This window comes from Amblyomma maculatum, chromosome 3, assembly GCF_055883805.1.
Source record: "Amblyomma maculatum isolate TAMU_Amacu chromosome 3, ASM5588380v1, whole genome shotgun sequence".
NCBI lineage: Eukaryota > Metazoa > Arthropoda > Arachnida > Ixodida > Ixodidae > Amblyomma > Amblyomma maculatum.
Window position 1 is genome coordinate 70,815,620 of NC_139346.1, and position 72,089 is coordinate 70,887,708.

At 45.1% G+C, this 72,089-nt stretch overlaps 1 protein-coding gene across 1 annotated transcript; it reads right to left on the reverse strand.

The window, feature by feature from the left end:
• Positions 1-21,197: 21,197 nt before the first annotated feature.
• Positions 21,198-59,283, reverse strand: LOC146194953 (monocarboxylate transporter 9-like). The gene is made up of 5 exons (XM_084596161.1): positions 59,187-59,283; positions 34,798-35,033; positions 31,354-31,497; positions 24,321-25,208; positions 21,198-21,551 (listed from the first exon to the last, which is right to left on the reverse strand). The coding sequence occupies exons 2-5, from the start codon at positions 35,030-35,032 to the stop codon at positions 21,292-21,294; spliced, it is 1,527 nt and encodes a 508-aa protein (XP_084452287.1). The 5' UTR covers position 35,033; positions 59,187-59,283; the 3' UTR covers positions 21,198-21,291.
• Between the last annotated feature and the right edge of the window lie 12,806 nt (positions 59,284-72,089).

Consider the following 72,089-nt stretch of genomic DNA (forward strand, 5'->3'; position numbering starts at 1 on the left):
AGCCAAGGCTTCATTCACTACAGCGCCGGCGAGCAAGAGCCTGCCGTGAAAGGGAGCGGAGCGCTGCGACACCGAGACGATGGACCCTGTCTGTGCGGCACCTGCGTGTGGGGACTTCGCAAGCTCCGTGGTTGGCAGCCCGACAACTGAGTGAGTTTCTCCGCTCTCACTTTACTTGCCTCAGCGTATGCGCATGAGTCGCAGGGTTAACGTAAAATAGCGCACAATGGCTACATTTTGTTGGTGGAGTGATTATGACTGTGCATACGACGCTTGGTATGCGCCGATGTCAAAGACTGAGCGAACTAAGGAAAAAGATTAAGGGGAGAGAAGAGAAGCGCAGATCCACGATCGCATGCGGCAGATAGCCATAGCCAGGGAAGAGCTAAGGCAGGAAAGGAAAAAGGCTTGAAGAGGAGCGTATACGGAGGGCAGCGCGCGAACTACCGGAGCCGGTGCAAATTCAGGCGTACACTCCCGCAAATGGCACTGGTCAAACGCTGATTGAGGCGGTCGGTAAGGAGAGTGCAGATGAAGGTCGCGTTGAGGAGACGCGAGGTGTGGAATCAACCACAGATGTTGAGAGAGACTGGAATTCTCCTATCCCTTAGTTAGAGGTGGGCTCTACGGAGGTACCTGTGGCATTGAATTTCATTGACCAAAATGTGCAAGCTGAGTCGTGCAAAGCAGCGGAAAGTGCTCACGAGTGTAATGACGCCAAAGACAGCAAGGACGCGAAATGCTTGGCTGGCGCGAGCAGTGAACTTGGGTTCCCGACCCAAGCGGCAAAGTGTCAGGCAGGCTGTGTCGAGAGCGCCACAGTCCAAACAGTAATCGCAACATCAAGAATAGCATCTGAAGAGCCAGCCGTACAGCTGGTTAGACGAGGCGATCCCAACCCGGAAAGCACGGGTTCGTGTGAAGATGCAGATGAGCGCAGCCTGAGGCATGGTTTCAGCGATGGCGATGGAAAGCGCGTCCCACGCATTGAAAAGAGCGAAGTAATATCGCCACAAGTAGCGATGGACCACGACCAGCGTTGGGACCTCGGGGCGCATCTGCGTAAGGGAAGGATCGCTAAGGCGGAGCCTCCTGAGAATGGGCTTCTTGAGCCAGGCCTGATAGTTTCAGACACACCTTTTGGGTGCATTCCTGTTGGGACTTTCATGGAAGCATGTGTGCCATGCATGCAATCGGCTAGAGACTTCTGCGAAGCGGGAGAGCGACACCGCCAGAAAGCAGGGCGCGTGCGATTATCTTGCATGCTGCGGCTCGCCTGTGCCATGCGAGCCGTCGGGGTGTTTGATCCCTGTGGCAAGCGCTGTGCGCTTGCTGTTCACAGCCTTCACCCACTCTGCCACTGCCAGTTGTGAGAGGCGTAAAAATCCCCTGTGGCTCGACCACGCGCTGCGGCAGTGATTGGGAGTGGGGGAACGTTGACTGACCCAAGAGACTTTGAGCAAGGAGTGGACAGTCACTCCTCTGCGGGACTACGTGGCTTGTGCGGACTTCTGCTTTGTGCTTGATTATGCAGTGTTTATTGCCTGATTTGGTGTTATGTATGCCTAGCTGTGTCGCATTGTATGGCGTATGGTTTAGTTACCGTTTGCAAACGTGCACACGGACTATTGTCGTTCAGGGCACGCACGCCTCTGTACGGAGTGTTGCATTATTGTTTTGCATACTGCGTTTGTTTGTTTTATTTGGTGTACGCCAAACCACAATGTCCCCCCTTTCTCCCGTTAGAGGAGTTTTATGTTGAGCGTACAGCAACTGTACGCGCAACATTCTCGATGGGGAGGAGTTAAGTTTGCGGGCTTCGCCCAGAAGCGAGATTCCGAAGGGGCGACCAAGGTCAAGGGGCAGCTTGACGCGCGCTGATTTAGGACGGTCGCGCAGGCGACTGCTTCTCGGAAGTCAACCCAGAACACATGGCAGCGGGCGAGGCCGCCGCCTCTGTCCCCCCCGTGCCGCGAGGGGGGCAGAGCAATGCAGTTAGAGCGCACAGCGTAAGTGAAGTGGCTGTGGGTTGGGCGCTAACTCCTATGTCTCCCGGTTCGTGTGGAGAGGGCGCGGACGCCATAAATCCCGAAACGCGGCGTAACACAGGCCTGGGGAGAACGCGCGGCAGAGGGAGCCGCTGTTGACATATCTTCCCGGGAAGACGCCCGTACGTCCCTTTGAATCCGCCGCGCGCGCGCAACCGACCAAGGGCAGGTTTGGGAATTTTGGGGCCTGAGGTTTGCGTGTGTGTGTTTATATGTATGCGTTTTCGGAAGTGTAACCGTCGATGCCATTTGTCTGTGCGAGTGCTTGGCGCTAGTTGCGTGGGAGGATTTTGGAGAGGGAAAAGTTGATGATGTGTGTGTTTGTGTGCGCAACTACTCGCCGCTTAGTGCGTGCTTTGTGTGTGATTTATTTGATGTATAGGAGAGGGGTATATGTGGCACAATGATTGGCCAGCCCATTTTAAAAAGACTGCATGTTATTGGCCACAGAGTGGCCTGTCGTTGATTGCTCAACGGACGAGACAGGAATTTTGGGTAGCGCTAAAGAAAGAGCGTTGAGACAGTTGGGCTGGGAAGACGGTTGGGCTCGGACGAGAGTCGAGGGCAGACGAGTTGTTCAAGGAGGGAGGCTAGGCTGACGGAGGTCTCAAGGGACTCCGGCCTAAAGTGTAGCTGGAGGCCAAGGCCTGATTCTGCTAGCCTCTGACCTCCGATCGTTCACTCGGCTGCAGCTAACCCTCTGTTTGATGTCACACCCGACGACATTATTGTAAATACGTCGATGTAAAAACGTGTAAATAAACGTGTACAGTCCGAGAAGGGAAGTCGTCACCTCCGCACCGCAATGTGTCGCTGAGCCACGGACGCAGCGGTGGTCACCAACTGATCGACAGGTCGTTCCGCTGCTCGGTTGCAATGTCAGCAGTTGCAAGGGTCGACAAATCCTAAGCACAGACGTGGTCTGACCAGGAACCACTAGTCAAAGGCTAGCGGAAAAGAGCATACGCGTCCGTATGCCTGATCGATAAATGACATGAATGTCGTACTCTTGGAGACGGAGAGCCGAGCGAGCAAGGCGGCCGGATGGGTCTTTCAGAAAGGCCAGCCCGCACAAATCGTGATGATCGGTCACAACATATAACGGTTGACCATACACATAGGGACAAAATTTTCCAATGGCCCAAATAATGGTTAAACATTCTCTTTCTGTTACAGAATAATTAGACTCTGCATTCGTCAATTTTTTGCTGGCGTATGCCTGCACTTACTCGCTGAAGCTAGGCTTACGTTGGGCGAAGACGGCACAGAGCCCAATACCGCTGGCGTCAGCGTGGATCTCCGTTTGCGCAGTCGGATCAACGTGGCGGAGACGGGGAGGTGAAACCGAAAGGCGACGTAAAGTGTTGAAGGCTTTATCGCAGGCTGGAGTCCAGGCTGAACACTCGGAACTGCCGGCAAGAAGCTGGGTCAGAGGAGAGATGATAGAGGCGAAGTTCAAGATGAAACGCGGAAAGTAGGAGCAGAGGCCGATAAAGCTCTGGAGCTGCTTCAGAAATGTTGGTTTCGGAAACTCTGCAACTGCGCGAAGTTTGGTTGGGTCGGGAAGAATGCCGTCCTTAGAAACTATGTAGCCTAAAATTGTGTTTTCGGGAGGCAAAGTGGCACTTCTTCAAATTCATATGAAGCCCAGCGTAGGCGAGACACGTGAGGACATGCTTCAGGCGGAGAAGGTGAGCGAAAAGTAGGTAGAAAAGCTACGATGTCATCTAGATAACAAACACAGGCCTGCCACTTGAGTCGACGAAGAACAGCGTCCATCAGGCGCTCTAAAGTAGCTGGGGCATTGCAAAGGCCAAATGGCATAAGGTTGCATTCGTATAAGGGGTCTTATAAAGGCATTTTTTGAGCAATCATCATCGCCATCGGCACTTGCCAGTAGCCAGAGCGCAAATCCAAAGAGGAGAAATATTCGGCTCCGTGTAAACAGTCCAAGGCGTCGTCGATTCGTGGCAAAGAACAGACGTTTTAGTGTGTGATCTTGTTTAGCCTAAGGTAATTGATGCAGAACCGAATGGAACCATTTTTAGGGCCCAAAACGACCGTAGAAGCTCATGGACTGTTAGATGGCTGTATGACGCCCCGACGAAGCATATCATCCATGTTATCAGCAATGACTTGGCGCTCTGGGGCCGACACTCGATAAGGACGCTGGCGCAAATGTACGTGTGTACCAGTGTCGAGTTTATGCGTAACGACAGACGTGTGACCCAGAGCAGTGTGAGGAAAGAAGAAAGAAGTCAAGCTCTGTTGGAAGGCAGCGAGTTGATCGCATTGTGCGAGTCGAAAATCTGCATCATTAGCCTGCTGAAAAGCATCGCGTGGTGGCGAAGCGATCGCTATATCGCAAGAACTGAGAACATTACCGTCTTATGTAGTAGGCGTGATAGGAAGGGTATTTGCAACCGCGGGGTCAAGTTCTTCAATATTGCCGAGAAACTCGCCGCATAGCAGGGTGGACGGGAAAGAAAATGGGTTTGAGACGTACATAGCACTAAGGTCATCTTCGAACATGAGAACAGCAAAGTGAAGCAGGAGGCAGTGATTGTGTGAAGCAGCGTCGGAAGGTGCAAAGAATACCGTCGAAGTAGTAAAGCTTTCACAGGAGAGGGTAACGGGGGTAGCAGAAACTGGTTTGGTTTGGTTTGCGGGGTTTAACGTCCCAAAGCGATTCAGGCTATGAGAGCCGCCGTAGTGGAGGGCTCCGAAAATTTCCCCACCTGGGGTTCTTTAACGTGTACTGACACCGCCCAGCATACGGGCGCCTTGCTTTTCGCCGCCATCAAAAAGCGGCTGGAGGAATGTCTGTGTCATTGGCGACAAGGAGTTTTGCTGACCGGGTAGGGACGTCACAAAGACGGTATCCTAAAATGGAAAAAAGGAAACTTCCGCGCGGGCGCGGTCAATAACGGCACGATGAGTGGAAAGGAAATCGTAGCCCAGGATGAGGTTGTGGGAGCTGTGAGACAATACAATAAACTCGATGGTGTATAAGACCTCTTCGATAAGAACACGTACCGTGCACGCCGCTGAGGGATTATTGCGCTGTGATAAGGCGGTGCGAAGCGAAATGTCTGAAAGCGCGGTGGTCACCTTACGAAGACGACGGCAAAGAGGTTCACTGATGACGGGTACGGAAGCGCCCGGGTAGACAAAGCGAATATTGCGACGCCCTCGACAAACACTTGTACTGGGTTAGCGAGAGAACACGGAGGACTTCAAGAGTTCGAACGAAGCGGAGATCTTGCCCCGGGAACTGCGACTGTTATTTTCGCTCAACAGCGCCGGTAGAACGTCGGAGAAGAGGGGACGGTGAACGGCGACGAGGGGAAGATGATCGGCGAGTGATATACGTTTGATTGTCGCAAGCTACAAAGTCGGAACCGGGCGGAGTTCTCGGCGAGGGCTGGTCCGTATCATAGGAGTAGTTCCAGAGGTCAGGTCGAGAAGGTAGAAGGCGTTGGTGGCAACTGCTTGCGACATGGCTTGGCAATCCATAAGAGTAGAAGATTGGCCGGTGGTCTGCGATACGCGAAGGGTTCGAAAGGTGCTTGCGTACACTTGGAATAGGGACATGCAATGCCGACCCAGGAAAAGGGAAAGGAAGGTTGGAAGGAGCCGCCTGGTAGGAAAGAGATGTTCATGGCATTAGCGGCCTGGTCGCAACTTGGGCTTAAGTCAGTGGTGCCGTTACTTGCGCCGGCATGGAGCTGGGCGGCAGCACACGGCTGGGCAGGAGCATAGAGCTGGGCGGAAGGACATCAGCGATGTGATCTTGCACGGCACGGCATATGGTACGTGCCAAAGACGGAGACACTTCGGGAACAAGGCGGTCAGTATCCTGTAATAACTGAGGGACCAATTATAGCTGGCGGTCGACCTTTTCTCTAACGGAGGCTTTGATTTGTTGAAGCAAAGGACTGTCCACTGATGAAGTAGAACCGCCCAACGCTAGTGTAGAGATGGCGTTGTCTGTAACACCGAACCGCCGGGTAGAAGCGCGTTTTTTACGAAGCTCGTCATAGCTCTGGCAAAGTCTGATCACGTCACTGACCGTGGCAGAACTTTTCACCCAGAGCACTGGCACGCGTCTAAGATAATGCCTTTAAGGATGTTTTAGATCTTATCCGCTTCGGACATTAGGGAGTCGAAACGCTTGCACAGGTCAATGATGTCTTCTATATAACTGGTGAACGACTCTTCGGCATGCTGAGTGCGCTCGTGCAAGCGTTGTTCTGCTCGGAGCTTGCAAACTGCAGGGCAGCTGAACAATTCAAAAATTCTTAAATGCAGAACAAAATGGCAGGTCTGCCTTATGGCTGCGAAACCAGAGGTTCGCCACGTCAGTCAGATGAAATATTACGTTACTTAGTTTGATAGTGTCGTCCCATCTGTTATAACTACTGACACGCTCGTACGCTGACAACCAATCGTCGACGTCTTGATCGTTGTAGTTTAATTAAACAAATAAAGAATGCTATTATTCGAAAGAGAAAGTTGGTTTTGATGGATTGTGGAGTGCAAGATCCCAAAGCGACTGAGACTATGAGACGCTGTAGTGGAAGACTCCGAAAATTTCGAACATCTTGGGTTCGATCATGTGCACTGATATAGCGCAGCTTCCGCTTCTGGTCTCCATCGATGAGACAGAGAGAACTTTTTGTCCAACAACAGAGTGGCTATTGCGCTCTTCGGGGGTTGGACCCGGAAGATGCGACAATCGCATTAGTAACAGGCCGGTAGCTCTTGGACCCCGGCGGCATCTTCGCCTAGTCAAACAATTTCTCTTAGGGCTCTTTGGTCTGAGCAGCGCAGAAGGATCTCCCTGGTGCCTTAGATATATCTCCAATGAAAAGCGGCCACCAGGGCCGGTATTAAATTCCGCAGTCTAGTACATTTTTTTTATCGAAAAGTTTGCCACAAGTCATAAGTTGAGAAAGGGGGTATGGGATACAGGAGATAGAAAGTTAAAAGAACGAGTGAAGTCCAGTTACACTAAGGTATTCGCAGAGGTTGGCGGTGTAGTGGTTGTCCATTGTCTACTTCTCGTAATCGCAATTGCTGTTCCATCGCAGGCCCACCTTTATGAGTAGCCGTTGTCTAACCGGAGCCGTTGCTGTACATGTCCACAATAAGTGACGCACATCGCAGATCTCAGGTGCAGTGTCAAGTGAGCCATCAGTCACTGGCAGATCTTTATCACGCCATGGATGACGTACAGATCGGGTCAGAGCCGCGACCTGCCTTAATCCTGTGCACTGATGCTTCCTCCTGCCGAGTAATACTATGGGCGAGAGGGTGCGAACACGGAGGAATGAGAGCGCGCGTTCGCTGGCACAGAACTTGAGAATCGGAAACCTTGGACCGGAACGGGTGTGAGGGAAGACGGGAAGATGGTGGCTAGCCTGATGTGTCTATATGCGTCATAGCCTCCGCTTGAATATTATGTGGATCGCGAGTATGGCCGCGAATCCAGTGTATGCGCACAGGACATGGGTACTTTGAACAGAGCAAATGAATGGACTGTGTAATTTGGAATATGCGTTGAACGCCCTTAAGCTGTTTAAGAGCAGTGCGAGAGTCGGTGTAAAGATGAACTGCACTGAATGTAGGATGGGGCGGAAGGGAATAAATGGCATTGTAACTGGCTTGAAGTTCCAGTGCAGATGAGTGCACGTATCCGTGGTATATGTCACGTGAGAGTTCAGATGCGGACGAGAGAGACTATACACAGAAGTAACTCCTCGCTCTCCAGTACTTGATGCATCGGTGTATAACATGCACCCTTCAGGCAGATGTGCGGATGATACCGACGGGGATGCAGTGGGGCGATTCTCCGTGAGCTGGCAGTACGACCATGGAGGTAGTATCTTTAAATGAGGCAAAGACTGTTTGCGAGCTCTGCTTGCCATCCCCTGATCAAAGAATTCAATGAGGGTATTTAGCTGGGCGTACTCCTAAAGTACTGGTATGGGTGTCAAACAGGGGAGACATGTTATTGCACGCATAGCCTCACGATTGACAGATTCAAGGGAGTCCCACTGTCTGCGGGCGGGACGTTTAAACTGTGCCTAGAGGACAGTTACACAGCTGGAGGACAAAGCGAACAAGCTAGCAAGCCGTGGAGCACGCGCGCTGCCAGAGCTCCTAGCAACGCGACGAATCAGACCTAAAGTAGCGGAAGTGGACTTACGGATGGCTGTCAGGTGGTGCTGTCAGGTGGCTGTCAGCCACGGGGTGCCAGTACCAGAGGAGTGAAGGAGAAGGCCAAGAATGCGAACGGTTTGTGCCTGAGGAAGCGGGGTATTATCTATCAAAACATTTATAGTGGGAGCTTTCCGTAAGCCAGCTTTATTTCCAATGCGAATGAAACTGAATTTTGTATGCGAGAGATAGACATAAAGGAGGGAGGCGAAAAGTCAAAACATCTAGCCCATGCTGGAGGGCCGCCTGATGGACAGACATATCTGGTTGACTGCACCATAAGGTGATATCTTCGGCGTAAAAAAGCACGCATATAGAAGGGCTGGACTCTAAGGCGCGAACAGGTGGAATAAAAGACCATATTAAATAATGCAGGGGCGAGACCGGAACCCTGGAGCACTCCTCTGAGGCGAAGGGACCAAGAGGCTTTCCATGGACACGCACACGGATCGTTCTATTTGTTAGAAAGGCGTGAATGGAGAGGAGAAACCTGTGAGGGAGACCAAGAATTTGTAGGGAGGCAAAGAATGGCTAAGTGAAGGATGTTATCATATGCCTTTGTTATGTCTGTAGCGATCACGGTTCTAACAAGATAACTGTGCGGAGAGTGGCGAAGCACGTCAGCAGCGAAATTAGTAAGGCCAACCTCCGTTCCTATTTGAGGGCGGAAGCCGATTTCGGATTCTGGATAACAATAATAGGATTCCAACCACCACGATAAGCGTGCGGCGAGAATATTTTCGTACAGCTTGAAGATTTTTGGCGTCAGGGAAATTGGACTAAGGGTCTAGAGAGATACTGGAGAATGACCTGACTTTGGTATTGGAAACACAGTTGATTGCTTCCACTCGTCTGTCATGACACCAGAGTGCCACCCGTCGTTGAATGCATCAAGCAGGATCTGCAAAGCGGTCCCCTCCAAGCTGCGATATAACGAGTTAGGCATGCCGTCGTTCCTGGGAGCAGATTTAGATTTCAGGCGTTCAATGGAGGCCAGCAGCTCTGCCATGGTTAGGTCAAAAGTAATCTCATCGGGGGGTCGGTAACCGGTAAGCAAGGTGGTGAAGTCGAGGTGGAATCACAGTGTGGAGAAAACTATCTGGCCGCCTGTTTTGCAAATGTGTCCTCATCCACATTCATCGCAAAGCGAATGCTCTCTGTGTAATCAGAAACTTGAGAAGAGCGCTCCATGGCGTGAAACACTCGCCAAAGTTGTATAATACCCTGCTTGGAGGACAGTCGCTCACACCATGCAGGCCAACGTTGCCTTCCCAACGTTGCACGTGCGCGGCGCTTTGCATAGCGCCGCGCACGTGCGCTAGAATAGCAGCTTGGGCATGTTGGTTATGCATCTTGAGGTAACAGCGCGGAACGTGGACGGAAGCGCAAGATTAGAAGACGACACAACGAGCGCTCGTTGTGTCGTCTTCTAATCTTGAACTACATGGCTGTCTGGCGCTAAAAAACAGGCGTTACAGACACTGGGTCTGATTAGACGCATTGCTCCAAAAATTGGCGGCGTTCGCTCAGGTGTTGCGAGACAGTGCGGGCAGTTGTGCAACCGCGCCTTGTTTATCAAGCCCAATTTCAGAATTTGACAACGGCACAAGGGATCGAATTGAGGCTATAAATCGAGAGGCAATGAGGGTCATCACCTGCCCCCCCTCGCATTACACCAATCGTGGCGCTCCAAGAAAACGCACAACTAAACACAATAGATGAACTGGTGCAGCGACGACGTGATGCACGCAAGCTTAAGGCCACACTCTCTCACGCAACCTGCGCTCTGAAAGCTTATGCTTCGACACATTTACTACTACCACCGCCACTGCCAATTGTTCATCCTTGGCGTTTTGTACAGCTGAGCGATAACAAGCCAACTGATTTACGCCGACCAAGAACACAGGAAACGGCGTCGAAACTTCGCGACCGAATTATGGAACAAGACGCCAGCTTGCCACATGGTTCCATTATAATTTACGTCAACGCAAGCATCAAAGACAGTGAAGTGATCACAGCATTTTACTGTCCTAGCAAATCTTCATTGAACAAGACGTCAACATTTAAATTACCGGAACCTCCATCTTCTTTTTGTGCGGAACTGCTTGCAGTTCAAGAGGCGCTTCGTTCTGTGACCGCCGTTCCCATGCTTCCCACGGCCCGTATTATAATACGTACAGATGCCCTCCAGGTGACAAAGCTACTTAGACGCGTTAGTAGTAGCCCGGAAATCTGCCAAGCGGCTCGCATACAAAATCCAATTTGCATTGAATGGACCCCGCGTGACCTTTTAAGTGCTCAAAGCCAAGTGGATTCTGCGACCCGCCTTTCAAACTCAACCTCGACATCGCCAAACCTCATAAAATTGGACAATGCCACCCTGCTTTTAACAAGAAGGAGCACCTCCGACGCCGTACACGGGCTCTTATACCTCCGTATACGGTAAGCCTCCCCCGCGGTCTAAAAAGTGCAGAGGAGTTGGCGCTTCGGAGGATTAGAGTTGGGGTGGCCCTAACACCAGCAGTCATCTGAAAGTGGCCACAATTTCGGTATTTATATCCACACCCTGGGTGCCCCATCTGCAAGTCTAAAAATATAGAAGCTGACATCCATCACCTACTGTGGGATTGTCCAGCGTTGAAGCCAACGCGGATCCGGCACCTGGTGGCAGCTGGCCTCTCCCCCCATAATCCGCAGTCATATGCTGTTTGGACACTGGAACCGCATCATCGTTCACTCCTCGATTTTATTGCATCAGCCCACCTTTTTTCATTTATTTGACCACACCCTTCATCCATCATAACATTCCTTTTATGCCCTGAGGCAATAAACTTCGCAAAAAAAAATCTTGTGTTCTCGTCCATGTTCCGCGCTGTTAACTCAAGACGCACGTGCGGCAGCCCCGTGAATAGCGGGGATAGCCGATTGGTCATCGGGGTAACGAGCAGCATAATTATCCATAATGGCTCAGAGCCTAAGTATACAGGTGTTCGATGTCTGCGTTTGGCTCGTCATTTAAAGTGGTGGTAATCGTGTGGGACACAACAACAGCAGAGAGAGTAGACAAAGCTGATGGTAGGTTGAATTCAGATAAACGATTCGTACGCTGCGGCATATTTTACGCATGCGTGAAGGCGTGAAAGAGATATGGTTAGGACTGTGATCACTACACCAGGTATCTGATTCAACAGCCCAACGAGGGCTACCAGGGCCTAACCAAAGTCAAATCAGGTGAATAAAGCCCACCTCATGGACGGGTAGATGTATGCGGGTGGTTTAAAAGATGAAAAGAATTATCTGAAAAGCTTTCCTGGATATTTTCACCCCTGGGAGAATCCGATGGGTAACCCCACGAAGTGTGTGCGCCGTTGAAGTCTCCACCGACTAGAATAGGGATACCCAGTAGGTAGAGCGCAGAAAACGAACCCTATCAAGATTAGAAAATGCGAACCAGGACGGACATAAAAGGAAACTAGAATAAGGGTGGTGCGTACGGGCTTAATTAGGAGTGCTACAACCTCTTAGCGTGTGTTTCACCACCGTGAAAGATCGATCGGTGTAACACGCGCCAAGCTGACTGAGCTGTGAATATAAATTGCAGATTTACCTGGGCTGAGGGAAGAGATGATACAACGGCGATAAGGAACGGAAAGTGCAGTGAATGGTAGGCGCAGAATGCTGAAAGGCGAGAAAGTGAATTATGCTCTTGAAGTGAGAAGGCCCACGCCTCTAGCTTTTTGTCGCGAAGACGGATGTTCACTTCAAAGGCCTTATTCTCAAAGCCTCGACAGTTCCACTGCACCACCAGAGATAGTGCATTATTCATTGCAAGGCCTAACCGCTGCGATGAGGGAGGTCACCTGCTCCTTAAGGGCTAATATTTTATCCACTGTCGGGGTAGTCACGGTTAACGGGTTGTGTGCACGTGATGGGGTTGGTCAAGTAAAGGAAGTACAGGGAAGTCGGGTTCGTCACATGTAAGAGCAGCGAGGCCATTACGTGTAGGAATATCGGTTATTCCAGGCGGCTTGCGCAACTGCTTCGTTCGCTTTGTACAAGCGGGGGAGTGCATGTCATGGTCCGCCGATATGCATAGGGCACAAAGCGCTGTTGGTTCATTTATGTCGACCACAGCTACCGGATTAGGGCAGGTATTTTGCATATGCCCTTTTTTTTACGGCAGTGATAACAAAAAATGCGACGAGGTCGGAAGGGCTGTGTTTTATAATCGCACTATAGCAGGTTAGGTACTCCGGTAGAGTCAACGGGCCTTGTAGGGTGCGTAGGTATAAACCCTGGCGCCCTATAGGCCGTGCTTGCAGCACTCCGTGAGTTCAACAGCGAATGTTTGCGCGCACCTCCTCAGAAGGACTTCTGTTGTCGACATGGCAAACCACGCAGCGGAGGGTGTCAGGGCCAGAGGCAAATTATATTTCTACTGGGACATGCTCATTCACATCCAGTGCAATTTGAGTAATTGCACACATTTTCTGGGCGTCCACCAAGGATGGCAAATTCACCGTAATGGTGGTCGATAGGCGATAGACACAAATCTACAGTAGTTAATAGAACCTAGAACTTGGTCAGTTGTGGCTTGAACACACCGGGGAGGGATAGTCGTTATATAAAAGCGCAATGTAGGCTTGATGGTGACGCGGAACAAATTAACAGCCGTGGAAGCGAGGCTCGAGTTACGGACGGCATCTGTGGTGGTGTCAGTGGCTGAGACGCTGTGGTTGGCCTTGAAAGGGAAGACTAAACCGTTGCAACGTGCACAGTTCCTTGAGGGAGGGTCACAAGCACAGAGGTTGCGGAGCAGTCCATGGGACAAGCCGAAGTCGTTACATCCGAAGACGATACAGACTGGAAGCACGTAGGCGTCGAATATTGCGTGGACGTGGATGCTGCGTTAGTTTGTAACACAGTGGAAACCCGCACCGCTGTCGTCGGCGGAGCCGAATCCATGCGCTCGCGTAGCCGAGCCTCGCTCGGCAACGCTGAGCTGAGCTTAGCCTGCACCTCAGGGATCCGGTTGGACTTCCTTACTTGAGAAAGTCCCCACCGAAGCGGAAATCGCTCCACAGGGGCGTCTTCGGCATTCGTTCTCACGGAGGGCCTTGTCCTACCCACACTAAACGACAGGAACTAGGCGAAACAAGATGAAACCCCAGCGCTCAAATCGGATACATATCAGCTAAGGCGCGTATCAGCTAGTACATAGTCGAGTGCCTGACCACTGCGCCACCTCGACGGGGAACAAATGGGTTGAAATGTGCAAAAATGTCAGAATGAAAAGCCAAGGCAGGCAATTCTAACGCAGAAAATTTAGTGCTTACTTGCGTAATTAAAGTTAAACATAAAAATAGAAAGCGCGCTAAAATATCAAACTGCTGAATATTTGCCGATGCTAATATGTTGCTGCCAATATTTGTTGCTGCCGTTTGTTTCTGCCGATGCCAATCTTTGCTTATGCTAAGCATCGCTGTGTAACATGATCGAAAGTTTTTGAAAGAAAGAAAGAAACATAAAAAATGAAAAACTAAAAATTTACAAAAGCTAAAAACATCGCCCGTTTGTGTGAAACGCTATCACGCTATACCCTTAAACTAAGCGTTGGGGACAGTGTATTTACGCATACGAGAATAAAATATTTTCATATTCTGGTGCATCTGACAACTCGTTGGCAGTATCGATGGAAGAAACGCGATTTACTATCTATTTATATGTTATGTTGATCATGGAAGTCAGATTTTAGAAGATCGTGGCACCATACTGTGTCATTTCTCTGCTTGGCGGGTCTGAAGTGATATAATCCATTTTATGCTTATGCGAGAAAGGGATACACCAGCTTTTTTTTTTTTTCATGTCAACGTCTAGGTCATCCTACCTTTCCTCTTTCAGTAAATTAGAGCATTTTTTTAATCTTCCCCAATTAGTTTTTGATATGCATTCAAAACAAAATACCGCACAGCCAAATACGCTGCCTAACTTGCAGCGGCGTCAACCAGCAGCGATTATTATTATTATTATTATTATTATTATTATTATTATTATTATTATTATTATTATTATTATTATTATTATTATTATTATTATTATTATTATTATTATTATTATTAATATTATTATTATTATTATTATTATTATTATTATTATTATTATTATTATTATTATTATTATTATTATTATTATTATTATTATTATTGCGACCAGCAGCGCTGCAATAATCAAGAATGGTTGCTGGCATCTGCTGTAAATGCAGGCGGGTTTATAGTTTCACTTCATTCTTTTTTAATCTATTTTGATAGTCTGTGGGTATACCAGTGAGTGTAACCTTATGAACGTGAATTAAGCACCACGTAGTTGTGTTCATAGAGCTTAATAAATTTACTGTACTAACTGCTTATCTCGCACAGAACATCACTGCTTGCAGACGTGGTTTACCATGGAGAAAACGAAACTACTAAATGAAAAAAAATAGGTTTTCAATTATTTTGTCATGTTTCTCAACTCCACAGCTGGATAATCGTTAATATTGCAAGGTAACGCGAAGGTCGGACTTGGGGAATCAGGCTTTATTGCAGACCTGAAGCGTTGGTCGCACACTGCAGCCAAACACACTCCGCGATGACGATGGGTATCTACAAGAGGGAGCAGGATGAAGATGAAGCAGCACGTTCAGCCGTGTGGAAGATGAAGCGCCACACAGTGCTCACACTATTTCGCCCGCGCAGTTGAAGCGGCCAGCCTGGCCGCAATTAGTCCGCAGGATTGCGCCGAATAAAAAGGTTTGATACGTGAAACGTGGACAACTTCAGTGCCACGGTAACGACAGTCCGGAGGAGTGTAAACAGGGGAGACGCGATAGTTGACCGGGGAGGTTTTTGCAAGAACTGTGTAAGGACCAATGTAACGGTGCTGTAACTTGTCACAAAAGCCAGGAGTGCGTAATGGGGTCCAAAGTAACACCTTGTCGCCGGGACGGAACGAAACTTGGCGATGGGTTGCATCATAGCGGCACTTGCGGTCTTCCTGGCTAGCTTCCCGGTTGACGCGAGCAAGCCGGCGAGATTTGGCCACTCGGGAAAGGAACTGGTCAGGAAGAGAGGATGAGGAACTGGCATGTGTAGAAAGAAAAGAGGCGCCAAGAAAGGTAGCGGGAGAACGGCCGTAAACGAGGAAAAACGGGGTGTAACCTGTGGTCCGCTGTACAGCCGTATTGTAGGCGAACGTAAGAAATGGAAGTATTACGTCCCAGTTTCGGTGGTCCTGGTCGACGTATATAGACAACATGTCAGAAAGCGTGCGGTGGAACCGCTCAGTCAACCCATTGGTCTGCGGGTGATAGCTGGAGGTCGATTTGTGACGTGTGGTTGAGGCCTCAATAACGTCGGCTACAATCGTCGACAGAAATGGCCGACCGCGATCGCTGAGAAGCACTTGAGGGGCCCCATGGCGCAGTACGAGCGATTCCAAAAAGAAGGTCGCGACCTCATGTGCTGAGCCATTAGGCAGGGAAGCGGTCTCTGCGTAGCGTGTTAGGTGGTCGACGGCGGTGACGATCCAGTGATTACCTCGTGTGGACAATGGAAGCGGCCCGTATAAGTCTATGCCAACAACGGCAAAAGGAGTAGCAGGGCAAGGTAGCGGCTGTAGTAGGCCAGCAGGAGGAGAAGTGGGCCGTTTGCGGCGCTGACATGGCAGACAAGAGGCGACGTATTTTGCCACACTTGAAGCGAGGCCTGGCCAGAAGAAACGGGTTTTCACGCGGTGGTAAGTTTTATGAAAGCCTAAGTGACCGGCTGTAGCATCATCGTGGAAAGCCGCCAGGATACGGGTGCGAAGCGCTCTCGGAATAACGGGGACCCAACGGGTGCCTTCAGAGCAATAAATATAACGGGAGAGCACACCGTTGTCAAGTTTGAACTTTTGGAGTTGCCTGCGCATCCTAGCGGTAGGAGGGTGAGAAGCACCGGTGAGAAGGTTGATTACGGAAATACAGCAGGGATCTGCTCGCTGGTGTGAAATAACGGCGTCGCGATCGGGAGCAGCGGCAGGAGTAGCACAGGTGATGTTTGGAGCTCTGGACGACATTGGGACGTCGAGGGTACACGCAGGAAGGCGCGAAGAAGCACTAAGTGGTGATTCTGATAGCGGGCAGCGGGAAAGAGCATCGGCATCTCGATGTTTGCGCCCCGATTTGAATATGACATCGAAGTGGTATTCCTGCAAACGCAGGATTCAACGGCCCAGGCGTCCAGTCAAATGTTTTATGGTTGATAACCAGCACAGAGCGTGGTGATCGGTAATGGCCGTAGAGGTAGGGGCGGAATTTCTGAACTGCCCAAACGACGGCGAGGCACTCTTGCTCAGCGATGGTGTAGTTGCGTTCCGCTGGTGTTAGAGTTCGACTGGTAAACGCAATTACCTTTTCCCGAGAAGCGGTATCACGTTGCAGAAGTACGGCGCCGATACCGAGGCTGCTGGCATCGGTGTGAAGAATGGTGGCAGCAGTGTCGTCGAAGTGAGCGAGAACAGGGTGCGAAGTGAGGATATTCTTTAGGGTTTGGAAAGCTTTTTCGCATTCTTCGGACCAATTAAAAGTAGTACGGTCGGTAAGGAGGCGGTGGAGCGGTGCAGCAATGGTAGCGAAATTGCGAATGAAACGGCGAAAGTACGAAGACAGGCCAAGGAAACTGCGTAGTTCCTTAGTCCGCTGATGGCGTGCAAAGTTCAAAACTGCAGCAAGCTTGTCAGGGTCGGGTCGAATGCTATCGCGGCTGACGAGCTGGCCCAGGATCTTGATTTCTTTCTTGGCGAAATTACACTTTTTTGTATTCAGCTGGAGACCGGCGGATGCCAGGCACGTTAATACTTGATCAAGGCGGCATAAATGATAAGAAAACGTCGCAGAGAAAATAACTATGTCGTCCAGATAGCACAAGCATATTTTCCACTTAAGTCCTCTAAGAACAGTGTCAATCATGCGCCCAAACGTAGCGGGGGCATTACAAAGTCCAAAAGGCATGACATTGAATACGTAAAGTCCATCGGGAGTAGCGAATGCGGTTTTTTCTTTGTCGGCTTCGTGCAACGGTATCTGCCAGTAACCGGAACGCAAATCCAAAGTGGAGAAATATTCGGCGCCCTAAAGACAGTCGAGGGAATCGTCATTTCGTGGCATAGGGTAAACATCTTTGCGAGTGACTGTGTTAAGTGCGCTGTAATCAACGCAAAAACGCACGGACCCATCCTTTTTTTGACCAAGACGACCTGAGATCACCAGGGGCTAGCTGATGGCAGAATAATGTCTCGTCGGAGCATATCATTTACATTATCTTCTATGATTTTAACTTCTGATAAGGAAACACGGTAAGGGCGGCGGCTAACAATAGAAGTACCTTCTGTAATAATACGGTTCTGTGCAGAAGACGTTCGGCCCAAGGTCGGAGAAGTGACATCAATGGAGGCTTGCTGTTTTCGAAGTAATTCCTGCAAAGCTTGGTGGTGAGTCGCAGGAAGGTCAGGATTGATGGTGCCAAAAAGAACACAGAGAGAAGTATCGGAAGAAGCTGCTGGTGAGGAAGAGGGGGCGGTAAGGGTGGTGAGGGTGGTGAGGGACACCGGGTGAATGTCCAGGGCGCAAGGAAAACATGTCCCTTTATTCAGCACAATGGGTTCTGGGGAAGTGTTCGAAGCAGCGACAAGCGCTGTGCCATGCTCATACCGAACAAGACTTGGTGGTAGCGCGATTCCACGGGTCAGATGGTGATCAGAAGGCATGATTAGCACATCTCCGTTATTAATGTCAGTAGAAGTAAGCGCGACAAGTTGTTCGCATCCAGGGGGTAACACTGATTTAGTAGCGGCAAGCAGGCGATAACGGGGCTGGTGGGTTCAGAAGACGGATCGCTCTCGTTCATGTAAATGACCCTGTCGCGACACGAAATGCTGGCTGATGCGGCAGACAGAAAATCCCAGCCTAAAATAATTGGGTGAGCGCACGGTGACATCACGGCAAATTGTACATGGTGGCGGACACCATCAACAAAAACTCGCACAGTACACTTAGCAGAAGGCCGAATTATTGCACCATTAGCTCCACGGAGTTCAGGTCCATCGTAAGGCGTTTTCACTTTTCGCAAGCGGGAGCACAAGTCAGTGTTTATCACAGAAACAGCGGCGCCCGTGTCAGCCAAAGCCTCAACAGATAAACCTTCAACCCGCACTAAAATAATATTCCAGGGACGTTCCGGAGGATTTTTGGAATGGCCGAAGAGGGCAGTTTTCCCTCCTAAAACTGCAGTGGTCAGTTTTCCGATAGGCGGGGGGTCGTCAGAGAAGCGTGATGGAGAGGCGAGGTTGAGCGGCGAAAAGGCGAAGGAGAACGGCGTCTTGAAGGCCTGTAACCAGCAGGCGGAGCGGGGCTTTCTGGCGGGGGTGTTGAACGTCGGGGTTAATCAGGGAATGAACGGTGGTTAGAGCCGGAAAAGCGAGGAGGGTAGTCTGCTTCAAATGATTCGTAGCCGCGGCGTTCGTTCTGGAGCCTGCGACGACAGAAGCGGGAAATATGGCCTCGGTACCCGCAGTAATAACAAATCGGGCGGGCTGGGCGCTAGTTGGGGTAGTCTGTCGGCGCCGCGGCAGGTGGTTCCAATGCAGCGACATGAGCAGTGGTAGGCGCCGGTTGCGTAGGCGCTCCAACTGCAGGCGGCAAGGACATTACCTGGGCGTACGTTGGCACCTGACAGATGGTAGGAACGACCGATGTTGGCGGGGAATAGGTCATTGAGGCCAGCTCTTCTTTGACAATGCTACGCAGGCCGGCACTTCAAGGAGGTGGCTCAGATGCAGGGCGGCACAAATTACCTTGAGCCGAATTAATCCGCGAATCTTCACGAATCAATCCGCGAATAAGTGCACGGAGGTCAGCTTCGGCAGTGAAACCAAATGAAGTGGGATCAGGCTGCAGGCGTATTGACTGTAGTTCGTCAAGGCGTTGACAAGTCGATATGATGGCGTCAATTGTGGTAGGGTTCTGCACGGCCAAGGCGTTATAGGCGAGTGGTCCAATACCTTTAAGGACGTGCCGAACCCGCTCGGCCTCTGGCAAGCTGTCATTTATGCGACGAAAAAGGGCAAAAACATCTTCGATATAAGAGGTATAGGTCTCATTGGACCGCTGAAGTCGGGCTTCTAGCTTCTTCTTGGTGGACTCCGTGCGAACAGTAGGAGCGCAGATCATCTGGCGTAACTTTTGTTTAAAGGAAGCCCAGTCCGGAATCGTCGATTCATGATTTAGAAAGCACGTTTTGGCCACATCCGTCAAATAAAAGGACACATTAATTAGTTTAAGAGAATCGTCCCAGCGGTTGAAAGCACTGACCCGGTCGTAGCTGTCGAGCCAGTCATCAGCGTCGTCGCCGCGGAGACCGGCGAACATCTGCGGGTCGCGCTGACGGCTCCTGACAGTCCAAGTGGCAAGGGGAGCTGGAGTCGAGTTGGTAGAAGCCGGAATAGCGGAGTGGCCCTCTTGAGTCATGACGATGGTGGTCGCGGTCAAACGGCGGCCAGAACGAAGCTCCAGGTGGATGCAGGTGACGAAGCAGCGGGGAAATCAAGGCGCACCTCCACCACGTGTAAGGTAACGCGAAGGTCGGACTTGGGAAATCAGGCTTTATTGCAGACCTGAAGCTTTGGTCGCACACTGCAGCCAAACAAAGTCCGCGATGACGATGGGTATCTACAAGAGGGAGCAGGATGAAGATGAAGCAGCACGTTCAGCCGTGTGGAAGATAAAGCGCCACAAAGTGCCCACAATGTGGAGGATAGAACTTCCAATGAAGGATGAAAAAAAAATTGTTAAAAACGTTAGTCGGCTATCCCTTTAAGTCTCCTGCATTTTTCTTCAAATCAGTGTTCTGATTTGGGTAGCAATGACATATTTTTGATCATGCGATACTAGCGTTACAAAGCAAGATGGGTTGGCATATCCTAATCCAGCGCCCCTTTGAATGCCCCGTAGTACAAACTCTAGGTGAATTCTCTCGTTTGATCCTTGTGCTGCATGTGAAGTTTATATAGAGAGCGTCGGCCTCCCAATGGAAATTATAGCAGGGAAGAGAAGGCAAAAAGAAGGCGAAAAAGGCGCCTTTATAGTCCAGTGCAGAAATATCGAACACAAATATTTCGAATTGTTGGTTGTATACATCTACATTTATGGTGTTGCTCAATAAGACGAATAATTTTTCAGGCCCTTACAGTGGAGCTGCCCCTATACGACGTTCTTCTAGCTCTGTTTGCGCGTAAAAAGGAGTCGGCTTCTCAGCCTTAGGCGCCTGCTGACAGCCCTGATAGTGGAAAAGAAAGCGCGGTCCGAGATGATAGTAAGCTGTGGTTTAATGTGATCTCTGGTATACGGCACTAATTTTGACTCCACGTCACTGTAGTACTGAGCACCAACATAACTCAAATTCTTGGCGCTGTAGAAGCGCGTCTTTAGTGCGAATTCGCTTAGATGCAGAATGGCGTAAGATTATGTGTTTGAATTTAATGTGATTCGTTACTGATATTTTGTACTTTTTATCGATCCCTATCGAATTCGATATATCTTGGTAAGAACGCACAAGAGTAAAGACAAAATTTTGACAATAATAAAAGAGCGACTAACATCGAGCTCCCTTCCCTACACCAAAGCGCATATCGTCATAGTTTTGCGTATTCAGCGCTTTTCCATTTCGTTTGTCCCCTTCCCGCAGTCGACAAATGTGTAAACAGCATCACACAGCATAGAAGAAGATCTGTGGGTCTCCCTTTCAAGAGTGTCTCTTGAAGCAGATGTTTTTGGGCATGCTGCTTTTCTGCGCTCAAAGCCTGATGCTTATAGAAGAAATTGATGAATACAAATTTATTTACAATGAGCGGCACACAGCTGACATTTTGAATCTGCGCTGCTTTCCCATGAAGTCCTTCGCCACAGTGCCGGCAGCAGTTATTTTTGCACCTTTGATCGCACTCAGTGCTAGACGGGCTGGTTTCGAGCGCACAAAAATTCCTCCTCTCTTGCACCTTCTGCGGTGTCCACAAATCCTGAGTTGCAGTAAAAGGCGTGTCCAGCAACGACGATGGCATCGGAAGCTCCGGGCGATGAAGTCCTCCACGCTTTCTTCTTTCGGCCTTCTCTCACGGCCACTGCAAACCACACCAACGCCAGGAAGAACTGGCCACCGGAGAGAAACCGGTACATGTTGTCGTAGGAGCCGACATAGTCTCTGAAGTAACCTGCGTGAATGAACATTCTTCATATATTTTCCGGAATAACCATCAATTTAAACTTGCATTTTCGACAGCAACTCAGTGGCAGTAAACTATGCCTGCTCCAAAATAACAGCTTGAGGGGCTAGTTGGTGCAGAAATCACAGAAGTATAGAAATGATAAATGAGAACCCTTCCGCTGGCCTAACCAGTAGTAAAGTCCTTTCCTACACGGCGGCTGCAATAGAACATAATGCAATATAGATAGAACAGAAGATATGATCCGGTAAAGCGACACAAAGAAACTAAAGCCTACTAAAGAGCATGACCGCTCCACAACTACAGCCGGCAAATCAGTGTCATAAAGAATCATAAAATATCTCACAAAAAAGTCATTCCGTGGTAAAAAGAGTTGAAGATTGACACTACGCCTAATGTATTGATGTTTAATGTATCAGTTTGAAGGTTCACGCCAGTTCATTACCGTGTGAGGTTTCACAGTTTTCCATAACACAAACGATCGTGGTTGGGAAAATGTAATCAGGTTTTCTGTTTTCTGTGCTTTTAGACAAAGTGTATAGACTGTCATTATGCTGGGGAGAAATTGTCATAGAAGGGGAAAAGTGCGCCAAAAAAGACAGACTAAATGTAACAAGGTATATAAAAATGTATCCACTACTTTCTATTGGAATTCTTGTCTAAGTTCAAATATTTCCCTCTTCTATGCTAGCACCTGTAATTCTAGTGCTGAGACGAGGGCAACTACCAAGTTGTCTATTTCCTAAGCATCAGGAGCATAATTTAGAAGCGCGTAAGTCACCATTGACTTTTCGTCCAGATCATACCTGCGCCACTGATTCGGCCACGGAGCTACGAATTCAACGCAAGAGCTAGGAACGAAACTTCAATTTCCTAATTTTACTGTTATTTTATAAAAAAATAAACGGCTTTCTGATATTGGAGGATGTTAAGTAAATTCAAGGTCAGCGGTCAGGGGCCTGATTCTGCCACGGAGCTATGTATTTAGCGCGAGAGCTGGGAACGAAACTTCAACTTCCTAATTTTACCATTTATTTTTAAAAAATAAACGGTTTTCTCATATTGGAAGATATTAGGTAAATCCATAGTCAGCATTAAAGTCATGATTACGGCCGACTTTTGGCTGACTCTTTAACTGAAAGCAATGCTAAAGAAGAGGCACTCACTGTCACTTCAGGATAATTAGGCTTTGCATAAACTGTTTTTGATACAAATTACCAATACACGGCCGTCGCTCTGTGAAAGGCAACTGATAGTTTTTACATGTTAGAATCCTTTACTTACTTGTAGACCGCATCCTCAAAACACTGACACAAAAGACATGGCACACCAGATTTTTTAAAGAACACGTTTATATATTTCTGAAAATACCGTGCTAAAAAGAGAAAACGATTGCCAGTAGTAAAATCCAAGTAAAGGTTAGTTCTATTTTTATATCAAAACTCCAAATACAGCTAGGTACTATGTCGTAATAGACCATATAATTACTTCGCCTCGATAATTCCTGCCGATGGCCTACAGATAGTCTGAAAATATATGTTCAGTTCAAGCGCTCAACACGCACATCATAATAGAGATAACCATAGATCACTGTGTGCAGCTACCTCCACTCTATGTGGCCTCCGTTATTTAAGATGTAGATTTCTGCCCAAATCATCAGATTTGCCCTCGTTACAGCTACCATTGTATAGGAGGTACAATAATATACAGATATTACTATTAAATGCGACAGCTAATTTTTCCCTTCAAGACCACTTTTTTTTTTCACTTCTCTTTGCTTCGTACAAATACAGATGAGAGCAACACATCACTGGTTTGACAAATTATGATCCTTGTGAACTTGTGAACTACTCATATCTTCCTTGTGCTGACCATATATATTCTCGTGTAAAACTTACTACTGTTTTTTTTCTTTTTTTACATTGACCACGCTGTCTTGGTGCTCACTATGTCCTGTTTTCATGTTTTTTGTGTTTCTTATTTTTAATTATTTTATTTCAGTGCTATCTTTCTGAACGCCACAGTTGGTTTTGTGATATGCAATATGGTCGGCTTTTGTTTGATATTGTCTGTAGAATTTATCTTTCCTAAATTGTTATATGTAATTCTGCCGTACTAATTTTAATTTTTTTCTAAATCCTGCTCTGCCTTGAACCTATTCATACTAGAGATATATTGCAAAAACAAAGCCAGGTTTGCAGAACTTTTAACATTCCATCTATATAATTGTGAGGGCACAAAATATTATATGGCCTTCCTATTTGCCTTGCCGGTGAGATTGTCAGCTTCCCTTGATTTCGTAACTTCATACAAAGGATCAGAGTTAGCACGCAACGTTTGCATATTGCATGTTTTCGCAGCAAAAAAATATTTGCTGCAGTAATATTCGTCTAGTTCGAAACGCTCGTAATCCCTCATGACGCAAACCAGGCGGAGTATGAAGAAAACTGCTACAAAACTACCAGTACTAAAAGTTCATCTTATTTTTAACATGCCTAACCATTCTTACTCCAGCGTACACTTACGTGGTCTCCGCAATGTGCATATCAGCTCTTCTATTCCGAAATTGACGGTCGAATGTAATTCTAAATATTTCGTATAACTACAGGTCTACATAAACCATACCTTATCATGAAATATCATTGTCGCTGGAGGTATTGTACCGAAGTGAAGGAAAGAATATACTTGAAGGTCTAGAATTTATGTCATTAAAATGTGTTAACAATGTGTCATAAAAATTGCCTTCAATAAACTCACCAATGAAGAAAGGCTTGAGCACGAAGAGGGGGCCAGCCACCGTACCGACGATGCCGTAACTAAGCGGCAGCCTCTGGATTCCCATGTAATGAGCCATTAAGGCCGGATACATGATTAAACCGCAGCCTATGGCCATTCCAAGGCACAGGCAGGAAGCCAGAACATGGTAATAGCCGGTCGCAAGCGGAAAGGTTTGCAGCGCAATGGCCATCCATAGATATGTCAGCAATGCCAGCCAGCTGCGGGTTACGTAGCCTTTGTCGGCGAGTAGTGGGATGCCGAGGCGGCCGAAAGTGTCAGTCATTGAAAAAAGTGGTATTAGCCCTACGGCGGCCTCTAAAGACGTTCCTTTGTCGATGGCGAAGTCCACCACTGTGGTCATGAAAACGTCGAAGTTGTAGCCAAAAACAATGTAACTCACCATGATCACATAGAACATAGGACTCTCGAGCACTGTAAGGCCATGCCGAAGGCCCCAAGGATTTACTGGCTTTTTTTGCTTCTCCATAGAATTCGCTCTTTTTTCTTCTCCGTTTGTAGCTTCTTTCTGGGTGCTTTCAGATATTGCTCGGCTGGCTTCTTTCTGGATGGTAAAGACCATTTTGGCGTGTTTCAAGGCCAGGCCATCTTCGGCGCGCTTCTTACGTATCCATGGTGGCTCTTTCAATAGCAGGCTGATCGCAATAACGTGGGCTATGAGTGCGCCGAAAATCAAGACGCTGCTGCGGAAATTGTAGGTCTGCTCCAGAAAGAGAAGCAGCCGAGGGAAGACAAATGCTGAACTGGTTGATCCCGTGTACGTAATGCCAAGAGCGACACCCTTGTACTTGTCGAAGTATTGGTTGATGAAGAGCGGAAGCGTCATGAACACCAATCCAGATCCTAAGCCTTCAAAAGAAATCACAGAAAAGAAGCGGTATTTTATTACCATTACAACAAGTAGGCTCAAATCCCCTCGATCTTTTGGCCGCAATATAAAACGCCTTGATGGATTGCAAATAGGAGTCAATATTACTTGCGTTCCTATGCTACATACGTAAACCTTATCAGAGTTGCACAATAAGGTATACCCAATACAAATGTTTATAATTTGTCAACATTTCATCCTGATGAGTTCTATATACCACCGCTGTCGAACAATGCCCATCAGTCATTACCTTCTAGTCTTCCTGTTTTCCTCAACAATTATGCGCATCAGTCCGTCGATACTACAAACCTGTCATATAATGTAACAATGTAAAACATGAGGTCAGCTTGATGTTTTTCTTAATCCTGATAATCCGATAATTCCGTGCTGGGACACTGTATTTGTTGTAACGAATAACAGTATATTTGTAACACTCCTTGTTATTTAGAGAATGAGATTTTTCCATAATATGCTCCTGCTGCTGTCATGTTTTAGGACACTCGCCTCGTAAAGCTGCTGGTAGCAGTACATTTCGTACGGCTGCTCCGTCCATGTATTTTGTGCAAAGGAAAAACAATTATTAGATTTCAGTACACTACCTGAACTGGCAGTTACATTAGTGCAGGTGTGCTTGCGGGCCTGATGAGAATAATGAAGGGAGTAGGAAAAAGTGCCAAACTTATGTTCTACGCCCCCTAACCTCTCATGGCTGTTCCTTTGTTTCTTGTCGCCATATCCCTAACCTCCCATGCTCAAATCCGAACCGGTGTCAGGTGCCCCTTTCTTATCTCCAGACCGTTTGCCATAGCTGCTGTAATATGTGAAGCAGGTTGCGTGCCGCCTAGTGCACCACGGCGACTCTAATGGGAGTGATGATGCGAGGTGGGTAGCGACCATGATGGCAGCACCTTCCGTACGAAATTCTAGTGAGTAAAGCTTCCTCAACCAAAAAGCCCAATCTACTGAGCGCCAACCCACACACTGAGCTGTATCTTCAATTTCACATCCATTCAACTCCCCGATCATTCGCCAACCCTACCCTACTCAAATTGTAACCCCTATCATTCTTCTACATTCGACCTCCTCAGAGTATAGGCCCACGTCGCAGCGGATCAAACCGGCAGAGTCTTAGCAGGATTAAGATATTGCAGGAATGCCTGCTGTCAAGAATCACCACCCGCGTCACTGCTAAAACCCTCAAGCTAGCGTCACTGCTAAAACCCTCAAGCTAGGGGTATGACGGCCCTCCTCGTTGCCTCCCATGTACCCAAAATTTTGTTATATAGATTATATGATATTACATTTTTAAGCTAATGAAGTTAGAGTTGAGCAGCGGGTGTTAGCAGCATGTGGAATAAAGAGCTGTGGATGTTGGATGAAGGCGTTTTTGGTGAAGGAAGTTGGAGGAGAGCACACCCATCTGGTGGTTTGTGCTCCTCTGGGGAAGACTCTGTACGTCGATTTCTCACACTAATAGCAAACGTTTTGTGAAAGCTGGTACTGCTGAAACAGTAGAATGAAATGTAATGGTCGAGCGTCCGATTTTGACAGAACTGCGTTGTCAATATTTTCCTACATGTGACTTGATTTTCGTCTTGAAATTATTCTCTTTGTTTAGTCTACTTTAAGCTGACTTCATAGCTTTTATTTCCACCCCAGCGTCCCAGCGAGGTGGATACGTTTTTAAAACGCCACCTACTCATCAGAGTACCCGGTTTCAAACTCGACTGCCGGCGACTGCGCTTCAGGAAGGCAAAACGGAGTGGCGTCCATGGGCTGTAAGTTGTCACTGCCCGTATAAGATCCCTCTGGCCGAAATTACTCTGTCGTCCTCAACCACGACATAATTTTCTTTCCGCTTTCACTGCCACCTTCCTTCCCTTTCCTTACGGCTCGGTTAATGTGTTCACGAATAAAATGTGACACTGCTCCTTTCCTTCCTAAAACCAATTATTATTATTAACTTTCTGCCCGCACATGGGCTTATGGAAGACGCAGGTGGTTCGGTGATGATTGGACGCCTCTTTTAGGGATACAATCGATAGTAGCAGGCTTGGTTTAGTCATTACGTTTTTACTCAAAACATATACATCTCGGTCGGTCGAAAAGCGCTCACCGCCATAAGCCTGAATTGAGCAAAATAGTGTCGGAGACTTGCTGCCATATCTCCGAAAATAAGCACTTGATTTTACAACAAATTTGTGTGCGACCGTTCTTTGTGCACAATTAACGGTGGTGGTATTATATTTGGCTTACTACTAGTCATCTATATGGTAGTCAAGTTCAAGTCTGGATCACAATATGCATTTTGACCCGCACCATGTCTACCTCAGGTAATGGCAGGTGTCCGCGGAGAGGTGAAACAGATACAGCGCCTTCTTTACAACCCAAAATAAACAGGTGTAAACGTACTCCTGGATTGGACAACCTAATTTTAAGGCGTGGGTGCATATTTATGACACAGACTGCAAACCAATTCCGTGCATTTTCAAATTTCTATGTATGTGCCTGCCATTACGTTTGTAATGACCCTTTCATTACAGGGTTGGGTTACATATGTCTGAAAGGTATGACTGACTCACTTCATTGAAGCGCCATGGCCGTGCATAGGTATGTTTCCGAAAACACTAGGGAGTTTAAAATATTACGAAATGAAGTCTTCTTGCACTCACATAAATGAGTAACAATCGAAATGGATCACACAAATGCTTATGATACCGTAGTCACTATTTACAAAATACTTCATTGGACATCTAGCTGTTGTGCTACAAACTCACTATAAGACTTTTCGGCGACATGCAAATGATCATAATTATGTATCACTCATATTTTTGATGACATGAAAGGGTCAGGCCGGAAACATCTGATAAAACGTACTGTCAGTAATTCTGCCGTAGTACAGAGACAATGGGCTTCGTTAAAAATATGCAGTTGAATACATTTTTTTTCGCGAGACTCAACAAAGGCCCAGGAAAAACGGTTGACATTTAGAGAATTTCACCGAGTTCCTCACGGCTGGTTCAAATTCTATAAAATATTGCTTGCGTCTCGTTCTCTCCAGCTACTTAGAGGGCTCTATGCTGTTTAGAAATAACCGCGCTGCCATAAGCAGAGCTTGCTACAGCTGATGCTACTGTCCAAGATGACACCTATGTCACGATGGTGCGCATAAATTAAATTAACATTTTCCTAAGTTCTGACATCCCAGCCTTCCACTTTCTTGGAACCTTTCTCAGTTGCCACGATTTCTGCATGCTCTACAACGCTTTATACAGGACCCGAGGCTGTGGTATAAAAAATCAAGAAAAGAAACGTCGAGTTGCTGTGGTACGGTTTACAAATTTCGAAACAAAAAAGATGATAATTTAACGCAAGTCTCTAAATAAATATATTTATATGTTTTTGAGACCACATCACATGACGGCCGTCTCATAGTACGCGCAGCTTCCCGTACTACAAGAATAAGTTAAGGGCACTAATATAGAAAGACATGAAATGCTCGCTTCTACACAGTGCAAAGCCGATGGCATAGAAAAAGCATTGCCCATTAAGGGTTGCAAATACAAAACGAGAAAAACACCTAAACTCTTCATCATGATGGTCAACAAAAAATACAGGATATTCTTTCAAAATGTCCAAACATGAAAAAAAAGATAATGGATTTATCATTTTGCTAGCTCTGGTGTTATATTTTCGGCGAAAGTGGAGAGAAGGAGAGCCAGTCTGCTTTATTATTCGCTATTTACCTAAATACGAAAATGTATTTTATTTAATTGAGATTCTAGGTCTAGGTTGTACTTTCGCTATTGGAGCTGAACCTCCAAATAGTATTACTCTGAAAAATAAATATCTAAGAAACTGTATTGCGTATATCAATGCCAGGAATAGCAGCCTGGTAGGGGGATTAACACCATAAAACAGCGGCAGCCCGCCCATGCGGTGCAGGAACTCAAGCCAGAAGTTTCATACATACATGCGCACCCTTGCAGACATCAATTCATAGCCAGACGGTTGCGCGGCTGGTCACCTTCAATTTTGCTTTAACTGCAGCCTCGCTGATGGCAGCCTCGCCGATTAGCAATGGGCGTAGTCATTGGACTCACAGTACCCGCCTCAAAACACCGTGACGGCGGGATCAAGGCCGGATGTACTAGCTGACGCTTCTTTTTTGTGATGCCGCCTATTGGGATAACACATATGGGCCTTTTAAATATTTAGGAACATTCTTTTTTGCTATACTATTCTAAGGACAAGCTCCGAACTTCCAAATAAAACATACCCCATAACATAAATATTTAGAGCATTTAACTTGCTTACTTTATTAACAGACTAATTGAAGCATACTTTCCTTTACCTGTACTTCGCCGTTGCCACCGATACACGCCCAGGGCAAAAATAAATCTGATGCAAGCTTTAAAAAGTTTAAGCCGTCTAAAAAAAAGCACTAAGTACAGTAAGCGCTATTCTCGTGACGCAGGCGCGCATTTTCGAACATTGCCATAGGCAATGGGGTATATGAGTTTCGATGCTTCCTGCATGCAATGATCTATTGATCCTGGCGTTTTCAAAAGAGTATCATAGCCTTCCTAATATTGAACTGTCTAATTTGGGCTCGCCATCTCTTCTTGGCTCATAGGCAATGATTAAAATAAAACTTTGATAACATTTTGTACATAAAACATTGTAAGAAGCGCATAGCAGGCATAATCAGATACTCTGTCCGCTGTAGGCGACAGCATCTTGCATCAAATATATATGCCGGGTGTTTTAGGAAGACCTTTCGTGAATTCCTTGCTATAGAGTTAGAAATAGGCACTAATTCCAGGAAGTCATTCACTTCCGCACAGGATGTAATTTAGTGTAAAAAACCCTTTTTTGAAAAAGGAGTTTTATATTGTCAAACCCACTCAGGATATGAGGCACAGAACAATGCACGGCTTGTGAAATGTTTACCACCTGGAGTTCGTTACCATGCATTCATATCGCAGAGCTTGCTACGCCTTGCTATATGCCCCCATCGAAATCGGTCGACCTGACAGGGTTCGATCCCACGTCTTTTGGTTCAGAAATCGACTTCCCTGACTATGGATTCACCGTGTAGCGGCTAAACATTCCTCTGACTACGTAGATATTTTGTAGAAACGCGCTAATTGCATTAAAATCAACCCATTTTTTGAGGATAGTGGGCGTAGGAGTTCGAATCCGAGCACAAAAAGATGCCAAGCCAATTTTTCCCTAGACAGAAATATACTTTCGAATATTGCGCTTAGGACAAATTATTCTAATTATTTTCTTCACCACGCTAAAACTGGGTGCATTAAATGCACGGAAAGTTCGGTAGAGACACGACGCCTAACCTGTCACACTAACTACGCCCTCAGTTTAGAAATTCACATGTTTAAGGACCATGCCACCATGTCATTCTGCACCTACTGCCAAACAACGGGTGCGGCTCAGTTGGATGTGTAAGGCATGTTCAGGGGCTCCTGTAGCTTTGTGGGAGAGCTACTATTTATTTTCTTCTTAAGCAAACCGGTTTCCATACAATCTTTTACCACTGAATGGTCGGTTATTTTTCTTGAGCGCTTGGTGCAAGAAATGAAGATTGTGCTGCTAGCGGTGTAGTTGTAATGTTTGGGGGTGACAGGGCAGTAGAGCTTGCAGTTCATACTTGACTCATAGACACTGCAACATATTATATATGCAGTTGTATTGCATTAAAACTATGTTTTATCAGTACGCTCTCCGATGTTTATTTTTGTGCACAAAAACTGAAGGATATCTCACGTTTATTTACAGCTCTGCAAAATATCCACTTTTGTCTCAAAAGCTGATATTGCGTAGTTTTGTATGCGGCTTCGAACTCTCAGTTACTACTTACGACTCAGTCAGATAATTATGTCTAAGTCGTGATGTAATATTACCTCCGCCGCGGCTGAGATTAACTTTTTAATTTTTTTTCTGTTTGGGGCATATTGTTTTTAAGAATGTTTGATAGTCTCGACCAGTGGTCTTGCTTTAAATATAAGCAGAACAATTATTTTACATCCCTTCACTCTGCGTAAGAAAACAATGGTGAATACTTCATTTACGGCTGCCAATATACGATAAATATTGCTTCATTACCGAATACTATTCCTTGAGTTACAGCGATCCAGGTAATGTTAGGGGCGAAGCTAGATGCTATGATACCCCCGGCCATGATGATACTCCCAGCGAACATCACAGGTGGCGCGGTGTACTTCTGGCACAGAGGGCCGGAAATGATGCCTGTAAGGAAAGAAGGCACAGCTTATCATACTGACACTGAACACACTACCAGCTCCAGTTCGGGTTAATCACCTACTTGCCCCACGGATTGTCTGTGTCGTGGAAAATTACGGCTTTTAGATGGAATGCTGTCAAGTTGCCATGTTAGAGATATTAATGCTTGAGAGAGGGTTGAGGGCACTGGTTCTCCACATACTCTGCATTCCTATCTCAATAAAACTACGCGTGATAATAATAAAAAAATAATATACACTTCCCTATGCTTGTGCGTTTCTTTGAGGACGATAGCCAATGCCCCTCTGTCGATAAAAGCTTCGTCAAAGGGTGTGCTCATACTGCCGGCTAGAAATTTCTTTACACCTGTTACGCTTAAACGAGCTAAAACCTGCTAATCCTTGCAATATTATGCGAGTCAAAAGATTCACTAAATAAGCTTGAGATGCTTATCTGTGAGAATGAGGAATCATTTTGCGCGCTCACAATTGTTTTTTCGCTAATGTTTTTGTGCGGTGTAGTCCTCGTGGACGGGCTGTTATGAATGAATACCGGTATCCGTTTGAAATCCGAGGTTGACCACGATGAGAGGGCATACATTAATGTAGCAGGTGCTCATTTTCTCTTTTAATCAGCCCTTTACAACATCTACATTGCCTTGACGGCCGCACTCTTCTACGCACTTCACCTCTATGTAGCGAACAGCAGTGCGCTTTCCCTCAACTATTCAATTCCGTAGCTTTCTGCAACATCTCCCATAAGTCAGAGCTTAATTGTGGTCGCCCGCGCGGTGTCCGCGTTGCGGCGAAATCCTAGAGGGATGCGTCATCTATGGGTGCCGCGTGTGCACCTCAATCGCAGGTGGGCTGATGACCTCATCTCTTACAACTATCTCTTGGGCACAGTAGCAAAGTTTACCAACTGCATTTCGTTTAATTACGCAAGTAGTGTTTTCGCAATAATAATGATCATGAATAAAGCACCCCCTCACTTCTTAAAGAATATCGTTTTAGTGGTCCCGATGAGAATGTTCACCTAATCATAAAACGAGAACCACCGTCTAAAAAAACCAGCTGTGCAGCATTTTCAATGTTCTCCAAATCAAGGCGGAAGCTTCCATTTAGAAAGTAGAAAAATGAAGGCTACAATATATACCTTGTTGAAAATCGCTCGTGATGTTATCTATACCGCTCTTTTTTTACAAAAATCATTGAAGTACCGTAATTAAGTTTAAAGGTCAGGTCTTGTTTGTGAGTTGTTGCCAATGGATCCCCCTTAATGGGTGAGTGAACTTGTAGCTTCACATCATAACGGTCATGCAAAGACTAGGAGAAGAGCGGCAGTACAGGGTACCTAATGGACTACAATCCCGTCTAGATGATTACCTGATTACTGCCTCGAATGCCATTTATACCACTTCAGGCACGGCGTCACATGTGGAGACTCGACCCAAATATAACTATATGCTTGCATGGAGCGCGGATTGGCGCATTTGAATTTGGCACCAGCAACATTTACACCTCCCCTGTCGAGTACGCGGTGCCATCTCTTGTTAATACAGCGAAATGGTTTTGTAAATAGCAAGTAAGTAAAGATGCACGTCGCAGCGTTTTGCGTAGGGATGAACCAGCAGCTATTATTTTTGCATGCCTCTTTTTAAACCAATGCCTAATGATACAATTTCTTGTAGTGAATGTGCCACTAAGGGAATGTAGACGCTGCATACCAGATTTCATCATTCAAGACGCAGAAAAAGTACTTCAGTGGACTGTCTGAGTTTCGCGTCCACACATTTGGACACGGCGTCTTAATGCCACAAAAGTGCTCGCGGTGCTTTGTTCGCATGTCCACATACGCGAACGCGAATAAAATATAAATATTTTTGCATAATCTTTTATATTTGAATTCTTCCTGGCCTACTGATCATGCCTAGTGCAAAAAGAAAACTTCCAGAAAATTTATTTGCCACCCGAAGGGATTATACTAGCATTTTTCGTCAGTTATGGGGGCCCTTAAACTTGAATTTCATGACTGATATATTTGATCCTAAATTATAGTCGACGCAGTGCCAAACGATCAAGAATGTGATAGCGTTATTGAACTATGGGAAGAGCCAAGGTGTTTTTTGTGTTACCATGTGTTGAAGGTATTCCGCTGTGAGAAAAAAAAAAATCGGCGGGATGACCGCGACCTTCAGAGAAGCCAGAATCGTCACATTTTTCGCACAGTTACGCGCGAAAATTTGGATAGTTTTCACTTCACCGCCATGCAAATCACAGCGGCGTTTAATCGTGATTACTGCTAAGATTGAACGACCACAGCACGATAATATACGTTTTCGGATTCCACCTCTCAAAACTAATTCAAGAATGTATTGCTATACGGAGAGGCATAAAATTTTAATATTAGTCATAAATAAATATTTACTGGTAATAAATTCGGTACTTCAATTATTGGAGTACGATAATTCTGAATAACGCTGTACAAAGGCATACGGCTTCCCGCTTTAGAGTGAATGTAAATTTCAATTACTTTTACCTAATTAACGTTGAACAAATAATAAGAATGTCTACAGTTAAAGTCATCACATTAGAAATAAATAACAACACATGACTTGTTGCTGCCGCGGAAAGTTTAATTTTCATCCAGAGTTAAAGATGTAACGGTAATTAATACTTGAAATGCATCCAATGTAATTGTACTCGACAAAAGCAATTCCAAGCTGGATGACTCAATGTCAAGTAAACTTTTAAATCCGACATATTTAGAGTGCTAGTATTTTGAACATGTAATTAGGTCGATAATATTATACCCAACATAATCAATTTAACGATATATAAATTGATTCGATAGAGCAAAGTTGAATATTTGATGAAAATTACTTAGAATAAATTAATTAAAACCTACATAGAGCAGTGTAAATATACTCAAATTAAGCTATCCAATGGTGTAAATGATGATGTATGCTAGAATTGAATTCAATACATTCAAGTATTGAATTCAATTCAGTTTGCACAAGCAATTAGTCATTCGCTCAGCACTCATATGCTCATAAATAACACGGACATGCACCAGTGCATCCTAGTGCACTACGCTTAGCGAAACTTGTAGCTAGGCAGGCCAAGTCCCAGTCTGACATCGGCCGAGCTTCAACGTCATTCACGGATACAGGTGCGGACCTAGGAAGCAGTAGTATGCGGTCCTGGAGCAGTGGGTATGTCGCCCTAAAAAGCGCCAGCGGCGATCCTGCCCTTGTCTGCAAGCTGCAACGGTAACTGACGCCATTGGGATTACTTCCAAACTCACCGACCATGTTCGCCATAGCTCCCATTAGGCATATCGGCCAGGCTGCCTGACCTCTGTCCGCATTAAACTCCTTCATTATTCCGATGTACAGGAAGCCCGATGACCGGATGGTGGCTGATGTGAGGAAGGTTGTCAAAGCGCAGATAACAGCTACGTGCCAGCACTGGTCGATGCCTCGCGCTCTCGCCAGCGGCGCCTTTGCAATGGCAGCTGCTAGTCCTTCCTCGCCAGCCATCCTGTGGATAAAATGCATGTTCAGTTCACTTGTCAGCTTGAGTGGCTAAGGACAAAATGGATACGGAAAACCAAGCTATATGAAATGTTGTCTATTCCAATAAATGTAGGTTGCTATGGGAGACTCATCCCTGCTATTCATCCCAACACAATGCGATTAAAATGCGGCGAAATTGCGCAGACATCTGTATAAACCATAGGTACGGAACTTATGCTCGTACATATTAAGGCGAAAGCCTTTATAACCTCATCGTTGTAGTCAGTAAGTGTCACGATTTTGCGGCGGCTCTGTTTGGTCGAGACGAGATGACGACATGGAGGTCTCGACCAATCACAGAGCACCACCACAGTGCGCTCGAATGTATGCCTTATATGGCCATGTGCCAATCAATGAATAATTACTAATTAATTACTAGTCAATATTATATACTGATAAGTAGTAGTTGCTCAATAAATCATATTATTTCTTAAATACTGAACGCTGATTACTAATTACTACTTGACTATGACTAATTAATTACTGGTTACTAAACATTGACAGCTGAAGAATGAGCTAATTATTAATAAAATAATGCCGCGCACCCAAGACTGCAGTGCGCGAATGCGCGCCTTGTAAGGCCATATGCCAACGAATGCCTAATTACTAACGAATGACTAATTAATTGTACAGTTACTTAGTGCCCCATTGTGAATAGTTGCTAGCTTCTAATTATCAATATTCAAATCATATTTTGGAAATTATAATTAAACAAACAATATTGATGGCAAGCGAAAAAATAATTGCTATTTAGGGACAATTGCGTAATCATCAACCTAATTAATAATTGTTGTCGCCTTAAATGGCCATATGGGTATCTATAACCACTTACTAATTATTGGTTAATACCTCAATGCCCAATAGAATAATTATAAATGATTGCTGAACAATTATTAATTACTGATGAGTGACAGTTGCAAAAATACCTAAATAAATGGTAATTACTGCCACTCACCCGGCAAAATCGCGGAGCAGAATGCAGAACTCAGGCTTTCGCCTTTCATCACTTTAGTCGGCAAAGTGTCCTCGAATTTTTTTCTCGGCTAGGGGGATTCGACCTACCTCGCAGTGATGCCTCCGTTTCTATCATTGGGCAACAGCATTGTTATTTTTCTACATGGTCGGTTATTGACCTACGACACAAAAAAATTGGCAACATTAATGTTTTATTTTAGGCATTGAGGCGATGGCGCTAATGGCATCTATTTTCAGGCTCCCGCCAGCATGTCACGTTCGAGTATATGCGCTTTACTCCTCAGATAATAATGAATATTTTGTTTTCTCTCGGTTATCCCACACATTAAGCAGCACAGTGGAAACAACTTTGTATTTTGTCTCTTTTTCCGAATCCTAATGTCTGTCAGCTACAAATAGACTTCTGAGAAAATAATTAAACGAAGCAGCCAATGACATTCACAGTGGTCTATATTAAGAGCGTGCGAACAGTCATTTTTTCGAACCGCATAGGTTAGCAATCTGCACATGCGCTGCCAAAACGAATAGAAATAGCGCGTTTTGTAGCTGGTGCCAAATAAAGTGAGTAGTCAGAGGAGTTTGTCGAACGGGAATGCAACATTATCTAATAGTGAATAATTTTGCGAAAAACTATGAAATCAGGAATAGTGTCAAGCACTAGTGCCCTAGTGAAAACACTGTCATGCAGTATTGACCTTGGATAAATCCCTATAGTCGTAAACACCAAGCAATAACCCCCACTAAGGGCTCGCCACACAAATTCAGTGCGATCGTATTTTGAGCTTCAAGTTACACATCTAGCTATATTTCGTTTTTTTGTTCATCGGCGTCGTCTAATCTGAGCTCTTTAATGGTGATTATGTGCGCTTCCAGAAGAATGGACTGCCTAGCGGCACTGGTCCATTTATTCGCACATAACGGACGCAGCGAGTTGCTGCGCTGCTTTAGAATAAGCCCGGTTTTATTCGCCGCACTCTACGAAAAATACTATTGCGGCCATAGCCGATCATCATGCCACTTATCCGGAAGTATTCGAAATATTCGTAACAAATTCAATTCGTTTAGAGTAATTTTCAAAATACGCTATTTCATTCGTTCCAATAAGCTAACAGGAGGTTGCTCTATTCCTAATCAAATTTTAGAGTGCAGCTCTTACGCGCCCCTTCGGCGGTAGAGTCCCATGGCCGTTTGTTTCTTATGTAACCTAGTGAGCGAGAGTCAGGAGGTAAATAGAAAATGTCAGAACAAATTCAAGAGCCACGACCTGTGCGCTACTCCTTCGTGCTTGGTTCTCTCCTGATTGACTGGTTGATTATAATAATTTTATTTTCCAACAAATCAGGATGGGGATATCCATCCGCTTAAACAGCGGCGGGGAGCTTTTGGATCTGGGCGGTGTCTTCAGCAAAATAGATAAGAGAAATATTCTTTGTCACGGAAGAAACGTAAACAGTACTTTTTAACCGTCCATGCATACATACAAGCATTATCAGATTCGTTGCCTCAATATATCGCCAAAACGCTTCAATTACTACTCTCAAATTCTGCATTAGGTTTGTACGGTAATTTCCCGTTACAACAAACTAACAATACTGTGGCCAATAGAAAAGAATAATAACGGTTTACCAAACCCTATAGAAATAATCCAGGGTGATTGGCTCCGCAAGTGCAGTTTCATAGCGATAAAGTTGTAAAACGCCGTGGCGTGCAAAATGCGACGCAATCTATCAATGTTAAAGTGATATTTTTGTCATCATAGCCTAGAATCTCAAGCAAGCCCCTCCGACTAAAAGAAAAGGCATTTCGTAATTATGAAAAAGGCTTAAAATTCATATCCCCTGAGATGGTCCCTTTATGACAATGAACCTGGGCACTATCACTTAGAAAATAAATTACCCGAAAAGCTGGTGCGGCTCATTTCCGGAGATGTCACGTCGTGGATTCCCTCTTCCCCCCCCCCCCCCCCCCCCCTAACGCCTGTATTCTACGGAAGAATTGGTGAGAACGACGGGAGACACACTCGCGACAGAAGGATTGCCAGCCTCCTCTCCCCACTTTCATAATCTCGGGTGTTGCTATCTGTGGAGTATACGAGGGCACAAGAGTGTGCGGAGGCAGATGACTGAATGGACTCAATAGCTAGGTGACTGGAGAAACTACGCTGGTAGTTGCAGTTTAAACGTTACTTCATTCCTCTTGCGTGGCTTGCACCGGCAAGCCACCCTTGCTACGGTGGAGACCAACCGACGGTAAGGTCCCCAGTTTTTGGGCGGCCACAGTGATGGTTAGCGGTAACATTGCGGTCGTTTTCAACCATCGGCTGAAACACCACTAAAATTAAGATATAGCCTCATAACAGAGTGCGGATATTTGCTTGGAAGGTGTTTGTGTGTATGCAACTCCCAATCTGGTGGTGTGATTTCAACACACATGTTGGGAACTATAGTAAGAGATTCCTAGCCAGCTGAGGCAAAGACAGCAATTCACACATGAGCCACACAAGTACCACATGGAGGAATAGACCACATAGAGGAACAGCGTTTAACGACGCTTTTTACAAGCAACCTCCTAAAACCACTGGCTCCTCTAGATCATTGGCGGCAGGCAGTCTAGGGCGGCAAATAGATGGCCGTAACCTTGCCAGCAGCGGCACTCAACGTGTTCTCCCTCATGTGCATTGTTGCATTCGGTCAATTGTCTCTCTCTCTCTCTCTCTATCTACATTTTATCGGCATTCACTGCCTTCGAGGTTGTCGATGGCGAGACAGGGGAAAGGCGTAGTGATCGTCCATGAAGCGATTTTGGATCCTTTCCTTGGGAGACCAGAAAAATATTGGAATCTACGCATAGTTATCGATATAGTGAATCTAGTTTAGCGAAGTAAGCAGCTAATGTTTAAAGCAGAAGTCATTGCGCCTCTAAGGTATTAGTGCTACATCAGCCCGTAGCACGGGCACTGCATTGCTTGCTCCCTTTTGCTTTCTAGTTTTGTGCGCATTGATGCTATCATTTAATTGTGCGCGAGCAATGCAGAAATGGTGTTAATTGTTAGGCTCAAGACTACGTTTTTTTCCCGCGGCCTAAACATTAATCGCCTCAATTTACGATCCCTTTTTACGTTTGCCACCCAGGTCGTTTTAAGACTCGTGTAAAAAATTTCCACTAAGCCACTATGCTATATAAGAATTCACAATTTCTGCATGCGTCATAAATTCGGGGAAATAATCAATACTTGGTGTTATCTTTTTATGTGAGCTATGCCTAGCAAAAATATTGGTAGAGAACAACTATGAGCCATCGTCATTGTATGACAACGCTGCAACGACTTCTGGTGGATAACCAAGTGTATTGAACAAGAAATTGAGGATGCGAACAAGTGATACAAATCCACAGAATCCCATATGCTATCATCAGAGCGTCGCCACAGTTTTACGCTTTTTCTCTAAGGTTGTTAGCTACCTCAGATTGCATAGCTACTTGAGCACGGCCGGAGGAACGCCATCTAAGGACACTTCTCTAGGGTATTGGGTGCGATGAGATTTTTGTAAATATTGATGAATTTCAAAAGCAGAAGACGAAGTTAGGTTGTCAAAAATCTTCTTCTCATTGTTAGTGTCAAATATTCTTTAGTCAAAGAAGAATGTCGCTAAACCTTTTCGTAATGATTGTTTACTTTAGTATAGTGTTAAATACATTAACACTTAAGGGCATCTATTAGTGGACCCCACATACAGCTCCTTTAATGTTGCACAATATTATCAAGCTTGTAAAGCATAGATGAAAATTAGAAACGGCCTTTAGAACGTACGATAGTAAATTATTCATAGTACATAGAAGTGGTATAAAAAGCGTTATTTCTAGAGTAACGGCATTCCAGGCTCAAGCTTTATACCACCGTATAGAGGGCTTCGTTTCGTGGCTTATTTGTTGGCACCTTGTATACGGCAGAAAACATGTGATTCGCAAAGGCTGCCCAGCAGCGTCTTCCCAGCCAGACAATGCTTCCAGCCATAAAAGTTCTAGAATCACCCATTGCGCTAGTTTCCGCAAATACTCCAACTTTATGCGCCGCGAGCTCAATGCTTGTAGAGATAAATTAACCATAAATGCCGAGGATTGCTTCTTGAGAAAGCAGGTAAATTGGGGCAAACAAGGAAAGTTTAAAATATTCGTCGTATCGTATATTTACCTGCCATTCAAAGCAATGCTGTACCGAGCGCACAAATTTATTCACTCAATTATTAACAATGTAAATTTTAGGGCCTCGTTCTTCTCAAAAGTCAGCGTTTTCAATACCAACGCTGTGATAAAAAGAACAAACCAAAGCAAGCATGTTTCAAGACTTTCCTGATTGTAGTATGACACCTTAGAGTACGGAGGTAACACTCGGGCCCAATTTCTCTGTGCTCTAAGGGTCAATTAATAATTAACAAGAACACGGGATGAGCGGGTACAGCAGCGGAGGCACTTTTCATAAATGTATAAATGCTGTACGGTACCCGATGCTTTTTTATCGGTTGCTCTTGCTCCAGATTTCTTGCTCAGGCAAACTTACATCACGAGATTAACCAACATGGCAGGAGCTGCATGGGGATCCAACGCAACGATGCGTTGTATCCCGAGTCGGAGACGTAACTGCCGGGCCAAGCAGGCCAAGTTCGTGTACTTGGTGAAAACACATCTTTTTTTCTTATGTCTGGTGGTCTTTCGCTAGATGAGGTTGCTCACGAATTCTTTTTTGTCAGATATGTCCGATCAGAGAGGCATAAACAGGGATTAATAATTAGCGAAGAGAAAATTGCGTTCAGGCGAACAAGGTTCCGCTGTGCGATCCACCAATATACTTTAAAAGAACTATTACTGCATAATTACTCGCATTTATGTAGATGCATTGCATATATGGGATTTGTAACTTGAATTTACGAAAGGGTAATAAATGCGCTTCGAGGGCTCTTTGCTCATGCGAATAGAGCTGTGTGTCAGTAATATGGTCATAAGATAAGCTATCGCACACAAGTCGGAATTGCCACTACGTCGTCAAAGATAGCTTCTGTATAAATGTTTACGCAATCTCTTCAGTTTTGTGCAGCACTGTGGAAGCTAGATGATCTCATTAGCCAATGATGAGAATGCGTTAGGCGCGCTCCGCTTCTTCGCGTCACCTTCACATTCTCTACTCGCGGCGCATGAAGATATCGGCGGCAACACTGCAAACGTGAAGCTGTTTCGATGCCAAGACACGGAAGAATATTCGGAAGATTTAGAATACCGTTTTTGATGCCTTGAGCTGTTTGTACATCTTCGCTTTTATTTACTGTGCGCAAAGGAAGTTGCGGTGGATGGACGGAGGGACGGCTCTGAGCTTGTATGTATGTATGTATGTATGTATGTATGTATGTATGTATGTATGTATGTATGTATGTATGTATGTATGTATGTATGTATGTATGTATGTATGTATGTATGTATGTATGTATGTATGTATGTATGTATGTATGTATGTATGTATGTATGTATGTATGTATGTATGTATGTATGTATGTATGTATGTATGTATGTATGTATGTATGTATGTATGTATGTATGTATGTATGTATGTATGTATGTATGTATGTACAGGGTCTTGAATATTTGGGAGCTGGGATTTAAAAAATTCCTATGCAAAATCTACTACCCCATTCGAGCTGAAATAACGTTCACAAAGTAGAAAAATATCGTCTACGTTATCTGATACGTGATTCAGCATCGGTACTTGCATAGATTTTCCGAAATCGAGAAGAAACTCCTCTCGGAGGCGTGCACAATTTTCGCAGAAGAGAGTCGAAAAGCTATTTTGACATGGTGCGTCATGTTTCGGGCAGCGAGGCAAGCGCGCCAACGGCCGGGATGGAGTTTGTCTCACTGCTCGACAGATGACGTATCATGTCAAAATATCTTTCCGACTCTCTTCTGCGAAAATTGTGCACGCCACTGAGAGCAGTTTTTTCGCGATTTCGCGAAATCTAGGCAAGTGCCGATGTTGAATCACTTATCAGAGAACGTAGACTATATTTTGCTACTTTGTGAACGTTATTTCAGCTCGAATGGGGAAGTAAATTTTGCATAGGAATTTTTTAAATCCCAGCCCCCAAATATTCAAGACCCTGTATGTATGTATGTATGTATGTATGTATGTATGTATGTATGTATGTATGTATGTATGTATGTATGTATGTATGTATGTATGTATGTATGTATGTATGTATGTATGTATGTATGTATGTATGTATGTATGGAGCGCATTTGGCAAGCACTCCCAGATTAAGACTAGCAGATTGCCGGTATCGCTAAAGAGGAAAGTATACAACAGTTGCATCTTACCTGTGCTCACTTATGGGGCTGAAACGTGGAGGCTAACCAAGAGAGGTCTACTTAAGTTGAGGACAACCCAGAGGGCTATGGAACGAAAAATGGTAGGGGTAACATTAAGAGAGAGAAAGCGTGCAGACTGGGTCAGATAAATAACTCAGGTTACAGACATACTAGTGGAAATTAAAAGAAGAAATGGGCATGGGCAGGAGATGTAGTGCGAAGTGAGGATAACCGATGGTCGCTTAGGGTAACAAACTGGATTCCAAGGGAAGGAAAGCGTAGCAGGGGGCGGCAGAAAGTTAGGTGGGCGGATGAGGTGAAGAAGTTCGCAGGGGTCTGAAGTGGATGCAGCTAGCACAGAACCGGGTTAAGTGGAGAAATATGGGAGAGGCCTTCGCCCTGCAGTGGGCATAGTCAGGCTGGTGATCATGATGATGTATGTATGTATGTATGTGTGTGTGTGTGTATGTATGTATGTATGTATGTATGTATGTACCTATGTTTTGCTTTCTTGGGTTTGACGTCCCGAAGCTACTGATGCTATGAGAGATACCGTAGAGAAAGACTCCGGAAATTTCGACCACCTGGGGTTCTTTAACGTGCACTGACTTCGCACAGCACGCGGGCGCCTTGCTTTTCGCCTCCATCGAAAAGCGGCCGCCGAGGTCGGGGTTCAATTCCGCGTCCTTGGGCACAGTAGTCGAGCGCCGTAACCACTGCGGCTCCTCGGCCGGGTGTATGTACGTGCATATTACATACATACATACATACATACATACATACATACATACATACATACATACATACATACATACATACATACATACATACATACATACATACATACATACATACATACATACATACATACATACATACATACATACATACATACATACATACATACATACATACATACATACATACATACATACATGCAAACATACATACATACATACATACATACACAAATGCAAACATGTATGTATGTATGTGTGTATGCATGCATGCATTAAAGAGCCTCCTTTTTGAAATTTGGCAGTAATAGTCGTCAGCATTTTCAACTTTTCTTTTTCGTGCTTCTTTATTTATAAAAGCTTTCAACTTTAAATATTTAAATTTTTGACAGAACACATAGGTTAAACACCTGAAATAATCAATGGAAAAGGAGCCTATCCTTGACATATATACAAAACGGAAAATTCTAATAAAGCAGAATTACGATGATGATGATGATAATGATTTGGTTTGATTTGTGGGGTGGCCTTGTGGTAGAGCATCCGCCTCGCATTCGGGAGGTGCCGGGTTCGATCCCTGGTGCCGCCGGTTACCCACCGGTTTTTCAATGGGTACAAGCTTTCCTCCGGCCTGGTGCTCGGCTCTTCTGGGGTGAAATGCTTGGAAAAAGGGTCACATAATGGACTTATTGTCCGATTGCGGAACGGATTATTGCCACATCGGCGCATACATACATACACCCCACCGCCGGACACCCACCGGTAAAAATGGGTACAAGCGTCCCCCGGCCTGGTGCTCGGCTTTTACAGGGGTGTGCGTTTGGGAGAAGCTCCGTAAACCCCGCTGCGCGCCCCTCCTCCACAGTGGGCCCAAACCCAGTTTCGAACTTCGCAGCCTGCAAAGGTGGTTCTGTTTGTCTTGCAAAGGTACTTCCTTTGACCCTCACCTGAAGTGCTCCCTTAGAGCCTCAGCTGCAGCAGTCCTAAAAAAGCAAAACGAAAAAATCTCTAACCACTAGATGAAGCTATGTGATGTTAAGAAGATAGTGAGAGACCGGAAAGCGTGGCGTGACATGGTCCATAGGGTCACGAAGAGTCGGACACGACTGAACGCCTGAACTGAACTGAACATCCAGAAGCGATAGAGGTTATAAGAGATGCCGTAGTGGAGGACTCTGGAAATTTCCACCACCTGGGGTTTAACCTGCACCGACATCGCGCAGCACACGGGTACCTTGCTTTTCGCCTCCACCGAAAAGCGGCCGCCGAGGCCGGGATAATTATGATATGTATATATATATATATATATATATATATATATATATATATATATATATATATATATATATATATATACGTAATCGTGAAATGGCGTCTATATAGGTAGCACCGAAACCGCTGAACAGCGAAAACCACAGCGAGACACTCTTGCTCCGTAACAGTGTAGTTACGCTCACGTTTGCTAATTGGAAACGGGTTGCATACTCATTTACATGCTCTCCGGTTGGCGAACGATGCACATGCACAGCGCCAACACCGATTCCACTTGCATCAGTATGAACTTCCGTCGGAGCGGGGGGTAGAAGTGCCGTAGTATGGGATGTGACGTAAGCAGAAACTTTAGCTGGGGGAAAGACGCGTCACAATCTCAGGTCCAGTCGAAAGGGACGCCCTTTTGTAGAAGGGACTTTAGAGGGTAAGCGACGTCGGCAAACCTTGGGACGAATCGTCAAACGTAGGAGCACAGCCCCAGAAAACTGCGGAGCTCCTTTTGATTCTGCGGTCTTTCAAATGCTGCAACTGCTGCAGTCTTCTGTGGATCTGGCCGAACTCCATCGCGGTCGTCGAGATGTCCGAGTACCAGCGCTTGACACTCGCCAAAACGGCTCATTTTAGAATTCAGGACAAGGCCAGCCTTCTGCAAGCAATCTAAAACATAGCGAGTCGCGTGTTATGTTCAGTAAAAGTCCGGCCAAAAATAACAACGTCGTCTAAATAGCACATGCAGATTTCCCCCTTGAATCCACGCAGTACTGTGTCCATAAATCTTTTAATAGTAGCCGGCGCATACATAGGCTGAAAAGCATCACATTGAATTCAAATAGGCCATCCGGCGTAACAATTGCAGTTCTTTTGTTTATCAGCGGGGTCCATCGGAATCTGCCAATAATCCGATCGCAAATCAACCGAACAGAAATAAGATGCCGAGAAACGGCAATATAAGGCGTCGTCGATGCGCGGGAGAGGATACATCCTTTTACATTGAATTCAAATAGGCCATCCGGCGTAACAAATGCAGTTCTTTTGTTTATCAGCGGGGTCCATCGGAATCTGCCAATAATCCGATCGCAAATCAACCGAAGAGAAATAAGATGCCGAGAAACGGCAATATAAGGCGTCGTCGATGCGCTGGAGAGGATACATCCTTTTAGTGATGGAGTTGAGGCGACGGTAGTCGATGCAGAACCTCCATATTCCGTCCTTCTTTTTTACCAGTATCGCGGCAGCAGCCCAAGGACTAAAGGACTCCTGAATTACGCCCCTGTTCAACATGTCTTTAACTCGCTCGGTGACCACTTTGCGCTCTGACGGCGACACGCGATAGGCTTTTAGCGGATCGGTTGGGCAAACCCCGTGTTAATCCTGTGGCGTACGCGCGACTGCGGAAAACTTTGAGAGCCGTCGGATTGCGCGAAATCAAAGACGGACATGTGCTAGGACAAGGGATTCTTCAACATCTGTTGTTGTGAGGTGTTCAGCGATGCGCTGATCGTTGGAAGAAGCTTCTCGTCAGCAGGTGAGTTAGTAGCGGGGTTATCAAGGGAAGAAGTAAGGAGATTGGTTTGGTTTGTGGGGTTTAACGTCCCAAAGCAACTCAGGCTATGAGAGACGCCGTAGTGGAGGACTCCGGAAATTTCGACCACCTGGGGTTCTTTATCGTGCACTGACATCGCACAGCACACGGGCGCCTTGCTTTTCGCCTCCATCGAAAAGCTGCCGCCGAGGCCGGGATTCGATCCCGCGTCCTTGGGAACAGTAGTCGAGCGCCGTAACCACTGCACCACCCCGGCGGGGTAGAAGCAAGGAGAGTCACATAATTCGGGACAGCTGCACTACGTGAAGCTAGTTTAGAGCCCGCTGGAAAAACAACCGGTTCCGCTGAGCAATTTATAGTCCACAGTCCGGTACGACGCTCTTTCATGCAAACCAAACAATGCGGCACTAATACAGTTTTCTTTACGCACTGTAAATAAAAGGCGCAACAGTAACCTCAAACGAGTCATCAATAGGACGGGAGCAGGACCCCTGAACGAACACTGCAGAACGTGGTGGTACGACGACCTCATCACGCACACGCACAAAACGTCTTCATAATATGACGTCTCTTCCAAACGTTCACGAGGAAGAGAACCACTGACACTTAGCTCTCCCGTTCGACAATTAACTGTAGCGCCGCACATACGCACGTCGTCAATTCCCAAGATTACATCGTGTGTTGATGGGGGCTGTACTGCAAACTCCGCCGGCAATACTCTGCCCCCCGAAGAAACTTTAGGATGGAGCGCATTTGGCAAGCACTCGCAGATTATGACTAGCAGCTTACCGGTATCGCTCAAGAGGAAAGTATACAACACTTGCATCTTACCTGTACTCACCTATAGGGCTGAAACGTGGAGGCTAACCAAGAGGGTTCTACTTAAGTTGAGGACAACACAGAAGGCTATGGAACGAAAAATGGTAGGGGTAACATTAAGAGATAGGAAGCGTGCACAGTGGGTCAGAGATATAACTCAAGTGACCGACATTCTAGTGGAAATTAAGAAGAAATGTGCATGGGCAGGACTTGTAGTGTGAAGAGAGGATAACCGATGGTCGCTTAGGGTAACAAACTGGATTTCAAGGAAAGGAAAGCTTAGCAGGGGGCGGCAGAAAGTTAGATGGGCGGATGAGATTAAGAAGTTCGCAGGGGTCAAGTGGATGCAGCTAGCACAGAACCTGGTTAAGTGGAGGAATATGGGAGAGGCCTTCGCCCTGCAGTGGGTATAATCAGGCTGATGATGATGATCATCATCTGCTGTCTGAGCTCTCTGAGCAAATGTCTGCTCAGCCTGCCTCCTCTTTGCAGTCAGATCGCCAAAAGATTCTTTGATAGCTGCCACAAAGCCCTGCCAAGTGGTCAGAGAGTCTTCGTGGTTCTCGTACCACATCATGGCGGTCTGCGTCAAAAAGAATACCACATACGCTAGTTTCGCCACCGAATCCCAGCGGTTGAAGTGGCTCACACTGTCAAAATGAGTGACCCACTCATCAACTTCTTCCCCTGTTCGACCGGCAAAAGTGCGAGGCTCTCGAAGCGGTAGCGTCGCGTTTGAGGCAGTAGGTGGTACATCACCAGACAGGGACAGAGTGCTTCGCGTTGATGTACGAGAGTGCGCAGTTGTCTGCTTCATTCTCGGAAGAATAGGAGGAAGACCAGCGAACTACGGCTCCGGTCAGGCTCCAGCGGTTGAGGATGCGTCGCGAGGGTATTCGTGCTTAGCACCTCCACCATGTTGTTACGACGGGGTTTTGATGTCGGAGCGCTGCACAGGTCGAGATGGCAGAGAACTCTGCTGATGAACGATATATATATATATATATATATATATATATATATATATATATATATATATATATGTGTGTGTGTGTGTGTGTGTGTGTGTGTGTGTGTGTGTGTGTGTGTGTGTGTGTGTGTGTGTGTGTGTGTGTGTGTGTGTGTGTGTGTGTGTGTGTGTGTGTGTGTGTGTGTGTGTGTGTGTGTGTGTGTGTGTGTGTGTGTGTGTGTGTGTGTGTGTGTGTGTGTGTGTGTGTGTGTGTGTGTGTGTGTGTGTGTGTGTGTGTGTGTGTGTGTGTGTGTGTGTGTGTGTGTGTGTGTGTGTGTGTGTGTGTGTGTGTGTGTGTGTGTGTGTGTGTGTGTGTGTGTGTGTGTGTGTGTGTGTGTGTGTGTGTGTGTGTGTGTGTGTGTGTGTGTGTGTGTGTGTGTGTGTGTGTGTGTGTGTGTGTGTGTGTGTGTGTGTGTGTGTGTGTGTGTGTGTGTGTGTGTGTGTGTGTGTGTGTGTGTGTGTGTGTGTGTGTGTGTGTGTGTGTGTGTGTGTGTGTGTGTGTGTGTGTGTGTGTGTGTGTGTGTGTGTGTGTGTGTGTGTGTGTGTGTGTGTGTGTGTGTGTGTGTGTGTGTGTGTGTGTGTGTGTGTGTGTGTGTGTGTGTGTGTGTGTGTGTGTGTGTGTGAAAAGCTTCATAGTGATTCCAGTTTTATTTGGAGTCGACCTTTCGGCAGGAGCCCTGCCTTTCTCAAGACTCGAGTACCCTGCCTTCTTATACTTCTGTCACACGGGCAAGTCCCAACTCCCTCGAACTTCTTTTCCATAAAGGACCACGGAGGGAGTTCAGCAGCAATGGAGTTTTCGCCATGCCACACGGCTAAGAATGAGCTTCTCAGAGACGCCGCCGAGGTCCCATTAGGCGCTGTTCGTTTTGTGTATGCATATAAAATAATCAAGTAAATAACAAGTAAAATAATTTCTATCTGCTTTCTTTTCAACAGTTTTAATTAAATTTAGAATACAAATGTATCCTTCATTCATATGAAAGGAATGCGCTCCTCCTTTACAAGCATAGCGGAATTGTCCGCTATGCTGGCAACAATATGCTTGCAAAATGCTTGCGTGAATGCTTGGATATTTGCGCGTTTACTTTTTTCCATGCTTTACGTCGTGCTACAGTATTAAATTTAGTTGTGAACGCAAAATAATTCATATATGTTTTATTTAAACCTGCACTGAGGCTCAAAGGGAACCAGAGTAATCCTTTAGCCTGCTCGATGGAGATGATCAGAATTCCTTACGCTGCGAACTTCCTTAAACTTCCTTTCCTAAAGGACTGCCGTGTGACACGGCACTTATCTTCATTGATATAAATACTACCTTGGTTGAAGGGAGTTAAAACGCGTTCAGTCGTGCCCGTGTGACAGCCGTATTAGTCTTGAGAAAGGCAGGGCTCCTGCCGAAACGTCGACTTCAAATAAAACTGGAATCAGTTTGAAGCTTTTTTTCACTTGAGTATAACCTCTAGCAACCAAGTACGTCTATTAAATTATGCATTATATATATATGTTGTAGGTCTGCGTATTCAGTCGACGGAGATGGATCCAGCTGCTCGGGATGAACTCGCAGTGGGGCGTAAGGCGTAGCGGATCACAAAGACAACGACCAACTTCTTCGTTCTTGAGAGCGCCAGCATGCGACGCATGTCAGTGGCTATAACGATGAAGATTACCCACTACAGGTTCCCACCGGGTAGAGAAGGAGCCCTCCTGGCGATTCATGGAGTCCAAAGTTCATACGGATCGTAGTAGGGCTTGATTCGGTCCACCAGAACTATTTCGCATCCACGGCGGCGCAAACCCACAAAGGGCGTAACGGGCTCAACTACGTAGTGGAGAGGAGATGTTTTTTGGAGGACTCGGTATGGACAGAGAAACCGAGCAAGAAGCTCGGTTTCACGGTCGACGATTGCCACACTACAAGATATATATATATATATATATATATATATATATATATATATATATATATATATATATATATATATATATATTGCCACGGGGTGGTGACAAGTTAGATGACACAAGTAAAGAGTCGGTGATTGCACTGACGAAATTCTTACTGGTCTGACTTGCGCCCGCAAAAGAATTAAGCAACTCGGTGGCGGCGATAGCAACAAACGTGCTCGTCGATCGTCGAACTAAGAATGCCCGTCGCACTCGTCAACGCTCTATTTAAAAGCTGCTCAGAACAATCCAGATAACATCAGAAACTGCTACCAGCACAAGCTGGAACATTGTAGGAAGACACACGTGTGGCCGGAATCTTCGAGACAGATGTCAGTGCGTCTTGCACTACAAAGGAACTGGTTAAGGTGCGACTCGCGACATCGAGCATTAACAAACAAACAATACAGAACTGATACGCAATCCAGAATAAGAGTGATAAGGCCCTATGCCGGCGGCTGTTAAAAACAACAAATACAGTTTTGAAGGTTTCGCGACAATAAGTATGTATGTAATCCATGTCGTGGTATCTCATCACATTGTATACTGTGAGCTTTTATCAGGAACATTGTTGCATACCATCTGACCCGAGTTACGCAGAGAAGCAAAAACCAACTGCATCTTCCTCGTTGGACATATATTGACCAATGTTCGTAAATATTTCTGACTATTGGCTAATAGAGCAATGTCACCTGCGTAGACTAATCGCAGAAGCATTTGTTCTAAGCCCATTCTGCCTATCTTATACTAATTAAGAAAACGAAAATTGCTTTCAAAATCATTCCCATATTCATCACATAAAAAAAGAACAGTGGAGGTAAAGGACATCCTAGCCTTAGTCCCTTGCTTATCTCGACAGTAGCTCTATGTACTTCTTAACCCCTTCCATGCAATCTCAGTTTTATTTTCTCGGCATGTTTTTTTTAGTAATTCAAAACGTCTTGACCGATGCGGTAAGACTCCATTAAGTTCCACGAAAGGTGCCGGTTTACGCTGTCGTATTCATTCCAGCTGAGTTGCTTCAAAACTTCAACCATGACGACGCTGTTAACGTTCGGTATACATTATGTCAGCAAATTTGGACAACCCTGCAGTGGCCACAGGAATGGAGGAGGTCAGTTTACATCCCTATTCCAAAGAAAGCAGCGCCAAAAATTGTTCCAACTACCACACGTTAGCGCTTATCTCGCATGCTAGCAAGGTGAAGTTGAAAATCCTCCAAGGTAGGCTGCAGCAGTATGTGGATAGGGAGCTTCCGGACGTACAAGCTGGGTTTCGCAAGTTCACAGGAACTAGAGACCAGATCGCCAACCTTTCGCTGGATCATGGAAAAAGCAAGATGGGTTGCCATTCAAATTGGATGAGCCAGTCTTCGACGTCTTCGGTCTGACTGCCGTAGAAGGGCTGAGACAGTCGTGGATGCTGCAGAGTGTAGTAACTTCGATCTTGCATAGCAGGTCGAGGGGCGGCTGCAGTGTTGATCGCCAACGGCCCGTGCTCAGGGGGCAGGCCTTGATTCCTCCGGCTAGTACGTGCACAGGGCTGTCGACTGGCACAGTAGGTGAGTCCAAGGCATGCGGGGGTGTACGGGACATGTACTGGGATCGAAACCTAGCGCCGACACCAAAATATGTCGCGGATAACAGGGCAAGACGCGAACGACAGGACTAACGTGTAGGGGTAGGCAGAGTTCTGAACACAGCGCGCGAGCCGACTTCAGTGTCCTCTTCTTCCAGGCGCCACCTAAGAACATCAGGAATGCCAGGTGGCAATATTTTTCTATGGTGTTTTCATGTTTTACAAGGAACAATTCTTAATCATCGTTGTGATGTTTCCGGTGTGCAGTGGCTCTTACAAAATAAGCGAGAGCTATTTGCAAGCAGCGATAAAACAAAATATAATGATGGTAAGCTGCCAACAAGAGTGGGTCGCAAACGTACCACGAATTGGTTCGGAGCAGTGCCTCCACGTTTTGCAATCCGGATTCAGTCCCAAGATAGAGGGAGAAATTTGGGTTCGGTTCGGTTATGGCAACGATTCGACGCCCTGTATTAAACATTTGTATTGCTTACGAACCTGTAGAAAATCAATTCTTCACTGTGTAAAGCTCATTAAGCCTCGTTCTCAGCATAGAATTGCATATTAACAAGCGTACCATAGCCTACTTGTTTTTTTTGTAAGGAGCCCTGTTTTTCCCAAGGCAGCGATTGTGTGTTGATCTCCTTTTCTAGGGCAGACGCAGCGGGCAGGCTTCGCTCACTTGTTGCGGGAGTACTCTGGAAGTCTGGCCAGTTTGCGAACTGCCGCTTAAAATTCCTGGACCCTGACCTCAATCTCCGGCTTCCACCTGGCCTACCCCGATGCGAAGAAACCTGGTTTGGTGTAGCATTCGCAAACTCTTATTCTTTTGTGACAGGTATGGCAAATCGCCCTGCGGAAATACACTGCGGAAACGCAATGTCTCGGCCGTGCACTCGATCGTCTAGATCGATGGCCACTGACTGTAATCACTATTCTAGGTCACTGGCCGAGGCTATCGTCGATGGTGAAGGCCTCCCGTGCACTGCTCCGATTAATGGAAACAGGGGCCGAACCGCAAGGCTGTGATTTTGCTGTTCTGTGAGGTGATAAGACTGTAACGTGGTGTGATGTGACATGATATGGCTTTAATATGACTATACCTGCTTCATCCATCTCCCTCTTACCTACAACTTTTATATCCACTCAGACCCTTTCCCCACTGCAGGGTAGCAAACTGGTTTCTTTTAGGGGTTAACCTTCCTGCCTTTCCTCCTTCTTATCTTCCTCCTTCCTCCTTTGTGTCTTGATCACCAAAATGGGGTAGTCTTTTTTCACTGATGGTAATTTTAATTTGCGGTTCTTAATTTAACTTTAATATGAGTATGACAAGTTATCGGCTGTGCCAGAAATAACGAGACCGCATGGTTAAATTCTAGGTCTGTGTTTAAAAGCTTAAAACACCGCAACTGGGAGGCAAAATATGGTAGCGACATTTGTATTAGTGAGGATGGCGACAAAGTTTGATAAATCATCGGCATTGTCGCAGTAAAGGACTACAGATAAGTAATGCAGAGGAAACGCGCCGCTAAACCGCCCTAACGAGTGCAGTTCGATTTCGCTTGTCATTGCAGTCATAAACAACGTGATTGCACCAACAGCAGTAGCTTTCCTATATTATTCAGTTAGCCTCCGCCTTTGACTATAGCATCCAATTGATCAAAGCAATATCAACGCACTCAGCCCACATAATATTCAGAAGACTCCTTCTATTGTTACCCTCCTATAGAATCCAGTCAGTTTCCTTGGCAAGCATCGATTATCTCGTTCCCATTACATGGCTTCCAATTACGAGAAGAGTGTCACCATCCGGAATTTCATCACTGCGCGCTTAATGTCTCTTAACATTACATTGATCGTATTCATTTCCATCGCTGTTAGCGCGGTCCTCAATTTAACGTGAACTCTTTTTGCTATACTACACGTTTTGTACCTTCCTAAGTTGATATGCCTTTACCACTTCGAGGGCTTCATTCCATTCCGTAAACTAATGTTCTGTTCCGATTCTGCTGAACAATATTTCCTGCATATCAATATTGTTACGCGGCAGCAAGCGCTGACAACAGGAGAACAGGGGACAGAGAGACGATGCTCGATGGTCGTGAGATGACGTTTAATGAATCTGTGTGCGGGCCTAGCGCGCGCTCTCTTGCCCGCGCCACTGCTCTCTTCTTCCTCTTTTGTCCGTACCATGACCCGGGGCCACCAAGCGATCGTCCCCATCGTAGACGAGGAAGTTTACCGATGATGATTCCATGGCATGATGATGGGCGTGTCTATATGCTTGAAGAAGAGGAAGAAGAATAGAACGGCTTGCCGGTACGACGTCTGATGCGTGGGTGACCCGCCTCTCCTATAGCTGTCAACAATCCATCACTAGAGTCCATGGGACCGATGCCTTGAGGTCGCGTGGGGCAGCTTGGGCGGGGGTTGCGTGTTCGTGTTCATCGGTTCCTTCGGGTCATTCGGTTGTTCGGGTCCTTCGATTCAGTTCTGATTGGGTTGTCTGTTCTCCTTGCCTTCAGGTCCGGGCTGAGGATGGGCGGTGGTAGCTGGTCAGGTCTGGGCTTGAAGGGCTAGAGCGAAGCTGCTCGGTGATGTTCCTGGGCCCTCGGTTGATGGACCCTGCTTACAGATGGCGTTGATGCACCAGGCAAGGATGGGGATGGCGTACGCCGCACCTCTAACCAAATGTTACGTGGTGGCAAGCGATGACAACAGGAGAACAGGGGAGAGAGAGAAGATGCTCGATGGTCGTGAGATGACGTTTAATGTATCTGTGTGCAGGCCTAGCACGCGCTCTCTTGCCCGTGCCACTGCCCTCTTCTTCCTCCTTCGTTCGTAACAATATTTAGCCCTTTGTAATGACTACTTTGTCTAGGTCAGTATTCATAACTTGTGCTTTATCCTCTGAGCAGCTTATTAACGGAGTGTGATTACTCATTATTGAAGCGCAGATGGCTGAAATATTCTTCATTAAATCTTATCCTAAGTAGCTTCCAATCTACTCCATCATGCTCATCCGATAACATCCCTAAGCAAGCAGTGGACAGAACGGTAGAGGTCATGTCCCCTAACTTAACACTTTGCTTTAAAGAGCTCATGGAGGATTTTTATGTTTGTGCAGCTGCAGTATCATGTAATTTTTAAGCACGGAGTGGATGACGTAAGAACAGCATGGTCCCAAGCTTGAGAACACGAAGGCCCACTGAAAAAACATGAAGGTGAGTTGAATAGAAATTTCGTATTTCCAAAACTGCAGGCACAGCTTGGTGGCTACATGCTCAGCTGCTACCAGAGCAGCACATATGACAAAAAATATTTTTTTTTACTTTCCTTTCGATGGAAAAGCCAGCACGGAAATTGGATCACGCATTCTGTCTTGCAGCTCGATTGACGCGTGCGCATGTCTGACAGCACTTAGGCGATAGAGCAGAGCGAGTTCTCATACTAAGAAAAGCGCGCCGCAGCTCGGGGCGCCATCTATCGGCACGACATGCCACCTCTCCGCATCGGGCAAAGTATAATGCGCGGAGAGAGAGCGCACCCGAGGGAAAACTCTCCGGCTTGTTTTCACGGCTAGTTAAGAAGACGAATACATTTCAAAGAACGAGTGGCTATACTCTTTTTGCTATATCACTCAGTTCTTCAGACATAGCAGGCAGGAACTCCCAGAATCAGTTCAGAAGCTTAACAAGCAGGAAGAAGCATTAAGTGAGTTGCAGATGGGCGCCTCTCAGAACCTAGCCACTCTGACTAGCTTTAAGCGGGTCTTACTTCTTTCGTTACCACCGCTATTCAAAATGATCCCAGCTAATAGATACTTTAAATAGCCGTTTTTACATTTTGAAATCTTTGCTTGTGCACCTAGTGCGCCCCGTGGTTAGTGTAGGCACTAGAATTGGAGAACCAGTTTAAATTGCTCCGCTCTGGCGATGTTCTGATTTTTGATAGACCTTTCTGAGAACTAATGTCCATGTGCTGTTCTGAAAGGGAACATGACGGTCGCATTAAAAACCCAACGCCTGCCACTCGTGGTAATGCAGCGTCAACATCAAAGCTTTGTAATCGAGGGACTTCCAACAAGTCAAATATCGAATTATTTTGTTTAGTTTATCTGACGTTGTTGAGTGTAGATAATTACCCGAAAAGAGAGCCAGCTATCCACTAGTTAGCTTTGAAGTTCATTCTGGATGGTTTCGTTCCAAAAAACTGATTCTTTAGGGCCTGCCGCATGTCCATCATATATACCAGGCGTTCACAGCTAGTTTGTAGTACTTTTGGTTTGGTGGCTCACGAAAATCAGGAACAGCCTGACCGCATGGCACGAGAAATGAGGATATTCGCCTGTAATTATGTAGCTCAAGAGCGGCGTTGTACAGATAGTTTTTTTTGAACTGTCTCCATGGATCACTGATTTTCCAAATGTATATTCCAAATTTTCTATGTTAGTATTGCGCCTGTTGATATCGTGCCGTTTCTATCTTATTTTTATAAACTCACCACAAAAATGGCAATTTTCTCATTTGTTTGTCTTCCCTAGTAAACATTTTGCTTTCTAACTTTGATTTTTTGAACAGAGGCTTCCATTATGTGCAATTCTGTATGCTGCGACGTGTGCTGCAGTATTATTTGTACTGAAAAAAAAATATATATTCCGAGACCTATGAAGAGTTACCATTTTCTTGAGGGAACGAAGGGGTTAAACGACGACATGTGTACGGCGTGTAGAGAAGGGGCGACCCTAGCCAATATCAAGTGGGCATGTGCCCAGTTCACAGCTTCATTTCACAGGAAGAAGTCATAGGAGTGAGGATCTTGCAGAGCAAAAAACCAACATCAGACAATCCTTCGAATACGCGAGGTCCCAAGGAATCTCGGCCGCCTACAAGAATGGAAGGGCAAAGTCGCCCTCTTTATATCTATCTCATCCTAATAAAGATTTTCTGTGGTTTGATACATGCTCCGTTCAGTGCGCTAGGTCAGTAATTATTCATAATCCTGCCTATGTGTACACTAGGATATTTATATTTACGAGTATCTATTTGAGACCTGCAAATGATACTTCTATGCCGCATTTTGTGGTGGATTGTGCAGTAAGACAATCTTCTGTACCTGATAGAACTTATTGATTAGTCTAATTAGGATTGCCTAATTACCAATAATTATGAAATCAGGTTTAATGATTTTAATATGAGGGCAGTACTGTCTTGCTTGCGTATCGACAATCAAGCCCGAGACATTGAACGTCTGGGATAACCTCCGAATTGAATATCTTAGTGTTGGGTTTCAGGCTCTCATATATAGGCAATTCCGTCGCTTTATTTTTTTACTAATGGAAAGCAATACGCTTTCCGTGTTGGATGATGTGGAAAAATGGAACAGAGTTTTGGTGGCGATGCCACATGTATCGATGTCAACTTATGGTAACGTGATTTTGAGACAAACAACTCAGTGATCTTTCAGTGGCGTATTTATTTCGTTCCTTATTGAAAGCTTTATTGCATTAAACAAAAATTCGAAACTGCAATCGTCTCAAATGATGGCGCTCTTGAATTTCTCAAACATATGTTAACCCTCAAAGAATATTGAACTCGTTCAGCTTGTTAATTATTCGTCCGATCCGTAAGCTGTGCAATACATATAATGTTCACCATGCTGTGGTGCGCCCCAGGTGCCTAGAACGCACAGAGGTATATCAAAGTATCAAAAATAAGACTCTGTAAACTATAAAAAAATCACCTTGTATATATACCTCAATTTTTTTCTCGGTTCATCCGCCTGAGTTTATTACAATCTTGTCATCTATGAAGGCTACGCATTTTGGTTTTATTCTAAGGATCTGGGTAACACCAGGAATGCTATTTAGATATGATCTTTTGTCGGGTAAGGCGCGCAGGAACCTGTTTAGTGCCTTTCTTGATAAAAATCCAATATTTTCCTGATTCTAATAGCCATTACACTGTTCAATACCTAACTAAATGTCATGCATATTTTTTTCAGGGCCCTGGCGCCCGCTATTCTATGGATTGAGTGCTGTTATTGTTCCCTCGAGATCGTTATGCATTGCTTATACTGTCAGGGGAGGTTTGCTAGCAGGATTGTAGTTCTTGCAGATTTAAATCATTAACCATGACATTAATCGCCCTAATTAATCCACATTAAAAGCCTCAAAAGATAAGAAACCATGGCTTACATCTGAACACGTACATGTTAAAAATCAACGCGAAATTTAACTTTTATGCTTTGACACGCACTGAGAAAAGAAAATAAAAACTTTAAATGACTCAGAAGAAAACTACATTGCATGCTTGGTGGGGTAATCCTGAGTATCTCAAAATAACAGCTTGAGGGGCAAGTTGGTGCTGCATAGTAGCTAGAAATATGGCGCAACAAACACAATCACATCAGAAGAAACACATGAGAGGAAGTGTGCGCCTGTGTTGTGTTTCTTCTCATGTGATTCTATTTGTTGCGCCACATTTCTGGGTAATAATCCTGAGTAATTTGCACGGCAGTTTGCCGATGTTACGCAGCAGTACCCTATTATTAACTGGAAAGCAGTAAGTTATGTTTTCAGGCTTCATGAGCGGAAGTACTGCTCTAAAGAAATAAATGTAAATGGAGTTTAAATAACAGGTAAATCTTTATCAGATTATTTGAATAAGCACATTGCGAACACCTTTGTTTCTTACTTCAACGGAGCCAGTACGAGCAATGATGACCGCACTCTCACCATTCAATTTAAGAGCCAATTGATAAAAACAAAAGTTTACAAAACATTCATGATCATAAGGAACAGTAAAGCGTAGGATACGAAAAATTTATAGGTAATGAAGTACATTATAGCCTTGCAGTTCCCTGTGCTTAACCTACATAGATATTTTTTGTAATTAGTCGGGAACGTTTTCTCTTGTAAGCCGCCAGGGTTGCAGTCATGATAAAAAAGTGACCGCAATTTTACTTCACGCTAAGTTATTTTCTATTTTTACACTATTTTCCAAACGAATGTATATTCAAGTGTTTATCTGAATAAATAAATTAAAAAGTGATTACCGCAATTCGAGAGGTAGCCAGGAAGGTGGGTGTCAGTAGGATTTACTTAGAAAGGCGTGTTTAAGTTATAAAATGTTCAATATTCAACAAGCCTTACCGTGTTCAAAACCCTTAGTGATGTTTCAACAAAGAAACCTACACCTACAAGGTCGCACATAGGTTTTTTTGCCGGGAACATAGAATCACCTTCCTTACAATTCTACCGTCAATAGCAATACAACCCATTTCAATAGTTGAAACAGCCTTTTGGAAACAGTATAAACTTACAGCCTCAAATTTCAGGTGGTCCATTTGCTCACTAGCAGTTAAGTAAGGCAGGTTTAGTATTAAAGTACCTTCGCTATACCTGAAACAAAACAACGTTTTCTGAATACTTCTGCGTATTTAACCACTTTACTTTCCTGTTCCCAATACGAGCTGATAAATAACGTCCCACTTTCGAAGACACCAATATCTCCTCTCTTGCTTCAAAATAACTGTTCTGACCATGATGAACACAGTAAAACAAGGTATACACTCCGTTTCTTATAAATAGACGCTTACATCACATACGGAGGCGGAAAAATCTGGAAGAACGCACTTGATCGTTTCCCACGAAAAAACTAAAAGTAGTGACTGACTACTACGTTAATTAAAGCTGATTGCTGGACTAGTTGGTCATAGTCACCTTTCCTTTATATAACTACTACGTTCGACAGAAAAATATCAGCCGCTCGAAAGGCTGGCCTGATTGAGCATTACTCGATAACAGAGAAGGTCGTTGACTATAAAAGAGCGACATATAGACCTAGAGGAGAATACCTCCAGAAATTTATAAATCAAACGCTCACAAACCTGAAATTTGAGCAGTCGCCGTACCTTTCTTGTGGCTCTTCCTGCCGCGTGATGAGGGCAAAAGGGCTCTTCCTAAAGGACTAGCGTGACCCTCGTGTGTAAGCTGGTAGGCAGCTGCGAATGACGTTATCTGATAGCTAACGGCGGCGTAATTGACGTATACGAACCAGAAAGAGCTTCTTTATTGTCGTTCGCTGCCCGCTCGCAACCGGCTCAGGACAACGTGAGTTGACTGTGCGCGTTCCTTTCTGTTATAAATGCCCTTTACGCGTTCGGTGAAACATGAACTGAACCAAGCAGGGCGAGATAAAATCACGCCGACACCAGCAAAGAATAGTATACGTATATTAACAGATTCACGGTAAGTAAAGTGCAGAGGTTGGAGAATAATTTAGAGCGTTAAAATGCGGAAGTAATCCCTGAAGTCCAAACTTTCGCATAGTCCTCACAAGAAAGATGCGAAAGTTCGCGGAAGCAAAATATGTAACGTAAATTATGGAGATCAATACGTTTCGTGTTAACACATTTCTGTGCAGCCAATAATAGGGCAAAACCAACTGTAGTGACAATGAATGACCACCTAACCATGCGGAACAAAGCTATGTTCTCAAAAGCACTGAGGCTCATGAAAGCGAAGAGCTGGAAATTTCTGTGGACGGACAACTGCCAGATAAAAGCAAGAAAAATAACCACAAGCCATGTGTATCGCATCTCTGACGAGTCTGATATGGTGCTAATCTGCTATTCATATAGATACACTTTTGGAGCGTTTGCAATGCCGACTAAGGAACAATGGCGTCCTATCTTACGACAAGTGAGCTGAATAGATTTCTTCAAAATCATTCCCCTTCTATAAACCATTTTAACGCGCGCAGCATTCGCAAGCATTTTGATGACTTTGACAGTCTTTTTTCATCATTGGATACCCGGTTTTCAATAATTGCTGTTTCGGAGACTTGGCTAAACGTCGATGATACAGATTTGTCCCGTTTCCCTTCCTATGCATCGGAATGCTCACATCGTCAGTCGACTAACCATGGTGGTTCAGCTATATATGTAAGGTCCAACATCCCATATAAACGCAGGCACGACCTAGAAATCAGTGTCACTAACTGTGAATCTGTTTGGGTGGAACTTGCCAACAATTTTCTAAATACAGACAAAAAACCTTTATTCTTGGTTGCATCCATCGCTCCCCATCTTCATCTGTCGCAGACTTCTGTACTGCTCTTGAACGTGTCATGACGACTTTAACTGCCGAAACTAAGAACCTCATAATTACAGGTGATATTAATATTAATCTTCTTGATACCAGCTCCTCTGATACCGTTAATTATGCTACATGTTTTCAAAGTTTTGGTTTTGAATCCCTAATTACGCTGCCCACGCGTTGTGTCATTGGTGGTGGAGGTTAATTAATTGACCACGTGCTATCTAACCTAGCATTTCCACTAGACACCGGCATTCTGAACATTGACATTACTGATCACTACCCAGTGTTCATGCGCTTCAATTCCCATCCTGAACACAGCGCCATCTTGTATACCAAAGTTGCGCTTGATAAAGAAAAGTTCGTCGCTGCAGTTACTAACGCAGATTGGTCTTCACTTATCTCGGCGAACGACCCACAACAAGCCTTTTCGCGTTTCTTAACGCTTCTGATATCTTTCATTCATGCTAACTCCCAGAGACGTAAATGCAAGAAAGTTATTGCGTCATCCCAAAACCCATGGCTAACCGATAAACCCCTAAAGGCAATGCGCACGCGCGACAACCTTTACAAAAAGACAAAGAAAAAACCGTTTAATATCAAGCTTCGCGCTCGCTACAAAAGATTCTGCAATTGCCTATCCATGCAATTAAAGAATGCTAAAAGACGTGTTATTGAACAGCGAATTATCCAATGTGGTAGCAACACTAACAAAAAATGGGAAGTAATTAACTCATTCCTAAATAAAGATGCACAACAGGTGCCGATAGCGACGGTAACCCACGACAATGTTATTTATTCTAGCCCTCGAGAGATTGCCGATGCTTTCTGTAATTACTTCTCGCATCATAACTCAGTTCCAGCGCCCCATTACGAGTTCGGCACAAATCATCCAGCTTATTCATTTTTCTTATTCCCAACAAGTCCTGATGAGGTTGTTTCTATCATTTCCTCTCTAAAAATAACTAGCGCAGGTGTCGATGGTGTTCACCCTAGCTGTATAAAACTAATCGCTCTACCCATATCTCTTGTTCTTTCTGATACCATCAATAGCATGTTTAAGTCCGAAATCTTTCCTCATGAACTAAAGCACGGCAGAATCACTCTGGTGTTTAGGAAAGGTGACCGCTCCTTGATAACAAATTATAGACCAATCTGTGTACCCCCTTTTTCAGCAAAGTAATTGAAATGTTAATTGAAAAGCGATTGACCAAATATTTCGATAAATTTAATGTTCTTCTTTTCAGTATGGATTTCGCCTAGGCTACTCTACTGACCTAGCAATTTTATATTTAACAGATAAACTTAAAAAGGAAATAGACGCAGGAAACTGCGCTTGTGCAGTATTTATAGACCTCACTAAAGCATTCGATTCTATTAACCACTCAATTCTCTTCATGAAACTAGAAGCGGTAGGAATAACAGGCCCACCATTGCAACTGATTAAAAATTTCTTAAAAGACCGCAGCCAGCTAGTAAGTATTTCACGCATTCGTTCCGATGAAAAAACTACTAATATAGGCGTACCGCAAGACTCAATACTAGGTCCACTTCTTTTTCTTGTCTATATTAATGACTTGCCTAACCGCCTGACTTCTTCAAAATGCGTCTTATATGCCGATGATACTACTGTTGCAGCACCTTAAGGCAACTTCTTGAAGTTTCTCTGGTCCTTTCCTGCGCCATTCAAAGGCGTTTCATACTCTACTGTATTAAAATCTTTTAATAACTCTTAAAAATGATCTTAAAAATTCTCACTTGATTAGTTGGATTGCCAGTTTCTTTTCGCACCGGTCACAGTTAGTATGTTGGAATTCAAACAACTCTATGTGTTGACCTGCCATCTGTTGTACCTGAAGGTTAGGTTCTTTAGCTCCTATGTACTTACATACATTAATGAGTTAACTTAAAATGTCCCCTCGCACATACGCCTTTATGTGTACGTTTGTGTACTACATTGCGTAATTGGCACAAAAGGAGATCATCTGCAAATAAATTATTCATTAGTCAGCGCTTCTGTACCTGCTATGAAACCCGCCAAATCAAAATTACTTTTCCTAAAACTGTGGTAATATTTTTATAGTGTGTCTCTCTCACGGTTCCATTGCACTTTCAATGACCTATCCTGGCATATGTTGTCGGAATATAATTATCTTGGCGTCATATTTACCCCTAGCATGTCCTGGTAGAAACATAGTAATTTCATTTGCACTAAGGAAATAAAAAACCTTGTGTACTTAGGCGAAATTTTACAGAAGCCCTCAAAGGGACTAAATTATTATTATTTAAATATTTAACTCATTAGGTACTTCTTATGCTCCTCCTGTCTCGAATCATTATAGCTACATTGACCTCACTAACAGACAACCAAAATAAATCAGGTTTATAAGGTCATTTGTTTTTCACCCTCTTAAGTCTTGCCTCATACTAACTTAATCCCCTGTCCTTGCACTGTCATAGTAAGTCACTGAATTTTCTACATTAAATTCATTAAAGTAAATTGTTTTGCAGCAAAGGAGAAGTGCTGTATACCTGTCGCAATTTTTTCTATGGACAACTGATCCACTATGATCAATTCATTCTTGATCGCTTTAAGGTTCCTCCGGTCATTACAGCATGCTCAACTTTCCCCATTTTATTCTTCCTTATATCGGCCAATTTGCGCTTATTGATTAGCCTTGATATATCAGCCAATTATATCCTGTCTGTTGGATTTGAAGCTTTCGTACTCTGGCGTTTTTCAATAAAATCTTTTGTCTGCTTTGAAACCTTACCGCTATTCTCTCTTACTACACTACAGCCTACTTTCACAGCGCACTAAGTAGTGATATTTCTGAAATTATTGTTCATTGCTTCAAAGCTACTGTCGTCCTCCTCGAGTAGAGCTGAATATTTATTCGGTAGCCAGATCCTGAACTCTTCTGAAGACGGGGAAAGTAGTGTAGAGGATCAGGTAACTATAGATTTTTTGAATGATGGAGGGATATCGTGCTACAAAAATTAACCACCCTGTATGCGCAGTGCCTGGTGTCATCGACGGTACCGGAACCATGGCAGAATGCAAGCATTATCTTAATTCATAAGAAAAGGGACGCTAAGGGCGTCAAACGTTACAGGCCAATCAGCTTACTGTATGCTGCGTATCAGTATACTTACCGAAGTAATCGCTATTAGAATCAGTACAACCTTAGACTACAGCCAAGCAAAAGATCGATCATGTCCATGCCATCAACAAGGTGACAGAAAAATGACCGGAATATAACCAGCCCTTATACATAGCATTCATCGATTACGAAAAAGCATTAGACTCAGTTGAAACCTCGGCGGTGATGCAGGCATTGCGAAATCAGGGGGCAGACGAGTCGTACGTGAAAGTGCTGAATGTATATATAGTGGCTGCACAGCAACCATAGTTCTACATAAAGAAAATAATAAAATTTCTTTACATAAGGATGTTAGGCAAGAAGGCATCTCCTCAGTACTATTTCGAGCGTGTTTAGAGGAAGTACTCTGAGAATTGGAATGGCAGCAGTTAGGGATAAGGATATATAGAGAATATATCAGTAATCTGAGATTTTTTGATGACATTGCATTACTAATCAACTCAGGGGATGAACTACGAGAATCATGGATGAGTTAGCCAGGAAAAGTAGAAAGGTGGGCTTGAAAATTACTATGCAGAAGACCGAGGTAATATTTAATAGACCGAGGAAGAAATAGCAGTTTACTTTAGGTAGCGAGGTACTAGAAGTAGTAGGCAAATATTACTGCTTAGAACAGGTAGTAATCGCAGATCAGGACCATGAAAGGAAAATAATAAGGAGAATAAGATTGGGATGGAGCGCATTGGCAAGCACTTGTAGACTATTATGGCAAGCAGCTTACCGGTATCGCTCAAGAGGAACGTATACAATAGTTGCATCTTACCTGTACTCATCTATGAGAATGACACGTGACGATATAGAGGGTTCTGTTTAAGTTGAGGACAACGCAAAGGACTATGGAATGACAAACGGTAGGGTAACTTTAAGAAAGAAGAAACGTGCAGAGTGGGTCAGAGAAATACCTCAAGTTACTGACATTATAGTGGAAATCAAGAAAAGGAAATGGCCATGGGCAGGACATGTACTGCGACGAAGAGAGGATAACCCATGGTCACTTAGAGTAACAAACTGTATTTTAAGGAGGACAGCGTAGCAGGACACGCCAGAAGGTTAGATGGGCGGATGATGTAAGACGTTCGCAGCGGTGAAGTGGATATAGGTAGTACAGAACTCGGTTATTTGGAGGAATATGAGAGAGGCCTTCACCCTGCAGTGGGTATTGTCAGGCTGATGATGATGAATTCATTGAATCACTTCAACGGGTTGTGGGATTGAGTCATCTAAAAGGTGTATATCGCTGTTATCTGCCGTTTTGAGACCAAGCTTAAGAAGACGGCCATCTTAATAGCAGCTCATACTGCCAAACGCTCGAAGTACCAGTATGAAGGTTTCTGGTTGCGACATGTCAGAGGAGCTTTTTTTTTTTAACATGCCATGTAAATAACCAACCGGGTTTAGTTGTCTCGTGTGAACCAAGAGGTATGTATAAGACGCGGCGACAGCTACGACAACGTAGCCGTAATATCAGTGTTCTATTTCTCACAGGGGTCGTGATACCATATCTCGTAGCGCTCGTGAAGACACTATGCAAAAACGGGACACTTGAGCTGGGTGCTTTTCATTGCATACCTAGCCCGCTCGAATACAGATGCCACGCTCGCACAGACCACTTGTCTCTCGATTACACATCCACTACCCCTCTGCACTTATGAGCTTCCAAATGCGCCCAGAATTGGATAGTTAAGTTCGTTTGGAATGTTTCACTCAATCTACGTACGTGTCTTTGATACATAGTGAAGCCATACAGAAATTTGACGAGATGCATCCGCAAAAGTATTTATAACTTTTGCTGTTGCACTCGAAAATACACAGCGGAAAGAGTCACTAGATCATCGGCTCAAAATCTTGTTTCATGACCATTTTCACAAGAATTACACTCCAGAAGAGTCGGGTACCACGCCGGGTAACACTTTTACTCATTGAAAACAGCCTCGGCGGGCACTGAGGATTGAACCTTGTGCATCCCGAATGCGAGATGGATGCTCTTCCAAAAAGCCCGCGCTTGAAAGAACTACTAGTTCTATATCACACATTTAAGACTGCAGTATTATTCAATAAGTAAATAAATTGTAGAACGAGGACGTCGAGGACAGTGTCGAGGTAGGCGAGGGAGCGGGGAGATTAAGACCAACACGGTCTGTGCGACGGTAATTCCACAACTGTTTCTTCATCCGCATCCAGCGAAGAGGTCCATCTTCTTCTTCACAATGCCCCCCCCCCCCCTCCCCAAAGAAAAAGAAGCCATCCTGGCCACTTAAGGGGACGATGATACAATGTTGTCGTAGAACGGCTTAAGGCGCTGCACATGTTCAGTTACAGGGCCGAAAATCAGATTATTCGTAAGAGAATCAACAATGTAATTGACTGGCGAAGTGCGCTCGACGATACGGTAAGGCCCATGGTACTTGGAGACCAGTTTTGTTGTAATGTCCGGCATGGCGGACGGAACCTTAGCCACAAGAGCGAGCCGGGCTCGAAGCGTAATGCATTCTTCTGATTGGTGTCATGGCGATGTTTTTGGCGCCATTGAGAGTCGGTGGCGAACGACCGGGCAATATGGCGGCATTCTTCGGTGTGCTGTGCAGCTTCAGTAAATGTGGTACATTCAGATGCATCAGGATTGTAGGGGAGCACAGAATCGATAGGAGCAGATGGATGCCAACCGTAAAGCAGAAAGAACGGAGAGATACCCGTGCTCGATTTCGTAGCAGTGTTTTATGCATAGTTGATATTAGGAAGGACAATGTCCCAGTTGGTGTACTTGATCCGACATACTTCGCGAGCATGTTAACGAGGGTACGATTAAATTGTTCAGTAAGACCGTTAGTTTGCGGATGGTAGGCGATACAAGTAAGGTGTATGATTTTGCACTGAACAAGCAGGGCTTGAACGACGTCAGATAAGAAAGCACGGCCTCGGTCACTGAGCAATTCGCGAGGAGCACCGTGACGGGAAATGAAGTTCGTCAAAAGAAGCTGGCCACATATCGGGCTGCTGCAGCTGGTAGCGCGGCGGCTTCAGTATATCTCTTAAGATGGTCGATTGCGACAATGACCCAGCGATTGCCATCAGCCGTGTACGGGAGAGTGCCATAGAGGTCAAAGACAATGCGGTCGAAGGGTCTAAGCGGACATATGAGAGGCGGGCACGGCAGATGCGGCCAGGCAATGTCGCTAACAGGGACTCTGTTCGGCGTTCTGCAGGGCGTTTTCCAGATCGGCGCATTTACATCAACAAGCGGCTACATGCGCTGGGATAGAAGCGATACCGTCGGTGTCTATGACCTTTGCACGGATAACACTGTCGTCCAGATAACAGCATGGTCATTTCGTAGCGGGCTGGCTCTGCTAGCGACACCACCTGGCTATCATGGTTTGACGTCGCCAGAGAACACCGCTATAAAAGAAGCACCTCACCGGTTCGCCTTCTGTGGCCACGGCAGATGCGGCCAGGCAATGTCGCTAACCGAGACTCTGTTCTGCATTCTGCAGGTTAGGCCTCACACTAGTACTTTGAGGACATATTGTCGTGGCATTATTGTCCTGCCATGCCCACGGAAGTGTCTTGAACTTGCCTATGAATGCATTCTTGTGTGCAAGCTGGTTCTCTGCGGGAACATTGAAACAAGCCCAGGTCCCATGCAGAAAGGAATGTTTGAAGAGTTGCTTGGGAGTCAAACTGTTATCCGTAACGATATTTCAGAAATAAAAGTCCGACGGTCTAATATCGAACTACTGATTAATAACCTTGAACAGACGTACTCTCAACTTGACAAAAGGCTGTCTGAGTCTTCTCTCACGGGTGGGTATCAGGTTGAAACTACTACACAGCCCATAGAAAACGCTATTGGCTTCCAGTCAAAGAAACTGACTGATCTGATTTCTGATTGCAACGATGCAACGGAACCAGTCCTTAAGAAAAAAAGTTCTCACCGAAGTAATGAGGGACAAATTTAAAGTAGAATACAAATCAAATGGCTGCCTTCACAGGCTTGGCCACGAAGGCATCAAACGGCTCGTCATCATCTATGTACAGGTTTTTAACAGATAGAAACTTATATTCGAAAACTGCAGCAAACTTAAAGGTTCAGGCATGTCTGCTCAAAACGATTACTCGCAAGCAACGCTGAAGAAACGTAAGCTTCTGTGGGAAAGCGCGAAAGATGAAAGACTGCAGGGTTAAACAATGCACCTAATTCATGATAAACAAAAAATGGATAAAAATCTGTTCTTTTGGGATGAGAAAAAGATTTGCGCGTCAAGGTAATAAACCAACCAGGCCTCGAGCCCAAAACGGCCTGAACCTAGACGCTATTCTAAAGAACCTCACAAGCAGCTAAATGCTCGTAGCGTAGTAAATAAAACGGAACCCTTGAGATTTCTTTACTAGAACATGACCCACACATTGCCATGATAAGCGAAACGTGGCTGCGGACTGGAATAGGCGACGAGGATGTTTTTCCAATTTGTTCCCAAGTTCTTCGTAAGGATCGCCAATTCAGGGAGCTGGTGTTACAGTCCTAATTAAAGACCACATACAGCCTGTTCCCTTGGAGGACACTCCAGGCCTTGAATGTTTATGTATAAATATCTAATGCTGGGGCCATAGCTTCATTTTGCTCGCCATTTACAGACCTCCAAATGCTTCAGTTGATTATCTATTCAAACTAGAAGAGCACATGTCTCGGTTCCAAAGAAGCAAACTGCTACTGATTGTCGACCTAAACTTGGCTGGCGATAATTGGGAGCGTTTTCAATCCCTTCCTCAAAACAGCAATAATTTAAACAGGATACTTAACATGATGCTAACACATAATCTAATACAAATAGTGCAGGAACCGACAAGTGTGCAAGGATCTAGCAAGTCTGTCCTCGCTTTGGTATTTGTGCCTAGAGAATTGCCTGAATACACTGTTGATGTTGTGGAAGGCATATCTGACCATCTGCTTGTGAATGTTCGCTTAAGCATTGGCGCTTGTACTCAATCGGATAACCCTGTAAAGTTTTAATCGTTCAAAGACTACTCACGTGCTAATGATGCATCCATTATAGAAAATTTAGAAACATGCTATATTGATTTTAATGATGACGATTTAAACTCACTCTGGGACCGTTTTAAAGATATGTGCAACCTCTGCATAGATGCGTTTGTGCCGAGCAAACGTAAACCTATTCGTCGACAAACGCCGTGGATGAAGCGTGAAATAATCCACTTAAAACGAAAGATAAAAAGGTTAAAAAAACAGCGCTTGCACTTAGGAAATCTAAATGATTTAAAAGAAAGCCTTGCGCATGCCTTGTAAACGACGAAAGAAAACTATTTTAATACTGGGCTGCCAAACTTCATTGTGGAGGAGCCAAAAAAGTTTGGAATTATATAAGTGAAAAAAAAAACAGTGTCGCAAATTTTGGTTGATTGATCAGTAGTTAATGATCACGGGGATATTGCGCACCACTTCAACGACTACTTTCACAGTGTGTTTTCGAATTCCGGTGCTTGTCCATCCAATGATAGAGTGTTTCTCCCCTGTGATGTTAGTTTATTTCATATCCTGGCTTAGTTTCCATACTACTAAATTTAAAAACTAAATCCTCATGTGGTGCTGAGAACCTTCCTAATGTGTTTCTGAAGCGGTATGCTGAATCTGTTGCAAAGTGCTTAGCTATTCTCTTCCGTATTTCATTACTTCGTGGACATTTACCGAGTGACTGGAAAGTAGCCAGGTTTGTGCCAGTATACAAGAAAGGTGACCACGCATTATTGTAAAATTACCGTCCGATATCACTTACGTCGTATTTGCTTTAAACTAATCGAACATATTATTACCAACCAGATTAATGAATTTTTAGATGCGCATAACGTCCTCTCTAAATCGTAACACGGCTTTAGAAAAGAGTACTCAACAATAACGCAAGTAGTGATCGTAATACACTCACTTGCTTCATGTCTCGATAAGAACGGTCAGATTGATGCAATATTTCTAGATTTCAGCAAAGCTTTCGATAGAGCCCACATGACAAACTAATATTAAAACTCCGAAGCATTGACCTACCTGAAATTTTGCTCATATGGATAACAAACTATTTCATCAATCGGTACCAATTTGTAGAAGTTAATTAGAAACAATCAGCTTGCCTTCTGGTTGGCTCTGGGGTGCCCCCAGGAAGCGTGCGGGGGCCATTATTTTTTTTTTTTTATATTTTAATGATCTTACAAATGACTTTGATCACAAAGTACATATCAGGCTGTTTGCAGATGATTGTGTGCGTCTTCAAGAAATAACTTCGATTAATGACCAAATCCATCTTAACTCTTTTCTGGCTAAAATTTATGAATGTTGTAAAACGTGGGACATGAAAGTTAACACTGATAAGACCGTCGTTCCTTGTTTGGCTCGCAGAAAAGCTCCGCTCTGTTTTATCTACAGGCTAGGTCCTTCACCTTTGTTAGAAGAGGCCAAGTACAAGTATTTCGGTGTCACGCTTACTAATACTTTGTCATAGAATTTACATATAGATAACAAATGCTCTTCCGGTTTACGTAAACTATACTTCTTAAAACATAAGCTTAATGACCACACCCTTCATCCATCATAACATTCCTTTTATGCCCTGAGGCAATAAACTTAGCAAAAAAATAAAAAAGCTTAAAATTCTCCCTCGAGGGTAAAACTAGTTGCTTACAATTCACTAATTAGACCGAAACTTGAATATGCATGCGTTGTTTGAGACCCGTTTACTAAGCACAATATCACCAGTTTAGAAAAAGTACAAAGAAAAGCCGTCAGGTTTATTTACACTGAATTTTCTCCGTATGACTCACCCTTTGAATTAATGCAGGTTAATGTATTGAATGTCTTAATCAACGAAGAAAAATTTACGCTTGCAATTTCTTTCCGTGCTTTGGAATCGAGACCTAGCATTAACCCTTCACCATATCTGTCGCTTTTTCACCGAGGCATACGCGCCACCATCATCCTAACTTCCTGACGCCGTATTTCGGACGAACTGATTTATTCAAGTTTTCATTTTTGCCTCGCACAGTACCCGACTGGAAAGATTCATTATTGCCTTTCTCCACACTTTGATATTTATTAGCTTTGTTATTATTGTTTTTGCCATGTTACCACCCTGATTAGGCCTGTACAAGGTTCGCAGTATTGAATAAAGAAAAGAAATCACCAGTCGAACGGTGAAAGGCAGGTTTGCGGCGTTGGCAAGCCTTACACGATCGAACGTAGCTAAGAACCGCGTTGTATATATCGCGCCAAAAGTAGTGAAGATGAATTCTAGTGTACGCTTTGAGAACTCCGATTTCACCGCACTGCTGATGGGCATGGAAAGCTGTACACATTTCGGTCCGTAGATGGTGCAGGATTATGAGGAGCCTTTTTTGTCCACTTAAATTGTAGTGGCGCCAGTAAAGGAGGTTATCTCGAATCTCATAGTGGGAAGCTTGGCGTCGAAGGGTGCGTGAAGGGGTAATCTCCGAATGGTTGAATGGTTGGAGAGGTAGTCAAAAAGAGAGGCGATCCATGAGTCCTTTCTTTATTCGGCCGGCATGTCGTGCACTGATGTCGAGCGAAAAATCCACAGGGTCCAAGATGGAGAGGTTGGCAGTCGGCTGGAAGCGGCGAGCGAGACAGCGACGGCGTCTTTATTTTCGCGACCAGAATTGTAAACGACATGGATATAGCCCATTGTGCCAACCTGCCGGTCTTTGAGCGATGAAAGCCAGCACAGGTCATGATGGTCAGTGACTACATCAGAAGGATGGTCGTAAAGGTAAGGACGAAACTTTCTGAGTGCCCAGACAATTGCCAAGCATTCCTTTTCCGTTACTGAGTGGTTCGTTTCGGCTTTCCTGAGAGTACGGCTGGCGCAAGCGACTACGTATTCGCCGAAGCCAGAGGGTCGCTGAGCAAGCACAGCGCCGAGGCCGACACCACTGGCGTCTGCGTGCACTTCGGTGGGCGCATGGGGGTCAAAAGGGCGCAGGATGGACGGGGCTGTGAGGAGGTGACGCAAAGTATTGTAGGCGGCGTTACATGCTGGTGATCATAGCGAAAAAAGTGAGTTATTGCCAAGTAGCACAGTCTGCGTAGCCACAATGGAAATTAGTTCCGTATAAAACGCCGAAATTATTAGCATAGGCACAAGAAACTCCTGAATTGCTTAATAGTAGTAGGTTTCGGGAATGCAGTCACAGCTCGCAGTTTGGTTGGGATCAAAGCGGATACCCTCCTTGCACACAGCGTGGCCTAAAATAGTCAGCTCACACGCAGTGAAACGACACTTTTACAAGTTGAGCTGCAGACCGGCGTTCGCAAGACATGTCAGACCTGCTTCAGTCCGGAGAGGTGGGTCGCAAATTCCGGCGAGAACACCACGATGTCATCAAGCTAACAGAGGCACGTATTCTACTTCAGGCCACGCATTGTGTCCATCATACGCTCAAATGTGGCAGGAGCATTATAGGTACCGAAAGGCATGGCGGTCGGCGATGACCAGTCAAAGGGGCGGCAAATTT

What these genes read in the sequence shown, in the direction of transcription:
- LOC146194953 (XM_084596161.1), bottom strand. Translation starts at nt 35,032, where the DNA reads ATGGCTGGCGAGGAAGGACTAGCAGCTGCCATTGCAAAGGCGCCGCTG. An exon ending in AACTCAAGGAATAGTATTCG is followed by an intron (nt 25,209 to 31,353) that starts GTAATGAAGCAA and finishes TTTCTTTTGAAG; the next exon opens with GCTTAGGATCTGGATTGGTG. An exon ending in GCTCAAGCCTTTCTTCATTG is followed by an intron (nt 21,552 to 24,320) that starts GTGAGTTTATTG and finishes TCATTCACGCAG; the next exon opens with GTTACTTCAGAGACTATGTC.